Genomic DNA, 72089 nt, shown 5'->3' with positions numbered 1-72089 from the left:
TCTGACAAAATATTTCTCAAGCCCCGTACACATGGGGGGAGATATATTGCTCAGCAATATATTGCTAGCAATATATTGCTGAGCAATATATTGCCCAGTGTCTCTTTTGCATCAGCGACCAGATATGGTCGCTGATGAAAAGGAACCTCTGCTGGCGGTGCCGCAGAGGTAATCAGCTGGTCGCAGGAGCAAGCTCCTGCGACCAGCGATTAGAAAGGGGCTGTAAACGGGAGCACGCACCCAGTGATTTATCGCTGGGGCACACTCCCAATAACTGGCAATATGGTCGCCAGCGATTATAGCCCCTATCGCCCCCGTGTGTACACAGCATCAGATGGACAAAACCATGTGCACTGCAGGTGAAGCAGATGTTACTTGTGCAGAGATAATTAGATTTGGGTGGGGTTTTACACCTGCCTCACCTGCAGTGCACATGGTTTTGTCCATCTAAGAAATATTTTGTCAGAAAGAGTGAACTAGAATAAGGGCCTCAGTTCCTGCTGGAGCCTGCTGAAAAATAGCCCTGCGTGTAATCAGCATTATGTTGACAATTTTTGGCGCGCACTGCCCAGGTTTTCCCTCCTTTACAAAAAGCTTCTTCGGTCCTGGCATAACATGTAATGGGCATTGCAGTGTATGGCATAACATGTAATGGGCATTACTTAGGGTTACCACCTAGTCCCTTTAATTCCGGACACATAGTAATTACACAGGTTCTGTGGCTGGCTGACTTCAAAACTCCACTTCACCTGATTTTAAACTGCCACAGAACCTGTGTAATTAACATGTGTCCGGAATTAAAGGGGCTAGGTGGTAACCCTAGCATTACTGTGTGTGATGTACAGTACCATGTAACTGGCATTATGGTGTGCAAAATCAAGAATGTAATTGAAATTAATAGCAGGGCACTGGGCAGGCCATTTATAAAAACCAGAGCTCATATTACACAGCAGCCAGGGAATAAATGAAAGGAGTGTTTAGATCAGTGGTTGGTGTGAAACTCATGCCCCCAGCCCTTCACCTGTTGTGGAACTACATGTCCCAGCATGCCCTGCCATAGATTTTATATAATAGATTGCTAAAACTGTGACAGGGCATGCTGGGACATGTAGTTTCACAACAGCATCTGACTCCAGTCCTGTCAGGCTTGTCAGCTTCTATTTTCTTGGGGTGCCTGCCTGGGCCTGGCCATTCGCTGACAGTCAGTCTAATTTGAATATTGGAGACTACTGTGCTGCGTAATATAAAGTGGTATTATTTTTGGCCACGCCCCTTCCCCATGAAGCCACTCCCCTATATTTTTGGCTTGAGCACCCACCAGCGAAAACATAAATCGGCACCTATGGGGCAGGCAGTTGACATCCGGTGACGTCAGTTACCCGCGTTATCGGTGCATTTCCATGGTAACGCCCAACTTTCCATGGGTACGCCCATGAAAGCTGGGCGTTCCCATGGGTGCTACCCGTGGCTGCCGCCGCCCTTCCGCACTGCTACATGAGAACGGGACAGCACATTATTTGCTCAAAGTGGCTGCACATGCGCAGCATACCCTCCAACTGTACCGATTTAGCCGGTACAGTACCGTTTTTTTACGGTCTGTACCGGCTAAATCAGAGTGTACCGAATGTACCGGTTTTTAGGCAATCGTCTGGGGCAGCACCGCAATCTCCAGCCACAGCCACTGTACTTGGAGTCGTGCGCGCATCCTTCAGCAGGAAGTCGGAGAAGACGTCCTCGGTGGTGATGTGGGTAATTGCTGTGGCTGCTGCCCGGGATCACCGCCGGTGGGAGAGATGTGGGAGTCAGTGTCGGGGTCCCGTCATTCCCTCTGCCCGTGCGACTCTGACACACTGAGCATACACAATCTGTGCACTTGCTCCCGGGCCGGAGGCGGGTGGTGTGGTGGGGGAGGCGGGTGTGCACTGTGTGCCGGGACATGGAGGGGAGGGTGACCGTACAGCACAGAGCTGTGTGTGACAGACAGGTTCCTGCAGGACAGTTTTGCTGCTCAGTCAGTGCTTACGATATGTGTGTGTCAGAGTGTAATGTGTAAGATGTGCAGAACTGGCAACATTGGAAGTATATCATTCCTGAGCCTAAGGGCTCTTTGCTGAGCCCCACTGTATTGATTATTATCATTTCTTCTATGTAACAGGTTGGGGTTCTCTAAAAAAAAAAAAAAAAAAAAGGCACTTTTACCTGTGGCCACGCCCCCTTCCCGAATGTGTACCGATTTCTGCCCTTCAGATGTTGGAGGGTATGGCGCAGAAAAGTTTATGCTAAACATCGCTCCCTGTGTGAACATGCAGGGGATCGATCAGACCAGAACCAGGGCCAATGTGTGCACCACTCTGTCAGCAGCACTGTTTCTAGTGTAAAACCACACCTGCATTAATCAGTGACACAGTGTATGAGAAATATGTCCACAATACAGAGATTACTGCTCCGGAATGCCCGCGCCCGACATATCAAAGCTTTCATAGCATCTATTTTCGGGACTAAGTAAAAACCGGACCCGGATAAGACACCGGAACGCCGGACCAGACATCAAACTCTGCATTCCGGAGCTTATAGTGTCTGGTCTGAGGGGTGTCCCATCCGGGGGGTGTCTTGTCCGGGGGGATGCCTGTGATTGCTCACACCAGGGACATGGGGAAGGGGAGATTAAAGCCTCCCCGTGTGGTCTGGACCGTTCCAGTTTTTATTACACCCCCGGACCATGCGGTGAGGCTGTATTCTCCCCCCTCTCCTCTCCCAGGTTACAGGTGTCAGAGCAGCCCCATCAGATGGAGCACCCCCGGACAGGACACCCCCGGACCGGATACTACATGCTCCGGAAAGCAGAGTTTGAAGTCCAGTCCGGCATTCCGGTGTCTTATCCGATTCCGGATTTTACCCATACCCTCTATTTTCTTTCATCAGATGCTGTATTGATACGGTGGTTGGCTCTGCAATCGTGCATGGATGATGAAGAGGGCACTAATCTTTATCTACAATACGTCTAATTTACATAGTATCGCTCATGCACGCACATGTACAATACGTAATTAGCCGCCGCTGCACAGTGCACGCTAGCACTACACTCCCTCACACATCACACACCGGCATTCCGCATTCGAACCTTGGACTTCTCCGCCAAAGCATAAATTACGTCACTGGGAAGGTGAGCCAATCAGGACTCAGGGTAAATATAGCCCTATATATGTAAATGTTGCAGCGGCAGCCGGCAGTGTCAGTCAGACTGTGTGTGTGGAGCTGAGGAGAGGTGGCTCTGTACACATCTCCCGTGTGTCTTAAGGCACGGCGTAAGGCTCCTGGTTTCAAGCTTACTTAGTGATTCAGCCTCCCTAATACTGCTCAGAGGGTTTTGTGGCATTCATTAAAGGTTGTGACATATGACTAAATAAGCGGATATATGCCGTCATTCAGGGTTAGTGGAAGTATACATTGGTGATACAGTAGGATTTCTGCAGATAATCTGAAACTTCATGACATTGGATTGGCTTATTGTAGTAATGTCCCTATACTGAACATAATGGAAGCGTGAAGTAATGTACAGCCAATGAATATGAACTCATTGGCTCTTTTTCTGAACTGTTTGGTTTACTTGATTGAAATTAAACAGCTGTAGGAGCCCATTTAAGAAGGATCACCTGGGCATACTCTTCCCGCACCAGGATAGCATTGTAATATGCGATCCTATCGCTGGGCAGAGTGGCACAAATAGAAAGGATTTCTTAGTGGCACCAGCGGTGTAGCTAGGTGCCATGGTGCCCGGAGCAAGGGCATATTTTGCGCCCCCCCCCCCCGTAATGAAATGGGGGCGTGGCTAACATGTGTTGGCATTTGAAAATAAAAAACTTAAAAAATAAGACACTATATAACAACCTGTAACGGAATCTGCTGCGCTATATAAGACGCTGTAACGGAATCTGCTGCGCTATATAAGACACTGTAACGGAATCTGCTGCGCTATAAAAGACACTGTAACAGAATCTGCTGCGCTATATAAGACACTGTAACGGAATCTGCTACGCTATATAAGACGCTGTAACGGAATCTGCTGCGCTATAAAAGACACTGTAACAGAATCTGCTGGGCTATATAAGACACTGTAACGAAATCTGCTGCGCTATATAAGACACTGTAACGGAACCTGCTGCGCTATATAAGACACTTAACAGAATCTGATGCGCTATATAAGACGCTGTAACAGAATCTGATGCGCTATATAAGACGCTGTAACGGAATCTGCTGCGCTATATAAGACGCTGTAACGGAATCTGCTGCGCTGTATAAGACGCTGTAACGGAATCTGCTGCGCTGTATAAGACGCTGTAACGAAATCTGCTGCGCTATATAAGAAACTGTAACGGAATCTGCTGCGCTATATAAGACGCTGTAATGGAATCTGCTGCGCTATATAAGACACTGTAACGGAATCTGCTGCGCTATATAAGACACTGTAACGGAATCTGCTGCGCTGTATAAGACGCTGTAACGGAATCTGCTGCGCTGTATAAGACGCTGTAACGGAATCTGCTGCGCTATATAAGAAACTGTAACAGAATCTGCTGCGCTATATAAGACGCTGTAACGGAATCTGCTGCGCTATGTAAGACGCTGTAACGGAATCTGCTGCGCTATATAACAACCTGTAACGGAATCTGCTGCACTATATAAGACACTGACAGAGTCTGCTGTGCTATATAAAATGCTGACAGCTGTAAATAAATATATATACAGATAAAGAATAAAGATATTTACAGCACAGCAGGGCAGCAGAAGCCAAAGAGATTCACTCTCTCTCTCCCTCCCCCGGACCCCACGAATCCCCAAAACCCCAAGTTTATTATTATGTTTATTACTAACATTAATTAGCTGTATGAAAAAAAGTAAAATAAAAATCCACCTTTGAATTACAGGGCAGCACGGGGGCAGCAGAGCACCTTCTCCTCCTCCAGGCTACAGCCAGCGCTTGGGAAGGCTGATGACGGCGCTGCTGTAGCCAGGGAGGAGGGAGTGAGTCAGTGACTGGGAGGAGTTTCATGTGCTGCTACGCTGCGCTGCCCGGGCCGGAATCCGGACCGAGCAGCAGCAGCAGCAATTTAGAGAAGCCAGAAGATTGTCAGCCTGCCGCCCGGCCACACTGTCAGTGACGCTTGGCGGCAGGGATCAGGCGAGAAGAACAGGACGGAGGCAGGCGCCGGGTAGGGCAGGGCAGACGCCGGCGCGCGCTGCCCGTTATACCTGAACTAACTACTTGTGCAGGGATGGTCATTTGCGGAGGGGGGGCGGGCCGGCGCCATTCGACCAATCGGCGCCCGGAGCATAAGCTCCGGTGGCTCCGCCCTCCCTACGCCTCTGAGTGGCACTATAAGTGCACGCTATAGGCGCGCGTGACAAAAGTAGGCATGGCCATGTGTCATGAGGGGGAGTTGTCATATGACACTAGACAAGTGGTTAATTGACAATAGATACATGGATACATTATACCACTCACCATCTTACACATTATAACACAAACCATAATGCCCATTACACATTATGTCCTACACCGTAATACCCACTTCACATTATGCCCCAAACTGTAATGCCCATTACACATAAGTGCCACTTACCCACATGCTCATTGCTAGGAGTTTCTTAATGCCAGGGGCTTCATGCTCGATGCCATGGGGGTTTCATGCTTGTTGCCATGGGGGATTACATGCTTGTTGCTATGGGGGAATTACATGCTCATTGCCAAGGGGGTTTCATGCTCATTGCCACAGGGGATTACATGCTCTGTGAAGGGTGGTTCATACTTGTTGCCATGGGGGAGTGAGGCTCACAGTGACAGCTGCAAACCCGTCAGAATGGAAGCGATGTGACAGCCGGGCAAAGAGCGGTGGGATGCCCGGCTGTCTTCTGAGCAGGTCCACAACTATTTGAAATATTGCGCCGGGTCGCGGCCTGGCAGCCAATCAGGAGCGGCTCTTATTGGCTGGCGACCCCACGCAATAGTAATAGCGGTGTGGCTACGGTGTGCTGCTAACTGAATTGTAAGAAAGCGCTAAACAAGGTAAAACAATGCTACACATTGCCCCCCCCCCCCACACACACACACACACACTGCAGCCTGAGGAACGGGTGGGGGGGGAGCGCGTTAGGAACTGGCATGAAGACCCAGAGGCTCATGGTGTGGTCAGCAGTGTTGCCACTGCTGCTACTGCTGGCAGGGAGACTTTATACCATTGCTGGCGGGGTTATTGCAGGTGGGGGGCGGTCTTCCGGCTTGTCATAAATCCCTACCATTTCCCAGAAACCATGGATAAATGTACATTAGGCTGAACAAAAGGCGCCCTCCAGTGGTTGGCACCCATAGGCAGCTGCCTAAAGCTGCCTTGTGGTAGCGCCGGCCCTGGACAGGGGCTTTTTAAAGGAAACTGGGTATGGGTAAAAACCGGACCAAATAGATCCCTGGAACGTCAGACCAAACAGGCTCCATTCATCAATATCTGTCATTCTGGAGCTTGTAGTGTCTGGTGGGGGGTGACTGTCCAGGGGTCTCCAGTCCGGTGGGGCTGATGTAATAAAAACCGGAACAGTCCAGACCATACGGGGAGGCTGTAATCTCCCCTTCCCCATGATCCTGGTGAAAGCTTGTCCGGGAACGTTTTTTACTTAGTCCCTGAATAACCTGGGTAAGTGTTGTAAGAGGGGTCTGTACTGGTTTGGAACCATGATCCAAATAATGTGTAAGACTCTAGACATTTTGGTGTAGAAAGGATATTAGTAAAAAGTGAAAATCATTACAGATTTTCCATCTGTGACGTAGCGCGACCATTATTCCCAGCTTTTTAATTATTATTTTATTTGTTTATTAGGCGCTACACAGAGGCGTAGCGAGGGTGGAGCCGACGGAGCACACGCTCCGGGTGCTGGAAGATTGCATGGCGCCGGAGCTGTGCTGGCACCACCAGCTCGCCCACCTGCCAGCTCTCCCATCAGCTCCCCCACCCATTCCCCCGCTCCGTCCGGGAGAGAGACGTGCTGCTGTCTAAAATTCATGGCACCCGCTGGACCGCTAGCCGATGGGCGCTTGTGGTCCAGCAGCCAATCAACTGGTGGCTGCTGGACCACGAGCACCTATTGGCTAGTGGTCCAGCGGGAGATATGAATTGTACATAGCAGCACGTCTCTCTCCCGGACCCAGCGGGGAGCCGTGGGCGGTGCACACGGACGCACACTGGCAGGGGGGAGGAGAGGGGTGCACACATGCTGCATTGACTGTAAGCACAGGCGGGGGGGGGGGGGTTTGCACACGGATGCACACTGGCAGGGGGGAGGGGTGAGGTGAGTGGCTAACCGGTGGCTGGCTCTCGTATTTTGTACTCCCACCCTCCCATCCTGCTGCACCCACCCGGTCACCCTGCTGCACCCACCCTGCTGCACACTACTGCAATCCACCCTCCCACCCTGCTGCACACTACAGCACCCACCCACCCCGCTGCACCTACAAACCCACCCTACTGCATCCACCCTGCTGCACCCTACTGCACCCACCCACCTGCACCCACCCACCCTGCTGCACCCTACTGCCCCCTTGGCATCGAGCATGAAGCCCCTTGGCATCGAGCATGAAGCCCCTTGTCATTGAGCATGAAGCCCCTGGCATTGAGCATGAAGCCCCTGGCATTGAGAATGTAGGTAAGTGGCACTTATGTGTCAAATGTGTCATGGGCATTGCGGAGTGTTATATAGTATGCAATGGGCATCATGTGTGGGCTTATGTGTAATTGGAATTACAATTTCACTAAAATGTGCAATGGGCATTACGGTGTGTGGTATAATGTTGGTCTGTGCCCACTTTTCACTGTGCAGGAGCCTCACCTACTACAAATTTGGGAGGGGGGCGCAAAACATGCCCTTGCTCCGGGCGCCGTGGCACCTAGCTTCACCACTGGTGCTACAATATGTATGAGTGCCTGCCATACAGGAGATAACGTCAAAGCCTAAAGTACACTTCATAAATACACACAACAGCTAACAGTCGAAACAGACAAATATTGAATTGCCTCTGTTCAGACTTTATGGATATACTGTAGTGGTATTTAGTAAGCAGACACAGTGAAAGCATATATATCTGTATGCTATTTAAAAATATAAGAAAAAGGGATCCTCAACATACAAAATACACATTTGTCAATAAACTACACTGTTTGTTACTGCCAATGATATTCCCGAAAATACACAATACAGAAAATGTTGGAATATAACTTTAAGATACTGTAACATGCTGTAAAGCAGCAGTTTCAAAGCAGTTTTCAAAGGAACATAACATTTATGTTACTATGTGACTAAGAACTAATCTTACTCACTGAGTCCCCACCTGGCATGCTGAGATTGCACACATTCTTTTCTTAATGAGTGTACTGTCAATGATTTAACTTAAGACATTGCTGCTTTACGTAAGCAGACTGTAATGGATAATTAAAGTGTATGCCATTATGTATATCTAGCTAATGTATATACAGAACAAAACTGATGTAACCTCTTTGTCTGAAGCTATAACTTGAACAGTTACTTCCCCCCCCCCCCCCCCCCGCCCCAATGAAAATAGCGGTATGGCTTCATGAGGAAAAGGGGCCTGTCCACATACTAGTACCAACAACACCATAATGCCCATTACACATTATGCCACGCACAATTATACCGATTACACATCATAATGCACCCCATAATGCCCCTTACACATTATGCTGCATACCGAAATGCCCATTACACATAATGCTGCACACCGTAGTGCCAATTACACAATATGATGCACACCATAATGCCTATATCACATTATGCCACATGTAATGCCCCCAGTAGTGCCCCTTACACTGTTTCCAGAGTAGTGCCCCTTACACAATGCCCCTGTCACCACATTCCAGTATGTTTGGTGTTTACCTGGTTTATGATTTATCCTGCTGGTTCGGCTCTGCCTTGCTCTGCTCCATGCTGTCAATCAGTCTTGTGTGGTCTGACCATTGCAGACTGATTACAGCACCTGAGTGAGACATGCTCACTGATTAGCTCCCTATATAAGGCAGTATCTGTCAATTAATCCCTGCCTGAGAATAGGTTCACACCAGCTCCAGCATTACTGTGCCTTGTCCATTACCTTGAGATTCCTGACTATCGTATTTGACCTTGGCTTGTTTTCTGACCACTCTCCTGCTTGAGTCTTCAGTATCTGACCTGTATTATCCAGTGTATGACCTTGCCTAGTGACCATTCTTCAGCTTCATCCTAGTGTACTGTGAACTGTGCTTTCCTGTGTATGACCAGGCCTGACCTTGCACTCCCTTTGCCTTATCCTTTGGTACCTGCTTTATCTTTTCCGATGTTGACCTGGCTAGATGACTACGATTCTCTATATCCTGTCCCAGCATACACCAGCTCAAAAAGGGGAACCTGACCAAGGGGCTGCAACCAGCATGTCGGGTCCCGCAAAAAACGAAATCCTGCTTGGAGGGGTCACTGGCAGAAAACCCCCCCGGCATGGTAAGACTCCCCAAGCTGGTAGGCCTAGTTACCGTATTTCGTGATAGTCCCCACTGGTGCCTATTACACATAATACCCCCTGTAGTGCCTCTTACACAAGCCCAGAGTAGTACCCATTGCCAGGGTCTGATTAAAAGTTCAGGTTAACCTAGGCTAATACATATGTAGTGCCATTGTTATGCTGTTAATCACAAATACTGCCCATGTGCATGTAAAAAAGTTTTAAACAACTGGCATGTGCTTGTGGTGTGGGAAGGAGGCTTTTGCTTTAGACAGTCCAAGTGGCGCTAAAGCACAATGTACATAATGTAACAGCCCCATGAGTAAGTTGTATTGGCACAGAAATGTGGCAGTCACCTTAGGAATTGTACAACCCCCAAGTACATTGGGACAGGTGATAGCTAATAAGCATGGAATAAATAAGGCCTTCATTTTATTCCTCAACTGTTACCTGCAAGGCACCCCCACCCCCCCTCCCCAGTCTTGGCGCCCTAGGGTGCAGCCTAATCAACCTATTGGTTAATCAGGCCCTTCCCATTTTCACTATGCCCCCAGTACTGCTCACCGTGTAGTCCAGTCCAACCCTGAGACTGGCATCTGGTATCCCACCACCCCTGCAGCTACTGAAGTGAGGAGAGAAAAGTTGACATTTCAATCATGGCACCGGCTTGTGAACCAAATGGAACTTGCAGGCTGTCAGCCAATCGCTAACTGCGGCTGTCGGTCCGTGACAGCAGCACATTTAAAATGTTGACATGTAGCAATGGGGAGTGTCAGGTGAACAGGCTGGGGATCAGCGGTGGTGAGCAGCCATATGGGTGGTGCTGAAAAAAGGGGGGTTGTTTGCAAGAGGCAAACGGTAAGACAAATGTGCCTTTTACCCCAATATACCCCAATTCGGGCTGGAATCCAGCAAGGCCAATATGGGGCCAGTTTGTTAACCAGGGAGGAGACCCCTGGGGAATAACTGGTATGGTAGCATAGGCAGGGTGATCGAACAGCAGATACACAGGAGCCACCGGTTGTAGGAGCACTTCTCACGTGGGACCTTCCTCACCATTAATATCTACCAGAGTGGGACACCACTATCCCCTATAGAGCACTAACAACCTGATATTGAAACCAGATTACATATAAACAATTGTGTAGGATTACCTGGGCAAGCTGGCAAAGCTGATCAATGTAAACTAATGATATTTGCTGAGGCAATATTAATAGGACACATGAGTGAATCAATAGAAGTGTGAAAAGTTACAAATCACACTTCAAGTTAATAAATATCATGTGTATATGTATGTATGTCTTTGTCTTGTTTTGTGTTATGTGTTGTTTGATTGACAGTCTAATGATAATGTACTAAAAAATTAAGGAATGCTCCATATATTTTACACTAAGAAGTCTATTAAAAGTTATGTTTTAACTAAATAATCATACCATATAACTTATAAAATAAAGAGTGCGCCCAAAAAGGCACATTTGTCTTACCATTTGCCTCTTGCAAATAACCCCCCTTTTTTCAGTTACAAATACTGAATGTGTTGGGCGCACCACCAATCCGAGACTACGAAAATTTACAAAAGTAGTCCAACATATTGGTCCTAATAGATGTTTTTCTAGAATGTTCTAATCGACGATAAAAGTCTGTGCGGATCCAAACCCCCTATATAGGTGGTGCTGCCTGATGGTACATCCACAGTGCAAATGCACTGTGGGCAAGGCACCACTGGCACAAACCTAGTTATGGCCCTAGGTACTCAGCTCCTTCTGCTTACCACTGGATGACGCTGAAACCTTCATACTGTAAATAGTTGGGCAGATGGGTGGATCCATTAGATTCGCTCACTTGCTGCTGATCACGGCATCTAATAGATGCTTTAAGCAGCAGAACAGCTCCCATGGCACTAGAGGAGAAGGCATAGGGGGAAATTTACTAAAAATAAATTGTGGAAAAAGCTGAGAAAGTCGGCTCCTGATTGGCCACCTAGCGGCCAAACATCTCTGCGCCTCTGACAGTCCGATGCGGGGAGCCGATGGAGTTGCCGGCGTGTCACAGAAGGTGACAGAAGACCAGGACTACGTCGGATCAAGACTTCAGAGCTTCCATGGAGGACCTGGGTGAGTAGGATTTCCTTCCGCAGGTCCCCCCATGGATTTCTTCAGACCCGGATGGACGCTGAAAGACGCCGCCGACACAGACGCCGTCGACATGGAGCCCACTGCCGACATGGAGCAGGACAAGGCACCGGATGAAGACCCTGGGACCTACCTACGGGATTAAGATAGGTAAGTATCAGTATGTGTGTGTTATGTATGTATTAAAGTTTTATTTTTCTTATGTGTCAGTGTGTGTTTAATTCACTATTTTTTTAACTGTGGAACTACAAGTGGCAGCGGGCCCTTTAATGCCCCGCAGGCTGGGACTTGTGGATCTCCAAGTCCGAGCTTGCAGGGTAGGCTTGCTGGGACTCATAGTTCCACAGTTAAAAAATATAGTTAATTCTATTTTTTTACACACAATCAGCTCGATGCCCACCGCCCAGGGGCATCGAGGACAGCACCAGGCTTCAGACTGGGGGGGTCCCCACTCCCCCAGGGCCCCTGGCCAGGCTGACTGGTCAGAGGGTTAATGCTTTGGCCGGGGGGACTTGTATAAAAAGTCTCCCCCTGGCTGTGGCATTACCCTGCTGGCTGGTTGAGCCTGGGGCTGGTTCTTAAAATACGGGGGACCCCTAGTCATTTTGTCCCCCGTATTTTGGGAACCAGCCCCGGACCTGGAGCCTGGGGATGGTTGTTAAAAATCAGGGAACCCCTATTTGGTGCTGGTTACAGCTGTGGGGGGGACCCCACGCCGATTTTTTTTTTACATTTATTTATCTTACTTTCTTTTTTTACACCTTGCAGCCTGCACGGATCTGACTGATCCGTGCAGACTGCCTCCACTAATTCATATTAGCGGCCGTATATACGGCCGTTAATACGAATTACTACGACATCAGAGGGTTACAAAGCAGTCGTATATGACTGCTTTGTAAATTATCCTCCGGAACACGACTTTGCATACGGCTGAAACAGCCGTATGCAGTCGTAGGAAAAATACTAATACGAAATTCTAGGTTTTTCATATTAGTAAATTTCCCCTATAGTGTCTCTCCACATAGCGTCTCTCTCTCTGTGGGACCTGTGAGGAGGAGGAGGGGACAAACTGCTGATACTGCCCCCAGGCTGTCCAACCATGTGTGGCCGCACATCCTTCTTTACAGCTCTGCAGGTGCTTTTGGTTATAAATATAAAGTTATTATCCATACAATCAGCTGGAAAGGCGCATATATGGGGGTATGGGTAAAAACCGGACCAGGACAAAACCCCCGGACTCTGCATTTTGGAGCTTGTAGCGTCCGGTCCATGGGGTGTCCTGTCCGGGGGTGTCCTGTCCGGGGTGGCTGCCTGTGACACCTGTCACCAGGTAGAGGAGGAGGGGGAGAATAAAGCCTCCCTGTATGGTCCGGGCATGTAGCAACAATGACCATACAAGCTCCGGACTGCACATTTTGATGTCCTGTCCGGCGGTCCGGAGTCTAGTCCGGGTCCGGCTTTTACATAGTCCCCATATAGGGGCTGATGCAGAGTGACTACATAGCCATTGCACCAGTTGTTATAGCGTATTTTGGGCCTAATTCAGCATGGCTCACCAATCAGTGAATTTGCAATCCGTTAGATTATCGAATGCACGTGCACAATAATTCAGTAATTAGCAAATGAATATCAGTACGCATAGAAGTTGCAATTGCGATTGACAGGAAGCCAGCTTTTATGGGAGGAAACATGGCATTTGCTGGATGTGTTTGTGGGTCTCTGAGGTCAGCAATGACCATCTTCCAGCCAGGTTCTTTAGCAGAGTAGTGGAAGTGCTAGACTGGCACAGATAGAAAAAAAATGTTCGATGGTTCAATGTTTGCGAATGGATCTTCAGCTGCATCGCTATGTATAATGCATTTGCAATCCTGAAATGGGTGTATTTTCTGTCTGGATGACAACCTTTTGTTTGCAGGCAACTGCTTTTTCTCAACCTAAAAATCCTTGCTGAATAAGGCCCTTTGCATGATTCCGCAGTGCTTATGTCCATAAAGAAAATACATGTAATTGTGCTTTTACAATGTTGAACATATTATGCAGATGTCAAACATGACTAGGGAGGCAGAATGGGTGTGCAAACAGGTGTACTGTCAGAGCAAAGCCGCATACATACTAGGCGATGGTCTCTACCACCGATATCATTAATGATATAGGTGCTAAGCCCGGAGGGCCGTACCATATTGTGCGCACACACTGAATGATATAGTTTAATGAAATTGTTTAGTGACGTCTCTGGTTCCCCCATGGTGTATGCATGGTGACGATATTGCCAGACTGATCTGCATGCAAAGATGATGAGGGGGTGAGGTCGTTAACAATGCGCAGAAGCGCACATCATTAATGATATTGAGCATACACACTAGATACGTTTTTAAATGATATTGCTGAAAAGATCCCCTCATCTAACGTGTCTTAAAAGCGTGCATGCACGCGCTGGTGTGGCCAATACCATACATCCTACAGGGCAGGAGGAAATATAGAAATCATGATGGCAGGTGGCGATATGACCTCAATGATTCTCATTGGTATTAGCGAATCACTGACACAGTCATCAAGTCATAAGATGTATAGCAATGACTACCAAAACAATGATTCATCATTAATGCCTTTATTGACAATGTCTATGTGCACTTACTTTGGATCTCCTGATTGTCTGATGTGTATGTATAACATTTTGCTTCAATAAAAATATTTCTCAAAATAAAAAAAGAATTAGGAGTGATTTGGGCAGGTAAGCTAATTGTTTTTATTTCTTTACACACATTTGCCTATACATGTGTCATGCTAGCTCATTCTAATTTAATCTTGCTATTTCAAACTTTTCTCGCTGATATTTGCTAAATGATTTTTTCCCCTTTTTCCCCCTTTCAAATGAATACAATCAGACTTTACAAAGTTTGTTTGAAAAGCATGGTTTGTCTTTTACCTGAAGTATTACTTCAGCTTGCACATATGTGTATGATATGTTTGGCACAACACACTTGTTTGCCATGTAAAACACCTTTTTATTTAGCTAATTTTTCTACCTGATATGTACATAGGAATCAGGCATAGACACTGGCAACTCCGACACCAGCATCTACAACATTGCCAAGTCCTGTGAATGTATATGTACTATAGGTTATGTGTAACCTTCTATGGCAGCGGTTCCCAAACTGTGTGCCGTGGCACCCTGGGGTGCCTTGGGGACTTGCAGAGGTGCCCTGCATTGCTGGTCCATGACCAATTCAAATTATTTTGACCAATAGCAAAATTGGGGACACACAGAAGTGAATCCTGTCCCTCACCAAACTAATGTTCCCAAGGAGGAGTTATAAACCCAATTTACGTAATTTAATATCTTTTTCTTATTTTGTCAATTAGATACTTTTTGTCTAGCGGTGCTGTGAAAGAATACTGATACTCAGGGGCACCGCGATCCCAAAAAGTTGGGGAACTACTGTTCTATGGGATACCAGATTCAGAGGTTGTATGGCTTTGTCACCTGACACTGCGGGATAAATTTACTAAGATGGGCAGGCCCGGTGCTACCCACTCAGCAGAGCAGCGCCAGCCTGTATAGGCGCTCTGTCCCTACTCTGCTGCTGTCTGCATGTGTGGTTCTGCCGGCTGCTGCACCTGTCAGTGTATGACAGGCAGCGGCACCGACAGCAGAGGGGAGAGACTGATAAGCAGCAGCAGTGGGGATGAGACTTGGGAGCACTTACATCAGAGGGTTAGCAGCAGCAGCAGCAGGGGAAGTCACTGCAGTGCCAAGTCCCTCCCTCCTCATCTCAGCACAGGGCCAGGACAGCATGTGCCAAGCTGTGATTGGAGGTGCTGAATATAAGTGCCCCTGATTGGAGGAGCTCCTCTCTGATAATCACAGGAACACAGAGGTAATCATCATTCTCACAGCATGGACCTGACTGTCTGACTGTGAGTATGCACTATGTACCCTGCCTCCACTGTCTCTGTAGCTCCGGGGTGTTCTCTCTCTCTCCCTCCAGCATCTGTCGTCCCCCCCTCTCTCTGCCCACCATCTGTAGAGGCACAGTAGACAGCTAAGAAGAGGCAAAGGCAGTTGGGTTGACAATAGGATACAGAGGGACATTCTGGGAGCCTGGACAATACACGATCAGTGACGTGCGGTGAGGTTAGTGGATGGTGGGGCACTAGCTTGGTGGAGCCAGCGCCGACAAGCTCTGTTGGGAGCACCGGGTCTGCGTTGCTTCTGCGCTGACAGGCAAGTGCGGGAGCAGCCGCCTGCATAAGCATCTCCTACCCTGACCCAGCTCTCCCAGCAGACCCTGTCAGTGCTGGCTCCACCAAGCCGCCACGGAGTCTGCCCATTGTTCTACCAACCCTGCTGATGGGGGCATTGGGCTGTTGGCGGGGGATGGTTAGATGGGGGCTCTGGCCTGGGGATGGGGATGGCTAGTTAGATAGGTGGGCACTGGGCTGGGGTCGGGGATGGCAGGTTAGATAGTGGGGCACTGGGCTAGGGAAGGGGATAGCTGGTTAGATAGTGGGGCACTGGGCTAGGGAAGGGGATAGCTGGTTAGATAGGGGGCACTGGGCTGGGGACGGGGATGGCTGGTTAGATAGTGGGGCACTGGGCTAGGGAAGGGGATAGCTGGTTAGATAGGGGGCACTAGGCTGGGGAAGAGGATAGCTGGTTAGATAGTGGGCACTGAGTTGGCGAAGGGGATAGCTGGTTAGATAGTGGGGCACTGGGATAGGGAAGGGGATAGCTGGTTAGATAGTGGGGCACTGGGCTAGGGAAGGGGATAGCTGGTTAGATAGGGGGCACTGGGCTGGGGAAGGGGATAGCTGGTTAGATAGTGGAGCACTGGGCTAGGGAAGAGGATAGCTGGTTAGATAGGGGGCACTAGGCTGTGGAAGGGGATAGCTGGTTAGATAGGGGCACTGGGCTGGGGAAGGGGATAGCTGGTTAGATAGGGGGCACTGGGCTAGGGCTGCTGAGCAGTGCTGGCGTCAGGCGAGGAGGGAGCCTTCAAGCCCTGCTGATCTCATCAGAAATGGAGCCTGGGCTGGGACCAGGCGGCAGCCACAAAGTCACTTCCCCCGCTGGTGTCATCTGGAGCCACTGGAGCTGGGGCCAGCGCCGGGGGGGAGAGGGGGCGACGCTAATGTCACAATCAGTGCTGATCAGTGCTGCTGAGCACATTCAGCTACTGATCAGTCCTGGAGCCACTGGAGCTGGGGCCAGCGCCCGGGGAGAGGGGGAGCGGGAGCCGCTGGTGTCAGTCAGACAACCTTTTATCCCCCCGCTGGACTAAAGTTCAGCTCTGGAGCTGGGGTCAGTGCCAGGGGAGAGAGGGATCCGCCAAATAATTCTCCCGCTGGTCTCTCTTGAGTAGAGCTGGAGCAGGGGCTGGGGCTTGGGGGGAGGTGTGGGGGGATGGATGGACAGACAACGATACCTATAGAAGTGCCTCAGTGACAGTCAGGGACATGCTTTCTGTTTCTGGCTATATGAAAGCACGCCCCTGTCACTGAGGCAGCGCCACTGTGCCCAATCACATCTGCCTCAGTGACAGAGGCACCGCTATACTGTAGCTGCCGCCTGTAATGCTTTTTCTAATGGGCATTGACAGCGTGCTAGTTGGCCCCGCCCCATAGTTCAGAAACTTTACCATTAACAACCCGAGGCACCGCTCTTGATGCCTCCGTAACCCATTAGAAAAAAAAGGGAGTAAAATGATTATAATAATATAAAGCATATAGTTATGACACTCTGGGTGACATTTATTAGAGATCGATGTTGGGTTTTTGGCGATTTATAACGCAAAAATGGCCGTTTTTTCATTTTTTTTCCAAATCGACTACTTAATGGGTGGCGATTTGCAGCATAAATCGCACTTTTTGCCGCGAAATTGCGCTTTTTGCCGCGAAATCGCACTTTCTAAAAGTGCGATTTTTTTTAACTCCGGAATTCGCATCCAGATGTTTTCCCCATTGAAAAAGATACAATTCGCATTTTTAATGAGATGCGAATTTGGAAATCTCCAAAAAAAATGGTCTAAAGTTCCCAAAAAAAATAGACCTGATCCTGACTGGCGATTTGGTCAGAAACATGGCGATTTTGTCAGAACCATGCACAGATCATTGTGATCTGTGTATCGTTCTTTGTTTAAATATGTGTAAAAGTAACCTGGTTCCAAAAATACGGGGGACAAAAAGAGTAGGGGTCCCCCGTATTTCTGAAACCAGCCCCGGACTCTTGGACCGGTCCTGGTTCCAAAAATACGGGGGACAAAAAATCTGGGGTCCCCCGTATTTTGAAACAAGCACCGGGCTCCAACAGCCCCCAGTGTCATGCCACAGCCGGGGGACACTTTTTACACAAGGTCCCCCGGCCGCACCATGAGCACCGTGGCTGGTCAGCCTTGGACGGGGTACCTGGAGGAGTGGGGACCCCCCCATTGGACTCCGGCCTGATACAGTATGGTTAAATTCTCATTCCTAACATTGCTTAATACAGGAGAACTGCAAGTGCCAGCAGACCTCCCCCGCAGGCTGGGACTTGGAGAACCACAAGTCCCAGCATGCGGGGCATTAATGGGCCCGCTGGGACTAGCAGTCCACCTGTAAAAAGAATGTTAAAAGAAAACACACACACAGAAAAGTAAAACTTTATTACACACACATCCACACACACCTCACTTTTACACCACTATACATACCGATCCAGGATCCAGCGCTGGTCTCTCTGCAGCAGAGCCGGACAGCCTGCACTGACAGCGGGCTGAACCGGCTTTCTCCGATGCAGCTTTCATCCCGAAAATCGCCCTATGAAGGGTTAATCAGCCATCTTGTTTCTCTGTCTTATAGTTTGTGTTCCTGCTTATCTCAAGAAGTTATGTTCTGGCTTGTTTCCAGTACTCGCTTGCTATCATGTACTTTGCAACTTTCCTCAGAAACTGTACAGCCTGTGATTTCTCATAACTAACGAATACTACACACTCCCCTATAAGGCGACGTATAAGCCACCCCACCTCTATGCTGTTATTTCCCTACCTCTGCACCAAATATTAACCAATCATATAATTGAACCAGCACCGTATGTTATGTATAAATATGTTGTTTTTGTCATTATTAAATCAGAGTTAAACCTTGTATCTGTGGTCCTCGTTACTGGTCATATCATATGAGGTTACACTCTCACGGAGCTCTAAGGGGTCTTCACACTGAGGTCAAATAAGGTAATGAATATATAAGGAAATCGATACATTGGCACATGATCGATTTTCCTTCAAATGGGGGCTCGTCCGGGATTCGAAGTTCATTCCTACACGGTCGTCAGCAGACTCCAAAAGTCTACTCTGAGACCGCTGTGAGGTTACGGACAAACTCGATCCTGAACCTATGACTCTATCCCCGGGGGATATCGGATGTCAGTTCATAGAAGTTAAAATCTTCTATCTTTGTTTTGTGTACACACTGATCTAGGATCAGATACCGTACTTGGAGTACGAAGAGACCACGGGTCTTTATCCAAATAGAACCTCATTTTGAACACCCACTATTTCATTGGCCAAATTTCCTTACTATGTTTAGTTTGAAGTATAAATTTTTCTTATTTCAATATCCTTGTGTGATTGGTAAGTATACACACTTGTGATATCTGTATTTCTTTGTAAACCGTGCGGCTGGTAAGTTCACGCACACTAATCTCACCACTTGTCCCATTTGATTACTGTATGCCAACAGACTTGCGGACTTTATGCTCTCCTTCTTGGAGTAACGCAACGTGAGGCTTCATATACAGTTCTCATAATCAGAACCACTAGACTCTATCCACTGTCACGTAGACAGTCTGTGGTCCCTACTAACAAAATCATTATACATTTAAAACTATATGAGATGTCTAAAGTGAATACATAATTCTGAAAAGTGAGCAGACAAAGACCAACCCTCACAGCCTGCTGCAACAGGTTGTACCTGCCTTTCTGTGACGACGCCCCTGGTCTGCACACTTTGAATTTTTCACGCTCTCATATCATAGTCACATATGTCACATCCTAGACACCCACAAATAGGAACCTGTGAAGATTGTCAGTGTAGTATAGTGCTTTGGTACCACAACCCTGAAAGAGACGATTATTGGCCGAAATTAGTATCTGCCAATAGTGAACTTATAAGGTTCAAATCTACACTCACGTCCTTTTCTAACGGTACTGTTGTAGAGGCGGTCCTTGTATTAGGTTGCCATCTGCGCACGGACGTTATACAAAAATACATTGATCAACCATACCCTTTCTTTGTGACGGATATACCAATTAATCTCTTCAATTATCCAGTTATCTGTCCCAAATCAATAGAGCAGATTCACAAACTACCTGAAAGTAGTCAGATACTATATTTCTTAGACTTCAGTGAAGATTATAGTCACCAACAACAGATAAAGAAGTGGAAACTATTTTCACAGAAACATCAGAAACAAACTCACAATAAACATGGGTTCAAAACAAAGTAAAATGACTGTAACATATCCACCTCCCCTACCTAACGAGACATGTAAAGATTACGTAGCCCGTAACTCACCCACTAATTATTTTTTAATCAACTCATGGATAGATAATCTAGAGGGATGGACTGAAAATTGTGGGAGCGAGGATGCATTTCCCAGAGATGGCAGCAATTACCCCTATTACATGGAAATGGTTAAAGGATTGTGTCTTGGAGACAAACAAGCCTGGCCATGGTATGATGCTGATCCGTCTTGGGACATGAAATACATGTCTGCAGGAGGTGAACAATGGCTCACCATTGCCCCCTTCTGGCATGACACCACAATCACCAAGAAACAAAGACAAATAAAACTCATATCTAAATCTTTACATGACAAAGAGGAGAAGAGAATTAAAAAGGTTGTTAAAATATTATCACCACCCCCTTATAGCCCAGTCTATCCCTCATTGACAGATACTGACCTGATGGCCATTAGTCACCAGGTTCTATACCCCAGTGCACCACCCCCCAATCCTGGTGTACCGGGGTCTGGTACAATACCTCCAGGACAAGTACCCCCTGTCAATAACGTCATACCCCCTGTAAACCAACAACTAGGAGAAGAATCTGACACTGACGACGAAACCCCTAAAACAGAACCTACTGAGGAGGAATTGGAGGAATTAATAAAAGATGCCACAGAGATGCTTAAACATAAACAACAACAAAAGACCAGAAAATCAGCTGATGATTCCATTATAAATCCACAGTCACTAAGTAGTATTAGTAGGGCCAGTAGAAAAATCACCAAAATAGAAGTAACTGATAACAGAACCTCCGGAGACGATGATTCTGCCTCCGGAGCCTCTGCCTCACGTTTTCTTGCCCCCTTCATGACCATAGGAGACCAACTCCTCATCAAGGCTATGGACCTTGAGGAATTAAATAAGATAATTAAACATTGTCCCAAACCTCATGTCAGTCCCACTGGCACTGTAGCATACCTCAAAAAGGCTTGTACAGCATGGCAGGAATCTAAGATTAAATACCTAGGAGTATATATCACCTCTAACTACAATTCCCTATATGCAGAGAATTTCCCTCGACTAATTCATAAGCTTAAATCTGACCTAGCTAAATGGAAGTCCTTCATCATCTCGTGGCTCGGTAGGATCATCGCGGTAAAAATGACCTTAATGCCCCAACTCCTCTACCTTTTTCAAACCTTACCAGTCAAAGTCCCAGACTCTGTTCTTAAAGACATTCAAATCTCTATAAGAAAATTTATCTGGAAAGATAAACCCCCAAGACTGGCATTCCATGTCCTCAGGCGACCGAGATCGGAGGGAGGAAGGGGACTCCCAGATGTCAAACTCTATTTCCTAGCCTCCCACCTAAGCCAAATAGCTTCCTCCTTTGCACAACAAGGCAATCTAGCCTGGCTAGATCTGGAAAGGGCCTACTTAAAGCTCAACTCTTTGGCCTCTTTATGGGGTCTACATAAGCTCCCACCAACCTCCCTGATTAACTCCCTCCCTCCCCTTAGATTCCATCACACCTTATGGATCAAATCCCTCCAGAAATATAAACTATCCTCCCCCCACTCCCCCCTCACGCCTCTCTGGGATAACCCAGCTTTCCCCCCTGGCCTCTCACCCGCCCAATTCCGACAGTGGAGATCAGCGGGGATATATAGAGTACATGCCCTTAGAAGCGATACATCCTGGGCATCCCTTGATGAAATTAAACAGAAATTCTGCTCTCTATCCCCTCCCCTTTTTGAATTCTTCCAAATCCGTCATTTCCTGCTCTCGCTCCCCCAACAAGAAACATGCAGAGACCTCACCCCTTTTGAGAAACTATGCATAGACAGTCCACTGAAACGAGGCATGATCTCCTCCGCATACTCTATTTTAGTGGATATCTCGTCTGTCGCGCCCCCTCGCCACGAGCAGGAATGGGAAAAAGACCTTGGCCCCCCCCCTGACGAATCTTGCTGGGCGGAGATAAGAGACAGTATCGCAAGATGCTCCATTTCCACCAGATTGAAAGAAACCTCCTACAAATTGTACTACAGGTGGTATTACACCCCCGAGAGACTATCCAAGATGTTTCCCTCCTCGACTCCTGCGTGTTGGCGGGGCTGTGGCCAACGGGGTTCCCTACTCCACATATGGTGGAACTGCCCTATGATCACTCCTTTTTGGGAAAGGGTCTCGAGAATATTTGTATCCCTGTCTGGCATTAGCCTACCCCTAGACCCTTGGTCTTACCTTCTATCTCGCCCTTTTCCCAATTTAGATCCGTCCTTGAACAAACTTTTCTCTCATATTCTGACTGCAGCAAAATCATTAATAGCTAAGAATTGGAAGTCCCCCAACACCCCGCCCCTTCCCGCCTTAATTAACTATGTCGGATTTGTAGCACACATGGAAAAAATTACTTATTACCTACATGACTGCCCCCACAAATTCGATAAGATCTGGAGCCCATGGCTAGCCTGGATATCAGACAACCCCAACACCCCCCCCCCCCCCGCTCCTTAAATCTCCAGGATCTTCCCTCCCTAGCTGGAATTCTGTCCTCCCAAATTAAACCCCCTTCGGCCTTGCAGTTATCCCACTGGTCCATGATTATAAAGAGAACACTCGCTACTCTACTCTCCCTACAGGAGTTACACACATCCCCCCCCCCCCCCCCTCCCTCCCACACCCCCCCTTTCCTTTCTTTTTTGCCTTGTTATGTCTATCTCTGGTTAATTACTGTTCTTTTTTTCTGTAAAACGTTAAAAAATGTAAGGAGATCTTTGCCTGTTTTGTTGCCTTTCTACGAGCCAGATTCATTTAACATGTGCCTTCTCACTGTGTTCTATCTATATGTCTATGTGAATCTGTACTTCTCTCTCCTTGCCAAAATAAAGAATTTAAAAAAAAAAAAAAAGGCTTGTACAGGCCGTAACTATACACATGATGACATCATATTAATTATTGACAACGTCACTGACCACAACTCCAAATGGGATTGGAAAAACGTAAAAACCATCGTCGACTGTCCAGCTAAAATGTCCACTAAGGATTATCCTTTAAACAAAACAGACAGCGTAAAAACCATGTGGGAAGAAATAAGTACAGAAATGACAAAAGTATTTAAAACCAAGTCTTCACTGCCCGTCGCAGTGGCCTGTAAACACAAGGCAACTGAGACAGTCACTGAATTTTGGAAAAGATTCAAGAAATGTTGGTCTGAGGAGGCTGGTTTAGACCCTGGAATGGATACACTCCTCATCTCCACATTTATTAATAACTTACACTCATCTATTATCACCACTGTCAAACAGAGTGTCTCTACCTGGACCTCTGACAACATCACTCAATTTAGTGATCACTTGTATGAAAAAGAATCAGCAGGATGTTTTGACATGAAGAAGACTCCTGTCACTTCTACTCACAACTTCCAGAACAACAATAGGGGCCCACCCAATGGATCAAATAGGGGACTCCCACAGAACAACCACAGGAGACCTCACAGGCCCCCTCAAGGTCAACCGTTCCGTACACCACCATATAACAGGGATTATAATAACACTGGCACAGTCCCTAAACAGACAACTTGTTTTAACTGTGGCCAAAACACACACTGGGCTAGGGATTGTCCATTCCCTTCCCAGAGACCACAACAACCTTACACACAAAGGCCCCAACAAGGACTGTCCCGATCAGGTTCTACACCAGTTCAAGACCATGTGCGATTCAGAGTGGACTGGTCTGACCCTACCCACTGACGGGGCCCGGAGGAGGGTATCCCATCTTTTGCACAGTTCACTACTCATTGGGAAGATTCACCCCTCATCACATTGTATGTAGATGATAAAAAACTGTCTTTTCTCGTGGACAGCGGGGCCACCACCAGTGTTTTGTGTTCTCTTAACTATGATGGTGAACTGCAAAAGACTACTCCTTCAATGGGAATCAACGGGATACCTACAGACACTTACCTGACTGACCCAGTTATCATACGTTCTGACAAGGGAAAACACTTAGGGATGCACCAATTCAGGATCATCCCAGAATGTCCTGTTAACTTACTAGGCCGTGACTTGTTTAGTAAATTCCACATCTCCATCTCACCCTCTCCACAAGGAAGTGGGCTCCAAGTCACCTCCCCACACTTTGTGTCACTACAAAATACTCTGGATAGCTCACTTGATCAAATTGATGATAGAATTTGGGCCACTGGCCCTTATGACACTGGTTTCGTACCATGCACACCCTACAAAGCCAAACTCAAACCAGACACACAGCCAGTGTTCTGTAGACAGTACCCACTTTCATCTGAAAAGATAGAAGGTCTTAGACCCATGATACAAGAATTCCTTGAACAAGGCATACTCCGATACGTCATCTCACCTTACTCGACACCCATCAACCCCGTTGCCAAGGCTGACGGTGCTGTCAGGTTCGTACAGGACTTGAGAAAAGTAAATGACCTCATTGTCCCTATTGCACCTATAGTACCAGATGTAAACTCACTCATCTCAGCAATCCCTGCAAACGCAACCCACTTTAGTGTCATCGATTTGAAAAACGCATTTTTTAGCATTCCTATAGACACAGAGACCCAATTACTATTTGCTTTTTCATTTGAGGGTAAACAATTAACCTGGTGTCGTTTACCCCAAGGCTATATTGACTCTCCAGTGGTCTATAGCATAGTCCTCCAAGCCACATTGGCTCCCTGGCACCCCCCCCATGGTTCTGTCCTGCTACAGTATGCAGATGATCTGCTTCTCTGTAGTACCACCGAGGAGGCCAGCCGGTTAGATGGAATTTCATTGTTAAACTGGTTATCAGAATGTGGACACAAGGTGTCAAAAGCAAAACTGCAATGGTGCAAAATGAATGTCAATTATCTGGGTTTTGTACTCTCCGAGGGAGAAAGGAAAATCAGTCCACAACGCATACAGTCTGTATTGGGCCTGGTCACCCCAACTACCCAGAAGGATATGCTGTCTTTCTTGGGTATGGTAAATTACTGCAGACAGTGGATTTCTGATTGTTCCTACTATGATAACATCTTGAGACAATGTACACTCAAGGACAAACCCAAGGTTATAGAATGGTCGGATGTAATGTTTTCTGCATTTGCAAAGTTAAGAGAAATGTTGGTAAAGAGTCCCGCGCTCGGCCTCCCGGATTATCTGTTAACATTCCATTTATTTGCAAGGGACACATGTACGACTATGGCGGGTGTGCTCACCCAACTTCACGGAGGCAAAATGCGCCCTGTCGCATTTTTTTCAAAAGTAATGCCTGTCACTGTGCAAGGAATGCCAGCTTGTCTTCGAGCCCTGGCTGCCTGTGCAATGGTTGTTGAGATGTCTACCACATTAACACTAGGACACCCTACTGTGTTACATACCACACATAACGTCCTTTCCATTCTCAATGGCCTACACACACAACACATGTCAGCTCAAAGACTCAGTGGTTATGAAGTACTCCTACTTAGTAACCCTTCTCTCACCATTAAATATGCAACAAACTCTGAAGGTCCGGTCCCCGTACTCAATGCCCTTTTAGGACTAAGAGGCCCTGACGACGAGGCACCTCCTCAACACGATTGTGCATTGACTATTGACTCAGAAACTTCGCCCAGAACAGACATGTACACCATACCTGTCCCGAACGCTGACACGATCTTTGTCGACGGTTCTTGCAGTCGACCAAATGACAACACATACCAAGCAGGCTATGCGGTAGTTAAGCTTCCTGATATCACTCTTGAGGCAAAGGCAGTTCCCTTACAATCAGCACAGGCTGCAGAGCTCATTGCACTCACCAGAGCATGTCACCTATATTCAGGCAAACCTGTAACAATCTACACGGACTCTAAATACGCCTACGGTGTTGTCCATGACCATGGTATGATCTGGCAACGCCGAGGATTCACAGGTGCTGATGGAAAAGGCATATCCCATGCCCAACTCATCACTGACCTGTTGCACGCAATTACCTTGCCATCACAACTCGCCATTCTCCATTGTAAAGCTCACACTGGAGGAAAAGACGACATCAGCAGAGGCAACACCTTAGCTGACGCCGCTGCTAAACGAGCTGCCACTACAGAAACTTACAACCTCATTCTTGCTATCATCTCACCACCATCACTAGATGATACCTATTTACTCACAGAATTACAGGCGGCTGCCTCTAACTCTGATCTTTCAGACTGGACATATCCCATTTTGCAGAAGAATCCACGGACTGGATTAATCTGCAAAGAGGGGAAACCATGCATTCCCCAAACCAGTGCTTCACTGTTCATAGCACATTACCACGGAGTGGGACACCATAGTATAGTCACAACCACCCTACTCCTCTCAAACGATTTCTACATCACAAATGTGAAAGAACTTATTAAACAATACATCAGTAGGTGTATAATATGTCTCAGAAACAACCCAAATAACCCAGACAAAGCAAGACACCAACACTTAGAATACCCAACCACTCCATTCACTCACCTGCAAATAGACTTTACACACATTAACAATGCAGGCAAACAGGAATATGCCCTCGTCATTGTCGACATGTTCTCACGATGGCCCGAGGCATACCCCACAAAGTCAGAAGACGCAAAAACCGTAGCCCGCATACTCACGCGTGAAATCATTCCGCGATGGGGATGCCCGCTCCAAATCAATAGTGACAAAGGCTCAGCCTTTACGGCCAAAATTACTGCAGAATTGGTCAAAGCTTTACAAATAGAATGGAAGTTTCACATTCCATATCACCCTCAAAGTTCTGGTATCGTGGAACGCATGAACCGTACCGTCAAAGACAAATTACGTAAAGCCACGGGAGGTACATTCGCTAAATGGAAACAAATCCTCCCTATTGTATTGGCTGAAATAAGAATGACGCCACAAAAAACTCTAGGATACTCCCCCTTCGAAATACTAATGGGTAGGCCTTTTCCCACACCCTGGGCAAAGAAACCACTGGTTACAACTAAGGGAGATCTAGACGTAATAAGAGAAGAGTACGTTAGATCCCTAATAGAGAAACTTAACGAGTTAGAGCAAAATGTTATCTTTAAGAATCCTTCTCATCCACAGTTACCCACTCACCCATTCAGGGTTGGAGACAAGGTCGTAGTGAAGGTACTGCCGAGAAACAAGCACCCTGGAGACTTCACCTACGGACCAGAGACGGAAGTGGTCGCAGTCACCAGGACGGCTGTCCTCACAGACGAAGGACCAACGTGGATCCATGCATCCAGAGTGAAGAAAATTCCACTCCCACCGCAGATCGACACCGATCCCGACGCTGATCCAGAGAATTACACAGACGGGACGAGAGAGGTGATAACGGGGGCAGACAGCCCTGACCTCCAACAGGACGAGGTACTAACGGGAGTCAGTGACTCTGACCTCCAACCTGGAGAAGACCTGCCGGCTGGAGGTGACGAGGAATCAGGGGTACAACATTCTGAAGCCGAGGACGACGCTACAGGATATGACTCCCCCCACCTTAGCCCTAGTGACTTTACTCGGGCTTGTTCTTTATAATTGTTTTGCTGAAGTTGATATAACCCAAAATGATGGACGCTTTACCTTCTGGTATAATTCTTCTAGCACGACTGTCGCTACTTTTATTTTTTCTTATTGTGATATTGTACCTTGCTCAAACAATCAAGGCGGGAATCGGGGAGAACCACCGCTGCCATGGCTGTGTAATGTCCACCACGCACCACACGCAGTAAGTCACGTGTATATCTGTGTCACCAGCACTTACTGGGGAGATTCTTGCGACTCATGGGGGGCTGTTGGGTGGAACACTAGAGCAGATACCACTGTCTTTGAGAACAGCCAAGACTGGGGATATCGCCCCGATGTTGGCCTCCAGAAATGGTCCCATGGTCGATCCTTACTAACCCGTATGTCCCTACGAAAAAGGGGCACTTGCAATAGCCAATTTATCATTAACCTAGAAAACCCGGCCCCTGGCGATGCCGGACTATATGTCATGAGTAAATATCAATCAGGAGAAAGCGGGGGCCCAAGGGGAAGATTCCATTTAAAAGACATGTATGATAACCCAGAATACACCGCCCTCAAAGCCACTGTAAAACCTAAAACACCACCATCATTCTTTAAACCACATGTCACTACTTTTAATGAAATGTTAGCCATTAACAACCCCACTTACGAAGACACTATATCCATAGAGACTGGATCATCTGACGTAAACTATTGGTTAGAATGGATGAAGTATAATGCCCGCAAGGTTAATCAAACTGATTGCTATGTATGTGGAAAGTCCAGACCCCATTTAGGTACTGTACCCATACGCATACCTCCCGATCAGGATAAGTGCTTTTTTAGTTTATACACTGATACCATAGTGGAAGAGGCCAAATGTGAACACTGGAAAAAGGAATACCCCATTATGACAAAGAATACCAACCCTGGTAGTACCATAACTATTTACCCCGGTAATTACACTTGTTATTTCTCTAATAGTACTGATCAAAATGTTGTACAAATGAAATTATTTCCTGACGGGTATTGTACTGAACGAAGAAATATCAGCATACCCATCATGAAGAAATCATTAGGCGATATCTACTTTATCTGTGGAGATATGAAATTGAGGACAAAACTAAATAGCCCTTGGAAAGGAGAATGTGCCCTGGCAAAGATTATCATGCCCATTCACATCCTCCCAGCCAACCTTCCTCAACCTCCTCCCACAGGCAACACAAACACACACTCTAGAGCTAAGAGAGATGCCCCCAAGGAAAGTTTCGATCCACACATATATATCGATACTATTGGTGTCCCTCGGGGAGTTCCAGATGAATTTAAGGCTCGAGATGAAGTCGCTGCCGGCTTTGAGTCTCTGATTCCCCAAGTGACAATCAATAAGAACGTAGACTGGATAAATTATATATATTATAATCAGCAGCGCTTTGTTAATGATACTAGAGATGCTTTGAAAGGTATTGCTGAACAATTAGAAGCCACTTCTCAAATGACTTTTCAGAATCGTATGGCTTTAGATATGATGCTTGCCGAGAAAGGAGGAACCTGTGTGTACATAGGTAAGGTTGATGGATGCTGTACTTATATCCCAGACAACACAGGTCCTAATGGGAAAACTACCCTAGCTATTAAACATCTAGAAGATTTATCCATCGAACTCAAGAAGAACTCAGGTGTCACGGACCCCTGGAGTAGCTGGTTTGGATGGTTAAACGATTGGAAACACGCACTAACACAAATAGGCATATTTATCCTCATTGTAATTATTGTACTTATGATAGTAGGATATTGTGTCTTTCCCATATGCAAGAAGATTGGTTCCAAGTACCTGGATAATGTAACACCTGCTATGTACACTGATCTCGCCAAAAGCCCTCCCTCACCAGAAGATTATGGTGAATATGTCAAAATTCACCGTACCAAACAAGATGCCATCTACAAGAATCAAATTGTCTAAAAAGGACATTGATTCTAAGAGGGGATTGAAGGGTTAATCAGCCATCTTGTTTCTCTGTCTTATAGTTTGTGTTCCTGCTTATCTCAAGAAGTTATGTTCTGGCTTGTTTCCAGTACTCGCTTGCTATCATGTACTTTGCAACTTTCCTCAGAAACTGTACAGCCTGTGATTTCTCATAACTAACGAATACTACACACTCCCCTATAAGGCGACGTATAAGCCACCCCACCTCTATGCTGTTATTTCCCTACCTCTGCACCAAATATTAACCAATCATATAATTGAACCAGCACCGTATGTTATGTATAAATATGTTGTTTTTGTCATTATTAAATCAGAGTTAAACCTTGTATCTGTGGTCCTCGTTACTGGTCATATCATATGAGGTTACACTCTCACGGAGCTCTAAGGGGTCTTCACACTGAGGTCAAATAAGGTAATGAATATATAAGGAAATCGATACATTGGCACATGATCGATTTTCCTTCACCCTACATCGCACTTTCTCGCACTTTTCATGCCGGAATACACACCTCATTAAAAATGCGATTTTTGGAAAAAAATGTGATTTTAAAAAACGGCGATACAGGGCGATTTGAGCAAAAATCGCATTTTTGGAAAAACAGTCAACAAAATAAATCTCGCCCCAAATATGTGTCATAAGTATTTTATTTGTATTATTTGATCAATCATTAATGACAGGGGAGGCACTGCCTCCCCTGACTGCACGTCCCTGTTAACAAGAGATAAATGCAAGTGTGATAAGGAGAGATAAACGTCCAGCCAATCACCAGCTAACTGTCATGTTACAGGCTGTGTTTGAAAAAAGTCAATAAGGAGCTGATTGGCTGGACGTTTATCTCTCCTTATCACACTTGAATTTATCTCTTGTTAAGGCTTAATACATCTGCCCCTTAGACCTAAATCTAGAAAAGAACAGAGACCAATGAGCTTGGCGCATATACAAACACTGAACAGCTTGACGTTCTTATGATCAGTGAAGATGGTCACAGGGAATTTAGCACACTCCTACCTGACATGTTACAGGCTGACTGAAAAATGGCAGGTGGGAGATGATTGGCTGGTTGTCTATCACTCTCCACTTTATCACTTTTTGAAGCTTGATACATCTGGCCCCTACTTGCAATGCAAGCTTGATAGATAATAGCTCTTGATAACCAATAGAGTAAATATTTTCTGCAGGGAGGAATTTGTAAGAAAAGAAGCCACATTGATGTTGCTTGCTATCATCAGAGGTTTGAGAAAGAACAGCACCAACACCCACATTGAAAGCATCCACCTTTAGGAAGGGCTTATCAGTGCCTGGTTGATGAAGGATAGCTGTGGAAATAAAAGCTTGTTGAGATAGAATGATGAAGTAGCTTCCTCGGGCCATACTGCTGGATTGGCTCTTTTTCAGGTAAGGGCAGTGATAGGAGAAACTAGTGTAGAGAATCCATTGATGAATTTCCTGTAATAATTGATGTAGCCAATGAAGCTCTGAATAGCTTTGAGCGGAGTTGGTTGTGACCACCCTGTAATGGCTTCCAATTTTTTAGGATCCCGCCGAAGCTCTGAACCATAAAAAGGTATGGAGGAAACTTTAAAGATACACTTGGAAAGTTTGCCATAGAGCTTGTTTTTCTCCTGAGACGGAACAACACCTCTTTTAAGGCGATAATACTGGATATCCAAGGAAAAGATTATAATGTCATCCAAATACACATGGAACTTGTCCAATACACCTTGAAAGATTTCATTAACAAACTGCTGGAAAACAGCAGGAGCATTAAACAAACCGAAGAGCATTACAAAGTACTCATAATGTCAGTCTGTGGCATTGAAAGCCATCTTCCACTCATCACCCTTGAGAATCCTAATAAGATTATATGCACCTCTGAAGTCTTGTCAAAGATCAAAGAGTTCTGTAATACTGTACGTGGAAGAGGGTAACTTTTCTTAATGGTAATGCCATTGAGGCCCCTGTAGTCAATGAATGGGCTTAGACACTTGTCCGCAATAGACGTCTTGGAACCCTCCATACTCAGCAGGTAGCCTAGACAGATGTTTATCTCAGGGGACAGAACTGGAAACACCATAGCCATGCAGTCTTCCTGACTGTAATCACTCCATTCCAAAAGTGGGAGAGACACCCAAATAATATGAGGATTATAGATGATTGTAGCCATGGTATGCTTAGGACGATGTAAACAATGCCGTTGGGATAATCAGAAACTTGATGTACTGATGATGTAACACCCCAACACGAAAGGTCACTGAAACAGTCTAATGAGTGATGTCACTTCTGGTGATATTGCTACTACTGCCCACTGCTGTTAAGTAGAGATGCAGGAATGTCAAAATTCTTGACAATGTCTAAATTAATGACATTTCCAGCCACCCCCAGAATCTGCAGTGGCAGATATGTGCTAGGGGTGTGTAGATTATTAGATAGACAGTTTAGCTCAGGGCTGGGCAATTGCGGCCCTCCAGATGTTGAGGAACTACACATCCCAGGATGCTTTGCATTAGTTTTGCTATGTGGCCATGCTGAAACTGATGCAAAGCATGCTGGGATGGGTAGTTCCTCAACATCTGGAGGGCCGCATTTGCCCAGCTAAACTTTAGCTAGACAGTCAATAGGTCAACATGCAATAGGTCAACAGGGTCAAAAGGTTTTTGAGTCAGTGTCGACAATGTGCACCCTGGTATTTGCGCTCATTGACTCTCTACGCTCAGTACCCTATTATGTTCTCCCTTTATGCCGACATGGACTGTAAAGTAAGAATAAGCCGGTTTGAATTGGCCCGGCGTGGCACAATACAGACATAACTTCTTGTGTGGTCTTCTGGAACGGTCTTCCGGTATCAGCCGAGATCTACCTGTCTGCACAGGTTCTTCTGTGGTAGGTGGTAGATGCTAGTTCATCCTTGACATGCTCAGAAAGCTGCCATCATTGTGCCTCCATTATTGAAGGGTGATGACCATGACCTTTGCTTGCTGTGATTAGAAGCCATCAGCCTAGTCCCTATGGGTGATGGGCAGAGGGCGATGGCTTTCGGCACCTCCTTGTACCAAGAGTGTCAGAGAGCAGCGGCAATGGGGCAGCTCTGTGTCACCAGAGTGACGGGCAGTGGCAGGTTCATGTCCAGGACCGGGAAGCCAGGTAAGTACCTTTCAAAACGGCCTGTATCCCGGGCTGGCCGCAGGAGCAACTCTGTTATATATTTTGGCCCTGGAATCTTTCATACCAGCACTAGTCGCGGGTTGTTCCTGGGCCCAACCCAAGAATTCAAGCTGGTGTAAAAGGGGTATTAATGTATTTCTCTAAGATCAACATATACATTTTATGGGTTTTTTTGCAATTTAGTAGCTGTTATACCTGGTGATTGATCTGCTTTTAATCAGTTTGTAATATGTTTGTGTGTGCATTTCCTTGAAGATATTGCATACTTTATGCCAATGAGGTAAATGACAGCATCATATAAGCAATTAATGAAAGATAATATTAGAAATTAGAATAATGTGTGTACACTGTGGTTGCTCTTTAAGTATGTGATCACTAGATCATAGAATATTGTTATACAAGTGTGAATATTTTTTGACTCAATCTTGTTATGACATTATACTGGTAGTCGATGGCATAAGATGGAAACAACAATCACTGTTTGTCTATGGTGTGTTACACCTATGGTTGAACTCACAGTGGATGTCACATGATACGGAAGTAACACTTGGGTGGAACGCATGTGTTGAGGTTGATGCATGTTGCTTTGATGCGCTTGGCGGAAGTGACGCCGGCAGTCTTTCTGGCGATGCATTCCAGAGCAGTGTAATGCATGCCAATGTATAACAAAGTGTGGTCTGTGATCCTTTTATGAATCAAACAAGGAAAGAGGAAAAGTACTCTCTTTGTTTGGGGGCACACTTAATTAAAACTGAGTACTTTTTTCCCCAAACAAAGAGAGTACTTTTCCTCTTTCCTTGTTTGATTCTATCTTAATCTCAGGGGAGCACCTCCACACCGCTCACTTGTGCCGAGTCACATTGATTAATATATTGTGGATATTCTATCATTGTTATCTCTTACTTGAAAATTATCTTTCTGGTGGGTACTAGTGCATAGGTATACTGTCCCGTTCCCCGACATCCCATGCATGCACATCCTTTTATGAATGTAAGTACATGTGTTTACTACATATGGTTCAGGAGAGCAGCTATTTGTGTCTGATTATCTACATCGATAACATGGGGGTTTATTCTAGTTCATTCTTTCTGACAAAATCCTTCTTAGATGGATAAAACCATGTGCACTGCAGGGGGGCAGATGTAACATGTGCAGAGAGAATTAGATTTGGGTGAGTTATTTTGTTTCTGTGCAGGGAAAATACTGACTGCATGATTTTACACTTCAATATAGATCTCACTTTGAAGAAAAACCCCACCCAAATCTAATTCTCTCTGCACAAGTTACATCTGCCCCACCCGCAGTGCACATGGTTTTGTCCATCTAAGAAGGATTTTGTCAGAAAGAATGGACTAGAATAACCCCCATGGTTTGGTATGTATATGATATTGGTATAAACTTCTGGTTTCTGATTGCTGGGGGGCTGTACTTGCCTCATTGGCCATGGTGTTTATAGCCCTGTTCGGGCAGGGTAATGTACTACACTTGATTGTTCCTGGTCTTGATAAAGTTCTCAGTGTAGACCGAAACATCGAATGTGGCACTATGCACTTTTTGGCTGGTTGATACTGAGTAAAAAGCAAATCTGGTGAATGCTACTTTTATTTTCACTTGCAAACTATTTATACACACACACACAATATTTGTTTTCCTTTTATTTTTAGGGAAGTGGGGTTATCAAATTCTATCTTGCCTCCAGCCGACTGGAAGAAACTTACGTCCTTGTGTTATGCCTTGGAGAGTGATAATGTGGAGAAAGACAAAGTACCAGCCAATCAGCTTCTAGTTGCCATGTTACAGATGGTGACAATGGCAGCTATCAGCTGATTATTTATTTATTATTATTTATTTACAGTTTCTTATATAGCGCAGCAGATTCCGTTGCGCTTTACAATAGTAGACAGTGATAAGACAATCTGGGTAACAACAGACAGACTTGGAGGTAGGAGGGCCCTGCTGCAAGCTTACAATCTATAGGGATATAGGGGGGAAACATAAGGACAGGCACCAGTAATAGCATAGCAGTTACAAGTCCAGAAGGGAAGCTATATAATACATAAGTGCCTCGGAGGGTTATGCATGTAGAACTTAAATATGATAGGCTTGCCTGAAGAGGTGAGTTTTCAGGGAACGCTTGAAAGTTTGGAGACTGGTGGAGAGTCTTAATGTGCGTGGAAGGGCATTCCATAGGATGGGAGCAGCCCGATAAAAGTCCTGTAATAATGAATGGGAGCTAGTGATCCGTGCAGAAGAGAGACGCAGATCTTGTGTAGAGCGTAGTGGTCGAGATGGGAGATATTTTGTGATAAGTGCAGAGATATATGCTGGTGCAGTATGGTTAATAGCTTTATAAGCAAGTAGAAGTGTTTTATATTGAATACGGTAATATACAGGCAACCAATGGAGGGACTGGCAGAGCGGATCAGCAGACGATGAGCGTCTTGCAAGGAAGATCAGCCTAGCAGCAGCATTTAAAATTGATTGCAGTGGTGAGAGTCTGTTCTTGGGAAGACCAGTTAGGAGACTATTGCAATAATCAATGCGGGATATAATGAGTGCATGGATAAGAGATTTGGTAGTGTCTTGTGTGAGATAGGGTCGTATTTTGGATATGTTTTTTAGATGCATGTAACATGATTTGGAGACAGATTGAATGTGGGGAAGAAAGGACAGTTCAGAGTCGAGGATGACCCCTAAGCAACGAGCTTGTGGGGTAGGGTAGATTATCGAGTTGTCAACAGCGATGGAGATGTCAGGATGGTAACTGTTCTTAGTTGGCGGGAATATAAGTAATTCCGTTTTGGAAATATTGAGTTTGATTGGTTGGTAGTTTCTTTTACTCCACTTTATCACTCTCAAAGGCTGAGAATACCTGCCTGTTGAAGTTTTGCTTCATTCAAAATGCATCAGCCGGTTTTCAAAGTAGATACACTAAATGCTTCAACCTTTTACCGGAAAATGTAGAATATCATACATACTGCACATTTTCAGAAAGTTATAGGTCTATCTAAAAGGATTCCTTATGGTATCTAAATAATATATTGGGGCAGATGTATTAAGCCTTAACAAGAGATAAATGCAAGGGTGATAAAGAGAGATAAATGTCCAGCCAATCACCTGCTAACTGCCATGTTACAGGCTGTGTTTGACAAAAGTCAGTAAAGAGCTGATTGGCTGGACGTTTATCTCTCTTTATCACCCTTGCATTTATCTCTTGTTAAGGCTTAATACATCTGCCCCAATGAGAGATAAACGTCCAGCCAATCAGCTCTTTACTGACTTTTTTCAAACACAGCCTGTAAACATGGCAGTTAGCAGGTGATTGGCTGGACGTTTATCTTTTTTTATCACCCTTGCATTTATCTCTTGTTAAGGCTTAATACATCTGCCCCATTCTGTCTAAAGTGAGTAGATTGATACTATATCAGAATCAGTGAAATCGTGCTGCACAAAATGCTAAATTTTGGGGGACAGCTCAATGTCAACAGTAAAACCCAAATAAAACAGGACAGATTTGCTCTGAATTCAGAAGACAGTGGCCATCTAAAAAATGACTATTGACTTTTGTGACCGAAGGCTGGAAAAATGATTAGATGGTGAACTACTATTGAATAATTTCTCCTCCTTGCGGAGAGGGGATGTGTACAGTAACACATCCCCTCTCTGCAAGGAGGAGAAATTATTCAATAGCTGTGTCTCTATGGTGTTGAGCAGTATGGGGGGATGTTCGGCTGAGCAGCATTTACCTGTTACACGAAGCCTAGCGAACAGGTCTGAATCAGGCCCCTTGTGTATTTTATATGCACAAATACACAAAAATATATTTGAATCTAATTTTACTTCCACTTTGGAACAGCCCCACTGTGCCTATTTATAATGCATTCTTACAAGGGATTACTTAGCAACACCTCTGTTAACACTACTTTTACAACTGTAGGATAGGAATGGCCCTCTTGTAGTCTTATCCAGTGGTTGCCAAACTCAGCCCTCAGTTCACTCTTGGATACTAGCCATTTTGCATTTGGTACAACATTTGCATGTGTATGGGTTCAATATAATAAGATAATTACTGTGCATGTTAGCAAATGCGGTCTGCGTGTACAGTTACGTTACATGCCCTAGTACTACCTGAAGTCATATGGCAATTCAGCCTGCATGCTGAACGTATGTAGCCTAGCTAAAGGGCAGACCTGATTGTATAGCCTGCTTAATACATAAGATATTATATAATACTGTGAGAAGCTACACAAATTAATTAGTCAGTAAATAATGGTTCTTTATTGGTCATTTTTCACACAGAACTTATATTTATAATTTCCCGTATGTTGTTTATAGATTGAGGGTTCTTGCACCAGGGAACAAAGATGGAGACTGATGATCCTGCAAAAAAAAAGGAAACACCTTTGAATAAAATTGGTAATATAATTATTGCTTATTAAAGTAGTATTTTTTTTATACATACGTTGTAACTCTAAAAGGTATTAATAATGAATGTCACATGGATAATCTTACATGAGCAGTGTGGTTTAGTAAGTGGTATAAGCAATGTATATAATACATGCACCTTTGCTCCATAAAACATGCACTGCTGTCTGCTAGTGGGGACTGAGGAGAAGTGTCAGAACACCATGGGTGAAATTTAATAGGATGAGAGATTCAGAAAGTGAGAGATTTGGTAAGAAATTTCCAATTTTTTTTAAAGCAGACATCATTTACACTGCAAAATCAAGGTTACGAAATGACAGAGCGCAAATCTATTCAAAAAAGCTTCCGGATTTGCTGCTGTCTTTAACAAGGGAATACTCCACCCCTTGAAATATGCAAGAAACAGAAAGAAATAAAGACAGCGCCAATTTGGAGAAATAGTTTAAAATATTTTACTAAGTGGTTCTTATCTGCCATCAAATTCTATGCTTCTATGTAAAATGTACCTAACCTCTTAAAATCCCTTTTGATATGCTATATGCAGTGATATCATGCAGTGAATGATTAACCTATTCATGCACAGCAGGCTTGGGGATTGTACAAATAGTGATGCCTTGTAAATTAACATTTTACACAATACTTGTTACAGTATTAGGAATAGAATTTATCACAAAAACTATATTTTATGTAAAACAAAATCCTGGAGATAAAGCCTTGTGTCCCTACTGCATACTGATTAACTCTGTCCTAAGGCTTGTACACACTGGGCGATGTACAGTGTCAGCGGGGTCCAGGCATCTGCAGATGCATACACACTTTCCCGATGCCGGCGGGCAATGAACGTGAGCGGTGGCCATGCTGTATTCTGCAGCATGGCCCTTTATAACAATCCCCTACCTTGTCTGAACATGCAAAGAAGATGGAGAGGGTCTATAACGGTCCGTGGGAGCATGCATTGTCTGACGACTGGTGTGTACATGCTGGGCGATGTACTCTGCCACGGATATCGGCGGCAGCGGGAACCCGCCATCAGCAAGGACATACACACTTTCCAATGCAAACGAATCCTGAACAATATCACTAGTTTGATCACACAGTGTGTACAGGTCTTAACTCTGCTCCTGCTTTCTATCAGTTAATAAAGCAAAACCTGGTTAAACTAGTTACCGGGTGGCCTAACCTCCATGGATCACCGCTGACATCTATTAACATAAAATGTATTGTGAATTGCGATTGCTGGAAGCTAGTGTGTGCCATACTGTAGGTGCCATGTCTAAAACTTCTTAGGGCGGTGCCCAAAATTGTTTCTAATCTTGTAAAATGACGTGGGAAAAAATGAAATGCCAACAAATTACTTTCACTGATAAGATGTGAGAATGTTACGGAGGTGGACTTAAATGACCTATATGAACATTGATTATTCAGTATATGCTAAAACAGTTGCCTCAGACTACCTTCACAGAATTTATTTTATTTCTTTATAGTCCTCTGTTTATCTAGTATCCTTTATTTACATACAGATGTGTCCTAATACACCTACCCTCAATACGCCAAGTGGCCTCAGAAGTTAGTGATTACTTTAAAAAGTGACATTTGTATATCCTACCCTAACCCTGTCACACTCTCCTCCCCATCACATTCTTCCTGTGCATGTCACCCTGTCTCTCTCAGTCACCCTCTACCTTTCCCCATCAACCTCTTCCTCTTTCCCTCACAATCTGTCATTCTTGGGTCCTCCTTGGCACTCTCTGCCTCTACCTTTCACCCACTTCATATCACCATCTGTCTTTCCCTTTCACCCACTACCTGTTACAACTCTGCCTCAACTTGTCACCCATTGCCTTCACTTCCTGCTCTCCATGTCACCATCTTCTAGTCACCCTCTGAATCTTCCTATCATCCTCTGCCATGTGGCTTATTATGTACTTGAAGGAGAAGGCCTACCACTCACAATTCCACCACTGAGGTACCTTGTACAGCATACATACGCATGACCAGCAGTCAGTATACCGACACCGGCATCCCGGTGGAGGGAATTCCGATAGGTGTCTGGCCCAACATTATCCACCCCACTCCGCAGTCTAATCTTAACCCTATGCAGCCTAACCCTACTCACCTACCCCGCAACCTAAACCTAACCCTCGAGCCCGCAGCCTAACCCGCCTTTCATGATTTATTATGACTGATACAATGATATACTTATAAAAACATGTAAAATACATCCTGTATACCCAATCATGGTGCATTTATACCGTCCAATATTAGTTTTTTCTCATATGTCTGATGACGCAGGGTCTTTTAACTCCAACTTTCTGAAATCATCAATCCGCTTTTCCACTACTTCACGTATTAATACTAGAAGGGAAGAAAAATCATTATTTCCATGCACTGTTCTTTTGTACTATAATACAGACCATAATATTCACTAATCATAATGCCACTGTAGTACAGGTTGAGTCTCGTATTCAAAATGCTTTGGACAAACGGTTTTATACAATATTTTTAATAATTTTATGCATCTAACAAACTTTGTGAATATACATGAAATTAATTTATGTTTTATATACACCTTATACACACAGGCCCTTATTCTGGTTCACTCGCAAAAGCAAATTCCTTCTCAAATGGACAAAACCATGTGCACTGCAGGTGGGGCAGATGTAACATGTACAGAGAGAATTAGATTTGGGTGGGGTTTTACTTCAAAGTGATATCTAAATTGGAGTGTAAAAATAAAGCAGCCAGTATTTACCCTGCACAGAAACAAAGTAAACGCCCAAATCTACATGATGTCAGCACCCACCCTCAATTCGCAGAAGAACAGTTAGCATAAAAGTATGTTCAGGCTTACTTTTATCCATGAGGAAAGGAAAAATCATTCGATGGTGAGTAACCATCAAATGATTTTTTCTCTGTGCGAGCGCATACAAGCGTATATGTAAGCGTACACATCCGCTGGCAGCGCAGTGCAGGGATTCGGGTGGTGGGGTGGGCGGGTCTTCAACAGGGCACCATTTACCTGTTTGCTAGGCAGCAAATATCCGCAGCCTAGCGAGCAGGCCTGAATCAGGTCCTTGGTATGTACTTGGACATTATGGGGCTCATTTATTAAGGGGTCGCATATACAATACGATCTGGGTGGGATCTACCGCCCAGGATCACACTGCAATATGCAATCCTTTCAACATAATGTATGTTCCTGCAAAGGCAAGAACAGGAATCCCTTCTACCTGCTGTGCCGGCGGTCTGCAGATGTGTGGTTAACGCTGACCCCGGGCTGACCACACTGTTCTGATGGCAGTGTGGTAATTAGCCCATAGGCTACAATGCTCTACTGCAATTTCAGAAAATTGGTACACTGGCAGCATCGCATCCCCCATAGAAACCTATAGGGTATGCGACAGCAAGCAGGGCAGGAGGGATCCCAGAAGGAATTGGAGATACTGTACCTGCTGCAGTCCCTCCTAGATACATGCAGGAGATACTTAGGGCCCAATGTAATATGATGTAAGAATCAGAAAGTGAGAGATTTTGGGAGAGTTTTCCCATGTTTTTTGCCTCGTGAATGTGATAGATCTGACAACCTTGATGCCCCAACAGAAATCTATAGGGGCTGTGTCAGATACCTTCATGGTGCATGGCACCTTCATGGTAGATACCCTTATGGCACATGGTACATTAAAATGTGTGTGTATCCTCACATATGGTGCAAATGCTGAATGAAAGTCACAAGGAATAAATGTTGATTCTTATTAGTGCTGCCATGCAAAATTGTAGGCAGATAAACCTTTTACAGAAGTACAGGGAAATAACTCTTCCTATCTCTGGCCATTAATTGCTTAGCACATGTGATAGCACAAGCTATGTACTTTACAAGGCAACTGAACAGTACCAGACGCAAAGAGGCTATTGACTGTTGCTTCCTGGAAAAAAAGGCATTGTATTCCATGGAAGAACTGACATGGCTTTTCTCTACATTTACAACAAACATTCAGAATGCTGATTTCTAAATAAAAATTGCCCTTCTGCTCCACTGGAGGCTCCTGTCTTCCCTGAGCTAGCCTTAGGACACCTGCATTATGGTTTGACAGATGTACCACCCCATTAAAACTCCCCACCTGCCACTGTCCCCGGCCCGGGTCGCTAAGGCCCCTACACACATGCTGATATTAAGGCATTTTCTAAGCGCCTTTGCTAAGTTTGACTAAGTCGCTTAAAAAATGGCCCTACATCAGTGTGTGTGTAGGGGTCATAGCGACAGCGTCACTGTCACTGTCAGAGATCTACTGTATGGTCACTGACCATCAATCTCGCTGATCATCAATGCAGAGAACACTGGCGCTGTCATCTTGCTCAGCACACAGCGCTGACAGCTCCCGCTTTGTGTGGGCTGTCAGAGCTGTGTGTTGAGTGATCTAGCATTGCTAGAAAGCAGTACACACATCGGCATGTGTGTATGAACCTTTAGACTGACGTTAGCGTAAGTGTTATGATGTGCTTAGGCTTACTTAGGCTTAGTCCGCCATTAGGGATACTCATGCAAAAACACATGGTCGACATTAAATGTTGACAATATGTCAGTGCTTTCATTATGAATGTCGCATGTTGACCTCATGTACATTTTTACATTATGTAGACATTCAGAACAGGTCTAATTTTTGGTGTCAACGTCATGAAAGTAGACATTTTGTACTGCATCGACATGTCATTCCTCAGTTGTATAGTAAGAAAGCATTTAAGTCTGGGAATGTAATACTTTACAGATCATTAATAATCTAAAGGTTTACTAGTCCTTGTTTTCTAAATAATACTTTAGCTGACAGTGATATATAAACTAATATGTGTGCCCAAACAGAGTTCCGTTGGGTGCCATCTAGTGGCTGCCCACGCACCTTCGGGGTGATTAGATGTTTTAGGACAAATAACCTACAGTATATTACAGGTATATACAGAGCTTTTTGAATAAACGGATAGAAATTTCAGATAGAAGTACACAACTTACTGTCAAGCATTGTTCTTCCCAGATCATTCTTTTGTAATGTTTTCTCCACTTCGTCTATCAGCCATGGCATGAGCTCTGTCTCTACATCTGTTAGAACACAGGGATTCAGTTAAATGGAAAGCTATGAAGAAACACTCAAAAAAACGACATCGGAATGGACTGTATGTAAACAGTAGTATGAAAAGAACCTAGAATGTACTTAGCATTAATAAATGCACATGAACCAAATTAAATACTAAAAACAAACATTTACAGAACAATGATCCTTTAACCAGTGTAAAATAGGTACAGAGTGGCAATATTGGGGGTTACTCAGACATGCTGCACTGCAGGTGGGGCTGATGTAACATGTGCAGAAAGAGTTTAGAAAGATTTAGGTGAGTTATTTTGTTTCTGTTCAGGATAAATACCGGGTGCATTATTTTTACACAGCAATATATATTTAAAGGCCCATACACACTGGGTGACTTTGAGCTGAAAGTCACTCAAAACAGGAGGTTCAAAGCCGCCCAGTGTGTATGGCCTGGCGATGAGCGGTGAGCGCTGCTGCGCGCTCCCGCACCATCGCCGGGAAAGCCGTTCATCTGCTGGTTACACCAGCAGATGAGCGGCTTTGCATAGTGCTCTGCTATGCAAAACCATCCTCCCCCCTCCATCGGCACCGGGCAGGGGGAAAGCCGCTCAGTCTGTATGCACTGAGCAGCTTTCCCCGCAGCGATGATTGGCATCATCGCTGTCCATACACACTGGGCATAGTCGCCCAGTGTGTATGGACCTTAAGTTTCAAAACACCCCACCCAAATGTACCTATCTCTGCATATGTTACATTTGCTCCACCTGCAGTGCAGCATGGCTTTGCCTTTTTTAGAAAAAAAAAAAATCAGCTTTGCGATCAGGTCTGAATAACCCATGAAGTAGTAACTAAAAATGTTTAGGGAATACTATATTGATTTCCTAATGATAAACAGTGTGAACATACAAGTTATGTCACCCGTGGTGTCAGTTTTATCCTGGTCTCTAACAATATCGCTCGTAGAAGTCCCTTTATGCACAAAATGATTGCTGTGGCCTTTGGGGGAAAAGTGGGGGGCAGTGACCAGGTCTGTTTTAGGCATGCTGGGCTCAGGGTCTACATAACAATATGTAACATTTATTTTCAACTTAAATTTCAGGATACAAATTTAGATTTTAATAATATTAAATTGCCATGATGAAATTCTTCTTTAACTGTAACTTGTTTGACACAAAATATCAAGTTTACAGACACACAGACAATATTCGGTTTAACCTATAAATAACCAGGCAATTAATAAGAATTATCTAAATCTCTATTACCGCTTTTACATTGTAATTGCTAGGTCGGACACGAGATCTCGATCCTGGGTCCGACCGAGCTCTGACCCAGGTTAGACACTTTCACATTAAACCCAGGACACCCAGTGAAAGAAGATCTGCTTTCAGACATCTCTCTCTTTGCCAGACATCCCCTCTCTCTCACCCCCCTCTATCCCTGATATCCCCACTCACCCCCTCTCTCTTTTCCTGATCCCCCCCAATCACCACCATCACTGACACCCTCATCCCTGAAATCCTCTCTCATCCCCCTCACTCAGTCATCCTCTCTTCACCCCCCTCTCTATCACTGACAGTGCCTCTCACCCTCTCTCTATCTGTGACACCTTCTCTCTCACCCCTCTTTTCCTGACACCCTCTCTCTTTATACCTTATTCTCTCTCTCGCTCACTCTTTCTCCTTTTTTCCCCTGACACCATTTTTATTCCCCTCCCACACCCCCCCCTCTCTATCGCTGTGACACCATCTCTTTCACCTTTCATTCTCTCAACCCCCACTCTCTCTATCTCTGACACTTACTCTCTCTCCCTGACTCATCCTCCCAATTCTGTCTCTCAAGCCCCCCCCCCCCCCCCCCCCCCATTCGCCCTCCTCTCTATCACGGACACCCTATCTTTCTATCCCGGACACACGGTCTTTCTCACCCCCTCCCTCTCTATCCCTGACAATCGTTCACCCCCTCCCTCTCTATCCCTGACAATCGTTCACCCCCTCTCTCTCTATCCAAGACAATCGTTCACCCCCCTCTCTCTCTCTCTATCCCTGACAGACACTCTCTCTCACCCTCTTTATCTCTGACACCATCTATCACCCATTCTCTCTTTCACCCCCCATTTTCTCTTCTAGGTAAGACCGATTAATTTTTATAGTATGTCAGTTATGGGGTGAGTTTTGGGGCATGGGACCCTTTCAGCTACTTTGACTGGGCTGCTTGAAAGGCATGCACAATGATGAGGCTACCTGGGCATGATGTGAAAGCCCATAACCTTGGCCAAGATTATGCAAAAAAAAAAAAACCTCTATTTTATTCTAAATTGTATTTCAAAATGTATTACAATTCTAATTACCAAAATCTTTTAAGACCTGAATGGCAACACTTACCATTTATATGGGCTCAAAAAGAATGCCTATCCCTAGATGTTTAGCAGATCTGGTCTGGCTAAACCACAACTAACCATGCATGCGATCATTGTTAGACTATGCTACGGCATCTGGGTGCTCCATTTACAGAGCCATACACATTTACTACCAGTTTCCCAGAGAACATGAGCACCAGCCCGCTCTAAAGGTGACGTCTGATTATACTGTATATTATATTAAACTTGGCAACATCATGAACAAGATGGCTAAGGTACAGCCAACATAAATATATGCTATTTTATACAAGCTAGTACAAGGCATTTAGCAGGTGACTTTGTTAGCTTATGATATGACTGAAAGGCAAACAACAGTCAGCAGCCACAGTGCCAAATGATACAGAGTTCGTGTGGACATGAAAGAGGTCATCATTGTTCTACATAACATTACATGTCCTCCAATATACAAGGTGACCATTGTGCATGCCCGTAGTGAGCAAAAACATTTAATGGCTGATGGGAAAATACTTTTAATTTATTATAAGACACCCTCTCTACATATGGGAAAATTACTGTTCCAAGGAGGCCTGGACACTGTAAAGACAGTCTTTTCTGCAGAATTTTACATTTCCTATTTCCTATTTCATTGTATTAATAAGAAAAAACTGTTTTGGGTCTGATCACATGACTGGAAAGAGTAACACAGCATCATAACTTTCACACCAGTACTTATTGTTTGCCAAAGAAAAATAATCATGTACATTTATGGGTATTTTACTTTACAGGCTAATTCAATTGAATGCTGAATAATGTAACCCTTTATGACCCCATGTCCATTTAAATGGACATAATGAAGAAATAATTATTGCGTATACTGTATTGTGATGCCAATTGCCATTCAAAACCCAATGTTCATTTAATGTATGAAAAGTGACCCCCAATTAATTTTGCGGTCAGGCTGATTTACCAGTTCCCATCGTAGACGACAATATTAACCTGTTAAAGTGTCTATGGTGAGTACTGCCTCTTACACGCCCAATGTTAATTTCCTAACATGGGCATCTATGGAGATGCAAACAGCCTACGAAGTGCTGAGTTTGACTTGGACTGGCTCCTGATAGGCTGAGTGGAGTCCTATTGACTGATGTATTGAAGTACCGTAGCATGTGGCTTCTCGGTCTGCTGGTATGCAATACTCATTTATTTATTTTAACCCTGTGGATGCCTACATGGTCCGATCAACACTGGAGGAAGTGAGTATCATTTTTTTTTTTTTTGGGGGGGGGGGTTCAACATGACAAGGGGGCAAAACCTACATGTCCTATGCATATATGAATGCATGTGTGTATGGTATGCACATGTACAGTATGTGATTAAAGTTCTACTTTACATGGTGTGTGTTTCTTGATTTGTGTATTGGTCCTGCTGTGGACCTACAAGTTGCAGCAGGCCTCTTTAATGCCCTGCATGGGGTGGAGGCTTGCTCTGACTTTGAGTTTCACAGCAGAACCGAATACTATTTTTTAACCCTTTATTTTAAACTTCAGCTATCCTCCCAGGGGCCTGTCACTGCCCGGGGTGCTGGGGATAGCCCCGGCCTTCAGTCCTAGTTGGGGTTGGCCTGGGACACACACACGCACCCTTTATTGGGAGTCCCCACTCCCCCAGGAACCCTGCCCTGGGCTGACCAGCCTCAGGTTAATGCTAGGGCACGGGATCTAATATAATGTGTCTCCCGGCTGTAGCATAACCCTGCTGGCTGTTGGAGTCCGTGCTGGTTACAAAAATACAGGGGTGCCCTACTTTTATTTTATCCCCCGTATTTTTGGAACCAAAAGCCCAGTGCTGGTTTTTGAAATACAGGAGGACCCAGTCATTATTGTTCCCTGTACTTTAGAAACCGGGACCAGCTCAAAGAGCTCAGGGCTGATGGGGGGGGGGGGGGGGGGGGCAGAGGCGTAACTAGATATTCATAGGCCCCATAGCAAAAGTTTGTAAGGGCCCCCTATTTAGCAACTTATGGTGATAAATGTATGTAAAACATATTACTTAGACAGCAAAGATGGGCCCCCTTCAGCTCTGGGCCCAATAGCAGCTGCACCCCTTGCACCTATGGTAGTTACGCCCTTGGGGGGGGGGGGGGCACTTTGTAAATGTGCTGATGTGCTCAAATGATCAAATGGGTATGAATAGGTTCATTAGTATCCATTTGATCTTAGTCAATTTCTGCTCATAAGCCAGTAGACTATAGGGCTAATATGAAGCTGATCAAGTGCCCATTTGTGGATCATATCCTAGGAGAATTTGCAGAATCTGCATGCTCAGAAATGAAACATAGAATTTGACGGCAGATAAGAACCATTTGACCCATCTAGTCTGCCCCTTTTTTATCCTTCAGGTAATCTCAACCCTTTTTGATCCTTATTTCTTTGTAAGGATATTTATATGCCTATCCCAAGCATTTTTAAATTGTTCTACTGTCTTAGTCTCTACCACCTCTGATGGGAGGCTATTCCACTTATCCACTACCCTTTCTGTGAAGTTATGTTTTCTAACATTTCCCCTGAACCTACCTCCCTCCAGTATAGAAAATGGACCTGATGCAGAGCTGTAAGCATTTTGGTTGCATCTACTCTTACATCTAAAGAGGCAGAACAGGTTTGTGACAGTGAATTCTCATATAGGCAATGTCCAGTGAGGATGCATTTAGCAAATGTGTCCTATGTAATCCTCAGCATCAGCCTAAATATGTCTCGTAGGAGGTATAATGTTTGCACTTAGCATAGGCAGGTGCACACTGCGGGTGATGATGCCTAGTAGCAAATACACAATGCCGTCACTGCATAAACCATTAGCTATTTACAAATATATATTTTTAAAACTAACCTCTTTCCATAGGGTCATAGAAGTAGCCACTGTCCCTTAAAATGCTAAACACAGATGGAATAAGATCAGTCAAGTATTGCTGTGCAAACGCCCGAGCTGCCACTTTTTCTGCTGTCTCCTTTTCTTTGAGGAGCATATCCCGTTGCTGCTGTTTGCGCCGCTCCTGCAAAGAATCGGGCAGTGATTTGTAAAGTAAGTGATTTGTTACAAACTGCTGCTGCTGCTGCTACTGCTACTACTACTACATTTATATAGCTCTCCACTTATACAAAAGGAGTAGGATCCCACTGTAAAAGTCAGGTCCATGTATTTTCCACACAATATGCAAGGGTTCCAGGTGAGGCAACAGTAATTTGAGTAGATCTGTACAAGAACCATAGCTACTGATTATTCCTCTAAAACAATGAAGCATCTTACCTTCTCCTCCCTGTGCCGCCTCTCTTTCTCTTCGAGCCGTTGGGCCTCTGCAAGCTCAGCATTGCGTAGCTCCTCAAAAGCTCGCTGCTGTGCTCTTAGGTTGGCCAGCTCCTCTTCTTCCTTTACTTCCAGCAGAGCCTGCTCGATTGTTTTTCCAACCAACACTTCGAGTATTGGTTTTACCTCCAGGTCAAAGTCAAAAAGCTTTAAAATAAAAAAAGTATTAATATATTAATTACAGAAACATTTACACAATGGCTGATCAACAACAAATAGCTAGCACAGTTACCTTATAATAAATAGTCAGAATTAATATAAATACCATCTAATGCAAAATTTTAGTGTATTCAAAAAAAAAATGCAATATAGATACATAAAATATGCAGTTTACATAGTATGATTGGAGGACAAAAGTATCTTATACAGACCAGAAATTCTGAGAAAAATACTGTAGATAACCTGAGATTCTCCAACAGGATTTGATGGAACATAGGATCTAAAGAGAATTTTGGTGATAACCAAATTCTCGGTTGGGAATGTGCAAACTTATTCCGAGCGCAGTGCATCAATTCTTTGACACACAATTCTGTTTGCAAATGTCACATGTGGAAAGGCATACCACAGACTAATAATTATAACCATCATTGTGGAGATGGGGGATAGCAGAACTGAACACTATCCCATCTACAGGCCTTGGCTGTTGACAGTACCATGGACTTTTCACTAGTGTAATGCCTTGGGGCAGTTGGCCTGTGTTGACCTGGGGTGTCCCATGCTCTGGGCTTAGTGTTAGGAACCCACCAGCGGAGATCACCAAGATGATCAACAGAGGAATACTCCAAGTTCATATGTTTGAGGTTTTGCTAAGCACAACTACAATATTTGGTCTATCAGCAGTAGTGTTATGAGATAATATTGAACATGTACAAACAACATTGGTTAAAAAAAAAACTATGTGGAAAAGTTGTTTGGTTAGAATAAGAAAGTATAAATGAATTGCTGCCTAACTTATGCACAGCAACACTGCGGAAATGGGTCTGTTCCCAGAACGAGTAGCAAGTGTCTCAGATGCTTGTTGCAGTTAAATAATGCACAATGCAAATGAACAATTAGCTTCAGGACTATTAATGGGAATGCTATTTCACATTCTAGATAATTACTTCTCCTTCCAGGATTTGAGTTGCTACATCAGCTCCAGTCTTTGCTGGGATAAAGAGAGGTGTGGGTGGTCTGTCCAGGAAAGCATCTGTCTGGCACTCCATGTCCTTCTCCTCAATGCGATCACTTAGCTCTTCCAGGTACAGCTCTGGGAAAGACAGCAACATAGATATCATGATATGGTTTATTTTCCTAAAACGTTCAATCCAATTTTATTACATACTATATCATACATATAGAGCCTGGATCACAGGATGAGAAATGAAAAGAAAAGGGTCATCTTACAGCATGATAAAAGTCTGAAACCCATAGTGGCACAGTTGTTATCAATGCGGTCTCACAGCACTGGGTTAATTTCCGACCAAAGTCCTATCTGAGTGTCCCAGTTTCCTCCCACACTATAAAGCCATAATGGTAGGTTAATTATATTTTAATAAAAGAAACCCTAGAGTATATGGACCTTATTCTGGTCAAAATGCAAAGCTGAGAATTTCCCAGCGTTGCGTGTGGATTAAACGCTGCCCGCCTTTCGCACAGCCGCCAGCACCCAGCACCCCCCTCGCTCGGCGAGTTCCCTGCACGGCTGCGAATTAATGTTTTGCATAAACACCCTTTTGTAGCCTTGGGTGTGGGGGCCAAATCATTCAATGATCGCCGATGATTTGGAAGCAGAACGCAAATCTAAGACACTCTTAGCTTTGCATGCTCCTTGTACGGGAAGAGGGAAGGCAGCTGACATCCGGTGACGTCAGCTGCCGGCCCCAAGCAGCTGTGCCACTGCCTAATTTCCATGGGAATGCCCAGTATTTTCATGGGAACCCATGAAAAACTGGGCGTTGCCAAGAGCACAGCCCATCACCACCCCACTGCATGCACTGGTAGGTGCAAACGGGAAGCGGCAAACTAGCAGTTGCCCGTTCACACCCAGCTTATGCACATGCACAGTACGAAAACATCGCTCCCCAGGGCGAATGCGCGGGGGAAGCAAAGCAACCAAAATAAGGCCCTATGTCTGTTTGTACTTGTGGTAGGGAATGTAATTTATAAGCTGCACTATGGCCGGGACTCTGCCATAGTGAATTGATTCATACATCCTCTGTAAAGCAATGCAGAATATGTGTGCACGATTTAAATAATTTTCAATAAAGAACTTTTTATCTTCTAACCTGTCTGCACGTGTATGTGCTTCCTGCCCTCTACAGGCTCCGGTGACCTGGGCCTCAGCAGCTCCTTGGCACGTCTCTTGGCCAGTGCTCTCCTTCGTGCCTCCTGATTCCTCTGAATCTCCACTGGATCCGGCTGGGCAGACTAAGGAATAAATTGTCAGTAATCAGTGACCTGTATTCTGCCATTAATATTAAAGTCACATGCATAATAGGATGACAATTGCTTTATTCTGAAGCATTTCATTAAGGGCAGAATGTTTTGTTTCTTTACCAGTGTCCTTCTGGCACTCCAAATTAGATACCAGGATAAAGACCATCCAGGCTGTTTGTATCGGCAGAAATTGTATGTATTGGGCCTAATAGGGTTTCCCCTATGTCAGTGTTCAGTGTATATAGTCAGAAAACACGTCATTTTCAATTGTAAACACAAGTAGTGTGACTACAGAAATACTCATGTAATTATTACATTCTTAATTAGGGCACACCTAAAAAAAAATGTTTTTCTATGCTAAAATTAAAATGACACAATGCACTACAAGATTCGATTGTTCTGTTGCAAAGCGTGAGTTACAGTGATCTCATGCAGGGTGTAGGTTTTTCATTATCTATATAAGGATTACATAAAAGCAAAACAAAATAGCCAGGAATAGCAACCAGTCTCCTCTGCTACTGTGTCACGTAACCAATATGGCTATTTTTGTCCCCACAGGAGTTTGGCTGAGTCATGAGCTGCTCATTATCTCCTGCAGCAGAAATGTATTTATTACTGGAAAAAAGGCTGCAAAATACTTAAAGCTGCGTATTCATTAGACAATATCCATTATAACAACATTTTCTTGCATATCGCCTAGTGTGTACGCACTATAAGGGTTATTCAGACCTGATTGCATGGCTATGATAAAGCAGGCCGGATGATTAGTGATCGAGTACGTATGCATACCTCTCGCAGTACGCATGTATGAGGCCTTCCTGTGATAAAATCTAGCGTCTTGGCTGTACACAAGTTGATAGACAAGAAGCCGGCATTTGAGGGTGTGACCCGGACGTTTTCTGGGAGTGTCAGGGAAAAGTCCGGTGTGCCCAAGTGTTTTCAGGAAGGGTATGCAACAACAGCTTTGGCCCGATCAGCCTGCTTCTATGGCACTGGCCGAGTAGGTCATGGGTTACGCACAGAATGCACACATAGCAAAAATCATATGCTGGTGAGTGAGTTATGAATGGATTCGCAGCTACAGTAATTGCAGGGCTGCGATATTTTCGCAAACTTTTCACAGACTTGCATACAGTGTGATTTCACTCTTGCTGTGCGGCTATTACCTGATTGCAGGGCTCTGCAGCCCAGCAATCAGATCTGAAGAACTCCTTTATTGTGAATGATGCCCGCTCCCGAGAGAGTGGCTTAGATAAGAGAGCGCTTCAGAAATCAGTGGATGGTCGGCGACCATCCAATGATTTTGGGCACCCACGCAAGGCTGTGAATGGATGTACAGTATATGCAAATCATCCATTCGCAGCGATGCGGGAAAGATATGCGAATAGCGGGGGCGAAAGGTGGTCGGCGCAACAAGGCTTGCAAAGCAGCAAAATAACGCTGCTTTGTGAGCCAACCAGAATGAGGTCCATAGTTTGTAAAAATCGCTCTGTGTGTATTCACTATATCTTTTGTCACAGAGTTCCAGGCAGTTCAAGGGAAATTTTTGATGACATCGGATTGCTTTCAGTGTTGTCTAATCATGTATACGCAGCTTTGGACTGATCAAAATACATTGACTAAAGTTAGTACATTAATAAAGATGCTTACAATTACTACAGGTTATTGATCAAGCAAGGTACTGTAAATCATATGATGATCTAATGTAAGCTGTGCCCTTTTGTCTTCTACAAAGTAAACGGCTTGTGGTTTTATTTTGAATTATAACCCTTCTTGGTTTCTAATTCACATATATTCTGTTTTTATTTTATATACAAAATCACCTAAATGTACTACGTTGCATAATATGACAACACTTTGTAAGTAAACAACAATAATAATAATAATTCTTATTATTATACAGGGTGAGCCAAAAAAAGGCATTGTAAATGCTATCCAAATTTTAGCATGTAATATAAAAGTGCATGGAATATTACTTCAGCTTGGCGCAAAAATTGTCAATTGCGATTCTTGGCAATCTGCATATATAGGCGCATAAGTCGGTGCGTAAAGCCTTAAACTGAGGTCACAAAAAAATGGGTCCTGGATGGGCTTTTACTGTATATAGCGAAGCACTCGCACTTTAGCAATGGCGGGACCGAGCATGCAGGGCAGCCGTGCCCTGTGCTGTTCGGCCCCCTTCATGCTACCGCTGCGTGTTGTAGTTTTGCAGATACTTGCAAAACTGCCTAAAAGGCTTCAGTTTATAGATGGTTCGTGGTCGATGTATGTAGATCACAGCGATCAGATGGTGGCTGTGTAGAGGCCTTTCATGAAGTAGACGAGTAATGTTTTCCGCACAGTAACAAAAATTCTGCTTGTTAACATATCCAGACAAATGAAAGTGAAGTTTGTCAAAAAAACAGCAGCGATGCCTCCAGAAATTACACAAATTCAGGGTATTGTTTCCATAATATATCTCACAAAAAAGAGTATGGATTGATAGATCAACAGTCATCAATGCCTGATAGTCAACATGGAATGCTGTAGGTTGGTGACTTATTTAGTGCATCAGTCAGTTTGATTGTAACATATTTGAATAAATCAGAGATAACCCTAAAACCTGTACTTTTGGGGTGGCTTCAGGACCATGTTTGGGAACCACTGCCCTAGTGCCTAACCCTATTTTATTTTTTATGCAATCAGTTTTTATTGAAATAAAGTTACAAACATCATCACCGTGGAACAATGTTATGCACTTACAAACAATATAAAATACAATATAAAGATCAAGTGCAATATTTAAATGCGGCAATCGAGTGTCATTACGTTCATCAGTCGGACCAAAGAAGATATATTCCAAATGCCTCATACTGTATACAGCAAAGTACACATCTGAAAGATGTAGAGAAAGCAATATGGCAGAAGGTTCATAAGAGAAAGATAGAGAAATGAGGAGATGAGGGGGGTTGAGAGGAGAAGGGGGAGAGAGTGTGCCTAGGCATCACCGTGCATCAGAAACCCGTCCTGATGAGATAAGGTGGGAGTAATCAGGGGATTCTTTGAAGGCCAGCCATCCGAGCCAGGTGGCATTAAAGGTCTGTGTAGAGTCTTTCAAAAAGGATGTCAAGTCCTCCATAGTCATGTACAGGTCCTTTCTATGGAACCAATGGGAGAGAAGGGGGGGGGGGGGGGTTTCTGAGGACCTCCTGTGGCAAGGTATGACAGCTCTTGCTGCATTCATTAGGTGTCTGATTAAGGATTTTTAAAATCTGGAGATGGGCATGTCCATGAGATTAAGCAGCCAAAATTCTGGGCTAAAGGGGAGTGAAGAATTAGTTATTTTTTCCGAAATATTGTGGATCTGACGCCAGTTTGTTTGAATGACTGAGCATGACCACCAAATATGTATAGGGGTGCCTGGAGGCTGGTTACACCTCCAACATAGATTAGGCAGAGTGTGATTTATTTGGTGCAGTGTAACCTAACCCTATTTTTACCTCCAAAAATCATGTGTCTATTAACTTTTAAACCCGTCGACCGATTCACTATTGACCAACCAGTGTTTACATACTGACTGTAAACCATGTTCCTGTCAATCTACCAACCTCAAATAAAATAGCTGTGATTATTGTTCAAAAAGTAATTAGTAAGATATAACAACTTAGAAAACAACACAAACAGCTGTTGTGCTTACCAGAGGTAAGATATGTTGAGCATAGGTATTGCCTCGCACCACCCTGGGGTCATACATAATGTTTCCATAATTATACGTCTCTTCAAACCTGAAACAAAGCAAACATGCACATTACTTATATGAGAGTCAGAATGGTCATATGGTTGGTTAATGTTTTGTGAACATTTATATGAACACCCAATCAGGGCCATCTTAACAACAGTGTGGGCCCCTGGGCAAAGCAATGCACTGGGGCCCTTACCCATTCTCCACTCCTAAGGGTGGGGGGTGCTATCAGCAGCAGCTTTGATTTGTTTGGTGGCAGGGGGTGCTCTATCTTCCACTCAACATGTAGGAACTGGAGCAGTAACTTCTGCTAATTACTCCTTTACTCATACCTCCCAACTGTCATGATTACAGCGGGACAGTCCCGATTTTCGGGTCCTGTCCCACGCGCGGCAGGCATTGTCCCGCTGCAGGGGGTGGCAGTTGGGAGACCCCCCAATCTAATAGATAGACGCTGTGCGCATGCGCACAGCGTCTATTCTCGTATGAAAATGAGGTTGTGGCTAATTAGCATAAGTCGCACCCTCAGTTGCATATGCCCCGCCCCCTATTTCACCAACACATAAGTTGGGAGGTATGTTTACTGCACAGGTGGTGGGAGGGTGGTGGGAGTGATCACTCAGCAGCGCATATTGTGCTTTTGTAATACCCCTGTACAACGGGGCAGTCTGGCAGGGGACGTTGATGGACAGGGGGGTGTCCGAAGGTGCGCACTATATTCACTCTTTACTTTTCCATACCCCCACTTCAAAATTGCCACTTCGACCACTGTATATATATATATATATATATATATATATATATATATATATATATATATATTGTAGTGGTAAGGAGGCACTCCGGCGACTTTCAAATAAAGGAGACAGACGCCTGCTTACATCTGTGTTACGTCTGTCTCCTTTATTTGAAAGTCGCCGGAGTGCCGCCTTACCACTACAATATATTTTGGGGACTTGTTGGTCCGCCAAGGGAAGGCACCTGGTGCTGCTACTTCTACACTGAGCCGTGGAGTGCTGGCTACCCCACAAACTATATATATATATATATATATATATATATATATATATATATTTTTTTTTTTTTCTAAGAGAAGAAAAGAGGAGCGCTCCAAATAGTGCTTTATCTTTTTATTTTTCAGCACAATAAAATATCCGACAGGTACACTTCAAAATAGCATCACGTACCGCAATGAACGGTTAGGCACAACCGCGGGTGATAAACAGCATATATCAAAGCTGACAAGCAGCAGAATAGCAGGATGACTGGATACAAGTGCTCTCACCACTCTCTCCAACACGGAGTTCAGACCGACGCCAGGCCACGACCCTACGCGTTTCGTCACGAGGACTTCGTCAGAGGGCTGGTCCTGCTTTTCTACAATCAATGCTGCTATTTTTTATAAGAAAAAAAATTTTTATGATGATTTTTATGATGTTTTTAGAACTAATTGCGGTACGTGATGCTATTTTGAAGTGTACCTGTCGGATATTTTATTGTGCTGAAAAATAAAAAGATAAAGCACTATTTGGAGCGCTCCTCTTTTCTTCTCTTAGAAAATCCACTACCTGAGAATCCAGGTGCCCGCAAGGGTAATTTGAGGAAGCTGCCGGTCTCATATGACCTGAAGTGCTGTGATACTCTGTGTGGAAGAAGCCAGTTTCATTCCTGCTATAAAAAGAACAAGGACTTGCGCGCTAATTGGACTTTTCTTTTGATATATATATATATACAGTATATATATATATATATATATATATATATATATATATAATGTGCGGTACTGCCCGGCACAGCCTCCTTCTCCTCAGCGTTCTTGGTGCCCACACTACCAATCAATGTATAATCCCAGTCTCGGTGCGGCACTCCAAGGATACCATATTCAGATGGGTAAGAGCATCAAGTTTATTATAAGCACAGCAACGTTTCGATGTTACATCAGTATCGTCATCAGGCTAAACATCAAGATATAAACAGCCAGACATACCTTATAAAGGCACCCAGTGAATAGACGCCGGCCGGGCTGGAAAGCGCAGTCATTCCGGCGCAAGTCTGTGACGTCAGCGGCAGCCGCCGCATTGATGTCTAGACCGTGGAAATACCTGCAAATTCATTAAGCCCATGTGGCGCGGCAGTACCCAATCTGATGATCCACCTTGCCTCACATCTCAGTAGGGCAGCATGTGAGGCACATGATTGATCATCCTGTATCTAATGGATGCCACACTGTGCTTACAAGCTGCGAAATGGCGTGCGACCGGTTGGTCGCTAGTGCCCACAGACAAAGCCTTTTTAATGGCCGATCTGTGGGCTGCCATCCGCTCCTTAAAGGAGTGTTCCGTTTTGCCAATGTAGGAAAGTCCACAAGGACAATTGATCTGGTAGACAGTATATTGTGAGTTACAGGATAATGTGTGTCGGATATATAGCGTTTGGCCAGTCCGATGATGGCAAAACATAGGACCCGGGAATAGGTACTGGCAGGTAACACACGGGCAATGTACACAGCCCAATTTACGGACGGGACAAGACATATTAGCTGGAGATGCATCCGATTTAACGAGTATATCTTTAAGATTTCTCGAGCGCTTGTAGCTCGTAAGCAATCTGGAATTATGGACACCTACATCGGGGTCTGAACTAATGGCCAGTGTGAACGGGCAATCTGCTTAATGTTCGGACTCATCAAATTGTATGTGGTCACCCAAGGGATCACTTCAGATATATTATTCATCTGTTCTTTCAGATTTAAGAAGGTCACAACGGTCCAGCCTCATGACCTTTTCTTTGATGGTGAGCAATTCACTAAGGGGATAACCCCTGGCAGTAAAGCGATTAATCATCTCATCCATCTGGGTACCTGCGACAAAAGGGTCTGACACAATGCGTCTCACCTGAAGTATCTGGGAGTATGGGAGGCTCCTAACTGATGCACGGGGATGACAGCTCGAATACAATAGGGCATTATTTCTGTCTGTGGGCTTGGTGTATACACACGTATCTACACGCCCATTCTCAATGGTAATCAGTACATTTTTTTGATGTACTGATTATTATTGAGAATGGGCGTATAGATAAGAGTGTAGGGGAGCTTCCCTACTGAGATGTGAGGCAAGGTGGATCATCAGATTGGGTACTGCCGCGCCACATGGGCTTAATGAATTTGCAGGTATTTCCACGTTGTTATAATTATGTACATTTTTGAGTTCCTGCTATAGGGAAATGTTATTTTGAGCTTCATATTTGACATCCTGTGTTTAGTATGCGGCAGTGAAAACGGTAGACTGAGGGTATTCTATGTATGTATTCCATTGTGCATGCTGTGCGTCAGCTACTCTGTTATGTTTTGATTACATTGTCATGGTGATGGGTGCACAACCTATCAGCGGTCTAGACGTCAATGCGGCGGCTGCCGCTGACGTCACAGACTTGCGTCGGATGACGTCTCTTTCCGGCCCGGTCGGCGTCTATTCACTGGGTGCCTTTATAAGGTATGTCTGTCTGTTTATATCTTGATGTTTAGCCTGATGACGATACTGATGTAGCATCGAAACGTTGTTGTGCTTATAATAAACTTGATGCTTTTACCCATCTGAATATGGTATCCTTGGAGTGCTGCACCGAGACTGGGATATATATATATATATATATATATATATATATATATATAAAAATATTTAATACGGGTACTATTATAGCGATAGCATAGGAGGTTCAGGTCCATGGTTCCCCATGATTTTCACAGCCTGCAAGGAATGGTAAATAGGGGCTAATTCAGACCTGATCGCAGGACAAACTTGTTTTCAAAATAGGCAAAGCCATGTGCATTGCAGGTGGGGCAGATGTAAAATGTTTAGAGAGTTAGATTTGGGTGGGGTGTGTTCAAACTGAAATCTAAATTACAATGAAAGAATAAAGCAGTCAGTATTTATCCTGCACAGAAACAAAATAACTCACCCAAATCTCTAACTCTCTCTGTACATGTTACATCTGCCCAACCTGCAGTGCACATGGTTTTGTCCATTGGGCCTAATTCAGACCTGCGATCAGGTCTGAATAAGGCCCATATATAGAATCCGTAAATCATATTTCATATCCTTTTGATAAATTGTCCTCATATTAAAAAAAAATATATATATATATATATATATATAAATATATTGGTTACTGTTAGGGTAAACTCAAAGGAAAATTATATTTGAATAAAATGCTTTATTTAGGTCCAAGCTAAGCTTATACCCTCTTATTACAACAGGCTACTGAGATTTTACGAATTATTATTTTTATCTTCAATGTAAAATTTTAGTACAACTACTGAAGTTGTATAGTAATTGTAGTTCCTCAGCTATTCCTAATTACTATCATGGAAATGATGCATTGTGTTTGTTCACAATAAAATGAGAATATTATATCACTAAGAATCAAATGCCATATTTCTAGTTTACAATTAACAACTTGAATACATGTGTAGTGAAAAAACAAAAACACAACAGTGGTTTAGAGAAAGTATATTTTCTGACAAGAGTGTGGGCCCAGTTATCAGCAGCTTATGCTTGCGGTGGGATAAGGCAGTGTGACTTAAGTGCCAGGAATGTTACCTGTCATAATGTAAGTAATGCAAGAAAGTGCAAATATGCACAGTGCCACAGCACAGATACAATAAATGGTTGTCAATGATTGTGGAATAGTGCTCACCAGTGCTAAAGTACTGCAGAAGTTGGTTGCATGGTCTGACATGTTGAGCTTTAGTGGTGTTTGGAGAGATTTTTTTTCTGTACTGCAGTTATTATTATAGATCACAAGGTGGAGACAGTGTAACACTTTAACAAGTGCCAATATGTCCTTTTGTGTTGGGCGTCAGTGCAAAATAATGTAGCTCCCATGTTCTCCTAATGCAGGGGTTCCCAATCTATTTCTAATCATGGCACCCTAGAGTATCAGAATTTTTCCACGGCACCCCTAGGTCGCAAAAATATATATCAAATTAAGTAGATTGTGTTTATATGTGTTTCTTAAATTCAGTAATGTGGTAAAGGGCAGGATTTGGTTCTGATTGTACACATTTTATGATTGGCAGCCACCAGCACTGGTTTTGTCCAGAAATAATTAATCATAAATAATTTGAATTGGTCCTGGACGACCAACCCAAGGCACCCCTGCAAGTGTCCCGAGGCACCCCAGGGAGCCTAGGCGCACAGTTTGGGAACCACTGTCCTAATGACTAGAACTCTGGTTTCAGTAGTCTGCCGTGGGAGCCTGAAGGCGCTGGGTGACATATAAGTGCTGGGTAATCTGCAGGGGTTATGGCAATGAACATGACAAGCAGCAGCTGTGGCCCCTGACATAGAGCAGGACATGCAGTGGTGACAGCCATTTATAACAAGCAGGACATGCATTGCTGGTGGCCATTTATAACAAGAAGGACATGCAGCGGTGGTGGCCTTTGACAAGAAGTCGGACATGCAGTAATGGTGGCCCATGACAATGAGCAGGCACAAAGGCAATGGCACCAGCATTATAGTTATGTCCCTGAGCATAAGCAATATGGGGCAGATTTATTAAGCTCGGTGAAGTGATAAAATGTCTTGTTTTTATCACTGGCCAATCAGCTCCTAACTGTGAAGTTACAGGCTTTGTTTGATAAATGACAGGTAGGAGCTGATTGGCCGGTGATAAAAAACAGACACTTTATCACACAGGTCTTCAACCTGTGGCCCTCCAGATGTTGTGGAACTACATGTCCCAGCATGCCCTGACAGTTTTGGCATGCTCTTATAGGAAAAAATGTGTCAATGCATGTTGGAACATGTAGTTTCACAACATCTGGGGGGCCATAGGTTGAAGACCCATGATTTATCACTTCACCGAGCTTAATAAATCTACCCTTAAGTTACATGTTACAATACTAAAATAAAAAGGACAACCCAATGGTACCTGGCAAATATAAAATCATCAAAATAATAAAAATATAATATTTTTTTAATTGATTTCTCAAAATATGTCTATCTCATCCCAACTCCCTTTCTATCAGCATAAAATCGCGTAACTCACTTGGAACAGTACTTATGCACTCTGTGGGTGTTACAAAAATGATAATGTTTCAGTTCCGGTAAAAAGTCAGATACAGATATTTCGCCTATGTTAAACATACAACTCAGTTGAGGTAATGGAGTCCAAGTTAAGCTGGCCATACAGTTATGCAATTTTAACTGATTCTGACCATGGCCATAACTGTGCAGAGTTTGTATAATCTCCCTGTGCTTGTGTGGGTTTACTCCAAATACTCTGTTTCCTCCCACAATCTTAAAATATAGTGGTAGGTTAATTGGCTTCCAATGAAATAAACCCTAGATTGTCTGTGTGTGTGTGTGTGTGTGTGTGTGTGTGTGTGTGTATGTGGTAGGGAATATAGATTGTAAGCTCCACTGGGGCAGGGACTGATGTGAATGTTAAAATATTCTCTGTAAAGCGCTGCGGAATATGTGTGCGCTATAAAAGAAACTGTTAATAAATAAATAAAACCAGAAGAGAGGCTACACAAAAAAGGTAAATAAATTCAGTGAGGCAAAAGGATTCAGTATGAAATCCCGGCGGTCGTGATCCCGGCGTTCAAAATCCCGACGCCGGAATCCCGACCGCCGAAATCCAGACAAGGGGGGGGGGACGTGGATCGCCCCCCCCTTGCGGACTCGCTGCGCTCGCCACGCTATGCTCGGCACGCTAATTTATTCTCCCTCCAGGGGTGTCCACGGAGGGAGAAACTGTCGGGATTTCGGCGGTCGGGATTCCGGCGTCGGGATCCCGACCGCCGGGATCCCGACCGCCGGGATTTAAGCTGCATCCCAGGCAAAACTATCATAAATAAAAATTGAGCATTAAAAATAACAATAAGTTACCGTATATACTCGAGTATAAGTCGACCCAAATATAAGCAGAGGCACCTAATTTTACAACAAAAAACTGGGAAAACTTATTGACTCAAGCGGGACCCTCACTCGAGTATAATCCAAGGGGGTCTTTTTCAGCATAAAAAATGTTCTGAAAAAGTAGGCTTATACTCGAGTATATATGGTATTTAGCTGTCTAACAGGCTACCCCCAACTGTCACAAACTTATGTAAATCAGTAAGCTTTCGGCAGAGCAATGCTGAAGAACGGTTTTGTCGAGGAGTCTGTCAATTGTGGCTGCCAGCTTCCTACGCAGCTGGTAAGACTGCACCACAAGCAGGCAGAGCAATAAGGGGAGATCAGGACCTCTAGGCTCCACTTTAAGCTGACCCTCTCTGTTCAAAGTGCAGAGCCCTCCACTTAGGGATGGCCATTGGTGTGGTTACCATTGATGATGATACGGAAAGTTGCCATTGATGGTTCCCAACTATGAACTATGCAATGTATGAACATCAATGGTTTTATCAACTGATGGTCATCCATATTCTCTGACAGATTGGCATGTGGGACAATCAAAAGGGGTCAGGGCTTCGCATATGTTGGGCAGGGCAGGGCTGTGCTCCATGTCCCGGCACCTTGTCCCAAACAAAACATCCAGCTTTGCTGTGCCATCGATGGAGGAAAACAATGCAGTTTCTTTCAAATTGTTGGCAAAAGCATTTGGCAATCCTTACCCCTACTTTGTGGGAATGCGTAAACACAGTCCGGGGTGGCATTGCAGAGAAGGTGCTGCCATAGATAAAGAAGAAATCTAACTACAAGCCCCCTTAAAAGGTACCCACTGCATCTGGGTCCCAATTCGCACTGGTGGTTGATGGTTGCAGAGAAGAGGAGCCTAGGACAGTGCAGCTCAGCGAGGGCGCTCGCACAGAAGCCTACATATGCGCAGGGCACAAACATCGGTCCCTGTGCGAACATGCGGGAGACCGATGTAATTAGAATGAGGGCCATTATGCATTGTTTTATAGAATATTTTAGTCATTCACATCAGCACCTGCCCCAGTGTAGCTTTCAATTTATATTCCCTATCATATGAACACACAGACACACATGTCAAGACCTTATTAACATACCAGTATGTATTTGGATAGAAGGCTATGCATGCTAGAGACATGGATGAGGATGTCAGAGAACGGGATGCTGGATTGCCAGAATGAAAAAAAAAAACGTAAATGTAAACAACACCAAGGTCTGCACCCCCCCTCTCCCCTTCCTAGTTCCCTCTAAGTACCTATGTCATGCCCCCTCGAAGCCTGGTAACAAAAAATTGTTCCTTTTTAAGGGACACACTTCCTAATCACTGTCCACCTGTTTTACATGAGTTTTGTGAGTGTGTAGGGGCAGTTCTAGCTATATGAAGGGTACCCAAATTATAAAATACTCTATTGGCAATCAATTAGCTGCGGGGTTGCAAGAATCCCCCAGCCTGAGAGTAACTAGTGTTCCCGCTAGGCTGTTTTAGCGGGGCACTGTGCCCTGCCCAATTTTTAAAAGGCAAAATGTGCCCTGCCCCTCTAGTAGCGTCCCGCTAAAACAGCCTGGTGTCTGCCCCGACGGTGTGCACGGGGAAGCCCAGCGCCCCCATAGATGGTGATACCCGGTGCTTCCCCGGCAGCACAGCAACTTCGGTGGGGCCAGGCCCGCCCCCTTTAGTGACGACGGTGGCCAGGCCCGCCCCCTTAAATGACGGTGGTGGCTGGGCCCGTCCCCTTTCATGACTGTGGTGGCCGGGCCCGCCCCTTTTCATGATGTCGGCGGCCCGGGCACGCCCCTTTTGTGACGTCGGCGGGCCTGGTCCACCCCCCTGCGCCCTGCCCGCACAAAAATCCTAGAGTGAACACTAGCAACTATTCAATTAAACAGCCATTTTTCTGTGACCAAAAATCTAGACTCCTTACCCCACTGATTCTGAGTAAACCCTGGCATCAATGAGTTTTTTCCAAGTGAGCAAGCTGATTTTTTCACAGATTTACAGCTTAATGAGCTTTTAGGTTTTGGCCATCTGCGGCGCCTTACATGTAGGGAATTTAATGCTAATTGAATATGTTTAGTGCTTATTAAATACCCCCTATTACTCTTGATTTGAACAAATACAAGTTTATTGAAAACGTCATGCTTTATTTATACCACTTTTTATTTAATCATAAATTTGAGATTAATTATGAAATTGTAATCCCAAAACCCCCAGGATATCAATATGGGTCTGAATTGGAATTCCTTTACAAGGTCCTTCTTTCCCCTTATGTCTTTAATTAGCTCCCTTCTGTTTAACTTCCAATTAGGGATAGGGGAAGATTATTGATGTTTTAAAAAGATTTGGAGGTCTTGGGGTCGCTGGGCTGCAAAATCCCAGTCCTCCTCTGAACAAAGTGACCGCTGGCCATTCGCAAAGTGATTGACAGCTGGTGGTCGTTTGTAGGCGGCATGACGGCAATTTCTGGATATGCCCCGGAAACCGCAGGCAGTGCTTAGCCATTGGGAGGATAGGCTGCTTCCCCACAGCCATTGCAGTGCTGAGTATGTCTAGACTTACTCAGTGTCTGCGGACAAGGGGAAAACCACTCAATGGTGAGTTATTGCGAAATGGTTTTCCCCATGTGCATGGCTGCAAACTTATTAGAAGCCATGCACAGGGGTGGGGAGAAACTCTGGTGGGGCGGTGTTTACCTGATCGCTGGGCTATAAAGATTCGCAGCCCAGCGATCATGCCTGAATCAAGTCCAATGTCCCATGTGTTTGCCACAAATGGTGAGAGCTTGATGATTTACGACTATCTAGGATTTTGTATAAATTTTTGTTTATATCTTCATGGTTTCCGGCTGCATTCTAATTGGCCGGCCATTCCAATGACAGCTAAAATCACGTTCAGTAAACCATCAAATTCTTTGTGGTTGTAAATTGTCTCCATCAATGGAATGAGGCCAATTGCCAACTGCAAGGCATAATCTGGAGCCAGAATTTTATTGATGCAAAAATGTAAGTATGTTTAGAGTTTTGCAGATCTCCTCACAGAATCAAGTAATATAATTAGCTCCACCTGTGGATCTTTTAAAATGTGTCAGTCAGTAATGAGTTCGCCTGTTGGGTTACCTGGAAAACGTGAACTGTGTGGGGTCCTGAGGACTGAGTTTGAGAACCACTGGTTTAAGCAAACACTGATTTTTGTGTTCTTTTTTAGCAAGAATTACAATTTGGAGTTCGGAGAATCAGTCCTGGGCAGCTAGACGAGCAAGGCAGGTGAATACAAGGTATAATTCACTAGAAACTTAGTGGGCCACTATTATCATGTTAAGCCCCTATCATAAGGGGTGTGGATTGAAGTCATTGTTTAGACCAGTGGTTCCCAACCCTGGTCCTCAAGTACCCCCAACGGTGCACGTTTTCCAGGTCACCCAGCAGGTGCATTCATTATTCAGTCACATTTTAAAAGATCCACAGGTGGAGCTAATTATTTTGCCTGTGATTCTGTGTGGAGACCTGGAAAACGTGCACTGTTGGGGGTACTTGAGGACCAGGGTTGGGAACCACTGGTTTAGACAGTCAATACAGTAGGCCTACACCAGAAGGATGTACAGTACATGGATATGCATATGAAAACTCCTCTCTGTAAACAAGCTCTTGGCCATGTTAAGCTTCTAATAGATCACTCTATTATCTTGCAGATTATTGTGTTTCGTGCAGTTCAGGGATATTACACTTACATTAGCGGCTCCACTCCTCGGTACTTCCTGCGATTTTGAACAACCCTTGGATGGCTGGAAAAAGTGTACGTTCCACCTCCCATTTCCTTCTGGTTGGGCAATACAGACGTCATGGCTGTGTCTTTCTAGTTTTACCTAGTGGTGTTGTCAAAGAAGACTGTGTTAGACACTGCATAAGACAGCATGCAATATCATGTTGGTTTGTCAGTATAATTATATCAAAAGTTGTATATCTCTCCTTAACCTAAATTGTACATTATATTCGGTACTTGTTTCCTAGAACGGCCACAACGATTTAGATCGTTGTGGTCGTAAGATAAAAAATCGGATCGGTCGCATCGCATGCGATTTGGTCGCATACGATGCGACCGATCCGATCTGCCGATTTTTCACCCGATTTTTTTTTTTTTTACACCAGATTTGTTTAAATTGCCCCCCCAAATGTTAATAAGTGTGCTAGACCCCACGATAGACGTGAACCCGAAGCGTGGCGAGCGCAGCGAGCCCGCGAGGGGCGGCGGTGCGCGTCCTCCGACCTTTTCATTCCCCTACTATCCACTAGGGCGTGGAGTGAGAATATAATAGTGTGGCGAGCGCAGCGAGCCACCGAGCCCGAAGCGTGGCGAGCGCAGCGAGCCCCGCGAGGGGACGCGTCTCACTTCACAGGTATACGCGTCCCCTCGCGGGGCTCGCTGCGCTCGCCACGCTTCGGGCTCGGTGGCTCGCTGCGCTCGCCACACTATTATATTCTCACTCCACGCCCTAGTGGATAGTAGGGGAATAAAAAGGTCGGAGGACGCGCACCGCCGCCCCTCGCGGGCTCGCTGCGCTCGCCACGCTTCGGGTTCACGTCTATCGTGGGGTCATGGCGGGCACATAAAAAATGTGAAATGGGTCATATTGGCCCATTTCACCTTTTTTATCATTTTTCCCTATGTGAGATGGACTTAATCAAGTCCATCTCATCTTGTGCCATTATAATGGCACAAGACCGACCGATTTCAATGTTAAAAGATTTTTTAACATTGAAGTCTATGGAAAAATCGGGTCAATCGGTCGGTCGCATCGCGGCCGATTTTAATTGGTCGCGACCGACCGATTGACCCGATTTCTGTCAATCAAAGTGAAAAAATTGTAAAAAATCGGCCACATCGTGAGGATCGTGTCCCTTAATTAAGAGCCACGATCACTCACGATTGTGGCCGTTCTAGGAAACAAGTACCTTATATTCACTGTAGGGCAGCACTGCTGTACTTACTGTATATGGTAGACTTATATGGCAGCACAGAGCAGCACTGCTGGGCTTATATGACGGACTTATATGGCAGCAAAGGACACCACTACTGGACTTATATGGCAGCACCACTGGACTTATACGGCAGCACTGGGCATCACCACTGGACCTATACAGCAGCACTGCTGGAATTATGTAGCAGACTTAAAAGGCAGCACCGCTGGACTTAAATGGCAGCCTTATACGTCAGCACTGGCCAGCACCTCTGGACTTACTGTATAGGGCAGATTTATATGGCAGCACCGCTAAACTTATATGGCAGACTTATAAGGCAGCACAGGGCAGGAACGCTGAGCTTAAATGGCAGATGTATACTGGGAAGCACTGCTGGACTTATATGGCAATACAGGACCCCAACACTTGACTTATATGGCAGCACAGGACACCACTACTAGACTTATATGATAGCATGACCAGCTCTGCTGGACTTATATGGCAAACAGGGCAGCCCTGCAGTAAAAAAAAAGTAGTCCCCCATAGTAGTGCCGTCATAGCAGCAGACAGCATGTACGCAAATTCTTAATGTGGGAATGAAGATTGCGCCGATCAACGGGACTTATATAGAGTCTGGGTCTCACAAGAGTCTCACAGTGGGATGATTACGTTCTGCCTCTAATTGGATCCGGAAAATGGTGCTCCGGATAAAGCAGCTCACAAGCTGGTAAGTTCGGGATGGGGGGTGGAATTCGATTCTTATCACTAGTAATTAGTCATTCATCCATTCAACACAAACCTTCACAAAGGCATATGTGAGAAGTTGTGGATGAATACATGAATAAAGGTTTATACCCCTTTCTCATAGCAAATGCTGGGTCGCACCCAGGATTTGGACACAGGTCTGTCCAGGGAGCGACCCGGCATTTGCGAGGTGAAGCTCCCCACAGTGACCTGACAATAAGCTGGGTCGCTGATGTCATTGAGGGGGGGCGGGTGGAGCGTCATCAGGGGACGGGGTAGGAGGCAGTGCTTCCTCACTATAGTGTGAAGGGGACCCGGGTCGCTCGATCCGCGTTACCCATTCACACTGCCCAGCAAGCCGGGCCTGACACAGGTAAAAGACTACTTTTAACCCGGGTAGAATTGATGGACCTGGGATTTTTCACACTGTGAAAATGCACATGCGCAAACCCCGAGAGCGAACGACTTTGGCGAGTTTCACACTCGCTGAGCTGTTCGCTCCATAGTGGGAGGAGAGGGGAAGGGGGCTGGAGCAGGGGAATGGCCAGCGTTCTATAAAAATGATGGGCGTTCCCCTGCAGATGCAGGCGTGGCGATGCCTGCTTGGGGAAGGCAGCTGATATCAGATTCCAGGCTGACTTTTCTTAGCAAAGGCAGGAGAAATCATTCGATGTTGAGCGACCATCAAATGATTTCTATTTCTTGCGGCCGGATGCGACGGGATGTGTTAGTTAGAAAGGGGATTGGACCGGTCAGTGTTTACCTGTTCGCTAGGTTGCGAACATACTATGTGATAAAGGCAAACCATATGCACAATAATAATATTGGTGTGTGCCCACTAAATCGTTAACGATGCAAACGCCTGAGGGTCATTAATGACCCCCCCTATCGTCTAAACATGCAGTCAAATCTGTCTATATTGTCAGTGACAGCATGTTTGTCACAGATTTTTTTACAGCCACTTTTATGCTGATTCATATAATTGTAAAGACATTAAAGGCAGATTGTATAAATAATTATATGTATTCTAATAAAACAACCAATAGCGTTTGTTATTTTTAAATAAAAACAAACAAGTTAGGCTTTGAGGGCTTTTTAGGATTGCTTTGGGCTTATTTTTCAGTCATCAGTTGCTTGTTTTTAATTTCAGAGTTGGTAACAGGAACATTTAACAGTAGTTATACATGGATCACTAATATGTCACTAATATGACATGATTCACAAATCAATGCACATAATCATGATGAGAATAATGATAATAGTAAGCCCCCCCCCCCCCCAAAAAAAAAACTATTCAAGTAGGACAGATCCTTCAAGCCGCAGAGAAGCAACCTCAAGCAGCTTATATACAACATCATGAAAAAAGAACAAAAAGAAACGTCAGAGAATGGTTAAAAATACTGAAAAGGAGAATCGGGGTAAGCAGCAGCAGCAGCAGCAGCGGGGCGAAGTGCATATACTTTACGTGTACATAGTTGACGGAATGGCCTGGTACAAATGGAACGGGTCATTCACCCTACACTATCAGAGCCATAAAGTTATTTCAGTTGCCCAGGTGGGCGATGTTAAAGAAGCCCCCCATTAAAACTACTAGTGCATGGGACATCGTCGGGTCCCATCATCCGCACTCACGTACCGCTGTCCCGGCTTCTCCTCTATAGACAGGGTCCAGGATCGGCTCTGAGAAGTGACAACACAGCTACAGCGTTCCTTAGTGACCGGTTACCAGGGGCACCACACTCCCATAGCAACCGCTGCTGCATTCGCCGTGGTCACAGAGGCTTTTTTTTTATCGTACAAAGCTTTATTGACAGCAGAAACAGGCACGTGAAACTGTTAGCCCAGCCTCTTAATTTCACAACAAACTTGCTTGGGTTGAGTCGGGGCAGCAGGGCGCCCCAGTGTGTACAACAGGGTTGCCTACCTGATTCTCTCCTTCAGGGTGAAAATGCTCTGTTTCTGGACTTCCCTGGTAATGTATGATTGCCATCACCTGTGTGGAGCTAGGTAATTTTATCAATTAAGGTGTTTCACCACAGGTGATGGCAATCATACATTACCAGGGAAGTCCAGGAACACAGCATTTTCTCCCTGAAGGAGAGGGTCAGGTACTAGGCAACCTTGGTGCATACCTCCCAACATGACCCTCTCCAGGAGGGACACAATGCTCTGCTCCTGGATTTTATTTTTAATGCATGACTACCTTCATCTGTGTTGAACAGTTTAATTGATAAGAAAGGCGCTTGAACACAGGTGATGGTAATCATGCATTAAGAGGGAAGTGCGGCAGCAGAGCAATGTGTCCCTCCTGGAGAGGGTCATGATGGGAGGTATGCTGGTGTACAAGCGGGTTCTTTCCCTGCACCAACTAGCAAAATATTTATTATTGAGAAATGTAACAAACAGTATTAAACTATAAATATTGTTACCTGTAGATCCAGTTATGTGGTTATCAGAGCCATGAAGTTCTTTCAGTTGCCCAGGTTAACAGGATTGTACTTCTGTTCGTACAGGTATCCAGAAGTTTGTAGCGCTGCCTGTTATTTTAAGCCCACCCACTGATTGCACAGACCACCACCCCCCTTCACAGGGCGAATGGACCTGCGCGGCTTCCAATGGATGTAGGGTTACCACCTAGTCCCTTTAATTCCGGACACATGTTAATTACACAGGTTCTGTGGCAGTTTAAAATCAGGTGAAGTGGAGTCTTGAAGTCAGCCAGCCACAGAACCTGTGTAACTAACATGTGTCCGGAATTAAAGGGACTAGGTGGTAACCCTAAATGGATGTTATGCATAAACATCCATTCACAGCCTATGGGGCAAAACACACATCAGTCAATGGTCGCTCTGAGGTGTCATAGCTTTGCGTGTGTCCTGGTGGGGAACATGGCGGGCAGCTGGCATCCGGTCATGTCAGCTGTCCGGCACCCATGTCATCAGGTCATTACCATGGGAATTACGCATCCCCCGGCCTGCCCCCCCCCCCACCCCTCACCAGCAGTGGTGGGTGCGAGTGCCCGGGGAACACTCTATTCCCGTAGCCACGCAAACACAGTTCTTGTGCAATCGCAGTTGTAAAACCCCGTTCACACCGCATCTCTTAAACGGTATATTACCTTTTAAGTGCCTTTTTTTTACACTTGCAGACCCGTTTTTGGAAACTTTCCAAATACAGGGTCAAAGCCAGTGCAGTCTTCAGCGCTGCCCCCCCCCCCCCCTAGGGTTAATATCACCCCCCCCCTAGGGTTAACATCACCCCCCCCCCCCCCGCGGGTTAACATTCCTCCGCCCCCCTCCCCCCCGATGTGTTTAAGAACCCCCCTCCCAGCCTCCTTCTGCTGATGAGAAAAGTGACTTTCGGAAAATGGCTGCCCCCATATGAAAGACAGTTTCTTTAAACAGGTTTTCCTATAGGGCAGCCATTTTCTGAAAGTCACTTTTTTCTTTTTATAAGCGCAACCGTCCATACAGTACTGCCAGAAGCTGCAACGGGAGGCACCGGCTGCACGGAGGGGGGGTTCTTAAACACATTGCAGGCGGGGGGGGGGGGGGGGGGGTCAGGATGTTAACCTGCGCGGGGGGCTCCAGTGCTGTGAATATTTAATGAGCGCTCATTAAATATTTACTGCGCTGAATTTAGGACCCAGCTCATTGGCTGGGTCCTAAATACCGTTTCAGACCCGATTTTGGTGCCAAAATACCGGGTCTGAAACCGGTAGGACCCTCCATTTTAACCGTTTTACAAAAACGGCTTTTGTAAAACGGTAAAGTGGTTCTGCACCTTTCAGACCGCACAGATTACCATTTTAAAACGGTAAAAAATCGGCAAAATACCATTTTTTAAGTGCAGTCTGAAAGGGGCATTACTTATAACGGTAGTGTGCCCAACACACTGGTAGCAAAGCAATGCACCAGGCTCCATGTGCGGGGATGTGGTGCACTAATTGGGGGGCAATGTACTCAGGGGTTGACATTGACAACGAAAAAAATGTAAAGAACTTTTCCATGTTGACCTTTTGCCTGTGTAAACTTTGGTACTTGTGTATTATCACGGCGCCCATCGCATATCAGAACACGATTTTTCATTGCATGCCATACACCCGATGCACAGCGATGCAGTGCGATTTAAGCCCCCTATACGATTTTTTTTTTACGCAATCAGTGTTTATTATGATAAAACAACATACATACATTGTAGTATAAACATTTTCATTTTCATTTGGACTACAAAGAGTACATAAAATGTCAGATTTGAGTAGCATGCAGTCCCCCCTATACGATTTTAAATTGTAGAAGCTGAGTGCTTACAATGTTTAATGCACCCCCACGCCACCCCCAGTATGAACGTGAACCCGAAGCATGGCGAGCGACTGCGGTACGCTTCCTCCGACCTTTTCATACCCCCACTATCCACGTCGGCTTCGGGCTTCGGGCTCGGTGGCTCGCTGCACTCGCCACACTATATAAAATCAACTCCACGCCGACGTGGATACTGGGGGTATTAAAAGGTCGGAGGACGCGTACCGCCGCCGCTCGCCACGCTTCGGGTTCATGTTCATAGTGGGGGTGGCGTGGGGGTCCATTTAACATTGTAAGCCCCCATTAGTCTATTGTCAACAAGTCTACAATACCGAGGTCATGTCCCAACTATCGGATCTTGATACATATACCAAAGTGGGGATGAATCCCATGTATGAGGTAAAGAAACTTGTTGACAATAGACTTAATTGTGCTGGCAACAATAGATGGATTGATGAAAAAATCTTTAAATACCTCACGGTGGATGCCCCTATTTGTCCGATATTGTACACGCTCACAAAGGTGCACAAATCCATGAGTGCACCTCCGGGGCGTCCTATAATATCGGCCATCGGCTCGGTTCTGCAACCTCTGGCAGTCTTTGTAGACACCTTTTTACAGCCCTATGTGAGGAAAATGGAGATCTATGTACAGGATACACCTGATTTTCTCCAAAAGATTAGGTCATTAGGCCCCATACCAGAGGAGGCACTGCTGGTATCACTGGATGTATCCTCATAATACACCGTGATACCTCACGAAGGAGGCCTGTTATCTATGAGAAAAGCATTGGGCGAGGACCCCCATGGCCGCCCCCCCCGGCAGAATTTCTTCTGGAACTTGCCACATTGGTTCTGACCAAGAACCACTTCAGTTATGGCGGGGGTTATTACTTCCAGAACCGGGGTACGGCCATGGGGTCCAACCTTGCATCGGCTTGCGCCAACCTGTACATGCACTTCTACGAGCATGAATTTATTTTATCCAGATATCGCACCC

At 44.9% G+C, this 72089-nt stretch overlaps 1 protein-coding gene across 2 annotated transcripts; it reads right to left on the bottom strand.

Moving 5' to 3' along the window:
- Positions 1-37057: 37057 nt before the first annotated feature.
- On the bottom strand, positions 37058-68574 carry RSPH3 (radial spoke head 3). 2 transcript variants are annotated; one of them, XM_083174671.1, is made up of 10 exons: positions 68426-68574; positions 64818-64952; positions 54125-54212; positions 50298-50439; positions 49134-49279; positions 47974-48177; positions 47557-47719; positions 42242-42328; positions 39471-39594; positions 37058-37194 (listed from the first exon to the last, which is right to left on the bottom strand). In XM_083174671.1, exons 2-9 carry the CDS (start codon positions 64928-64930, stop codon positions 39512-39514), a joined length of 1026 nt encoding a protein of 341 aa, XP_083030797.1. In that variant the 5' UTR covers positions 64931-64952; positions 68426-68574; the 3' UTR covers positions 37058-37194; positions 39471-39511. The 2 variants fall into 2 exon arrangements, with proteins under 2 accessions (XP_083030797.1, XP_083030799.1); XM_083174673.1 differs by having other exon boundaries at positions 37067-37194; positions 39492-39594.
- Positions 68575-72089: the final 3515 nt, after the last annotated feature.

The sequence above is a fragment of the Crinia signifera genome, chromosome 3 (genome assembly GCF_055691185.1).
Source record: "Crinia signifera chromosome 3, ASM5569118v1, whole genome shotgun sequence".
NCBI classification, from domain to species: Eukaryota; Metazoa; Chordata; class Amphibia; order Anura; family Myobatrachidae; genus Crinia; species Crinia signifera.
This window is presented reverse-complemented; position numbering and strand designations above follow the sequence as displayed.

Bases quoted from the DNA above. Each gene is read 5' to 3' on its own strand.
- RSPH3 (XM_083174671.1), bottom strand. From the start codon at position 64,930: ATGACGTCTGTATTGCCCAACCAGAAGGAAATGGGAGGTGGAACGTAC. The intron at 47,720-47,973 runs GTAAGATGCTTC...GATTCTTTGCAG, and splicing joins GGCGGCACAGGGAGGAGAAG to GAGCGGCGCAAACAGCAGCA. The intron at 42,329-47,556 runs GTTAGTTTTAAA...GTGTTCTAACAG, and splicing joins CTATGACCCTATGGAAAGAG to ATGTAGAGACAGAGCTCATG.